This window comes from Ruditapes philippinarum, unplaced genomic scaffold (genome assembly GCF_026571515.1).
Source record: "Ruditapes philippinarum isolate M1 unplaced genomic scaffold, ASM2657151v2 ctg1419_1_1_1_1, whole genome shotgun sequence".
Lineage (NCBI taxonomy): Eukaryota > Metazoa > Mollusca > Bivalvia > Venerida > Veneridae > Ruditapes > Ruditapes philippinarum.
The window spans coordinates 127534-199622 of record NW_026859289.1 but is presented as its reverse complement, the minus strand read 5'-3'; the positions used below and the strand labels follow the sequence as shown (position 1 = coordinate 199622).

General features: G+C 33.2%; 2 protein-coding genes and 1 long non-coding RNA gene across 3 annotated transcripts; 2 read left to right on the top strand and 1 right to left on the bottom strand.

Annotated features, from left to right (window-relative positions):
* The first annotated feature begins 36430 nt into the window (after positions 1-36430).
* LOC132755957 (uncharacterized) lies at positions 36431-53722 on the top strand. The gene is made up of 7 exons (XR_009629265.1): positions 36431-37206; positions 44714-44876; positions 45917-46103; positions 50470-50525; positions 51161-51248; positions 51571-51695; positions 53583-53722. It is a non-coding gene; the product is annotated as an uncharacterized LOC132755957 (long non-coding RNA).
* Positions 37401-41531, bottom strand: LOC132755959 (uncharacterized). The gene is made up of 8 exons (XM_060746900.1): positions 41384-41531; positions 40996-41204; positions 40598-40771; positions 40168-40443; positions 39640-39865; positions 39195-39394; positions 38616-38837; positions 37401-38399 (listed from the first exon to the last, which is right to left on the bottom strand). The coding sequence occupies exons 1-8, from the start codon at positions 41454-41456 to the stop codon at positions 38136-38138; spliced, it is 1644 nt and encodes a 547-aa protein (XP_060602883.1). The 5' UTR covers positions 41457-41531; the 3' UTR covers positions 37401-38135.
* Positions 53723-55362: 1640 nt separating the features above from the next.
* LOC132755956 (uncharacterized) lies at positions 55363-63080 on the top strand. Its single transcript, XM_060746897.1, has 4 exons — positions 55363-55375; positions 56959-57539; positions 57851-58038; positions 62330-63080. The coding sequence occupies exons 1-4, from the start codon at positions 55363-55365 to the stop codon at positions 63078-63080; spliced, it is 1533 nt and encodes a 510-aa protein (XP_060602880.1).
* Positions 63081-72089: the final 9009 nt, after the last annotated feature.

Here is a 72089-nt window from a genome sequence, read left to right as displayed (position 1 = left end):
CTAAGAACAAAACACGTTGACTGTATTAAATGAATGTATCACAGAAGTGTATTATACAAAACAAAGTTTCACTTTTTTTAACATATATTTGGTACACGTGCATCATGCAAAAATTTATAAAGAAATCGAAAATCATTTTTTTTTGCGATCCGTAGCAGGGTTTGAGTTAAATGTTAACGTTAAGCGTTTGGACCTCTTTCAATTTAAGGCCGTTTTGCAAACAAAAAGTAATAATAACAAAACAAAAGAATAATAGCAAACTAAATAAGTCTAAAAACATTGAACAAAATGATCTTTTTTCGCACATGGAATTGAACCAGAACATTGTTTACTTACCTCGAAGCAATCACTTTAGCAGAGCTCTTTTTCTGACAAACAACAAAATAAACATTTTCTTCTATCTAATTATTCAATGCAGTTAACGAACTGGTAATAAAAATAATTTTAATAAATTTACCAAAATGAAGTATATTCATAATTTAAAAATAAATGTAGATGTTATGTAAAATACTAGTATTGAATTATTACGTTACACGATTTAAGCTTTAGCGCAAATTTTTATACATAATTATTTAACTCATCCACTAATTGTTAAAAAATGTTAAACGTATTAGCCTCAAAATTGTTTTAATATGTAAGAATGTTGGGCAAAAGCAAAGCAAAGTAGCATGGAGGTATAACATTTATGCAGTCTCTCTGTTTTCTGTAAAAATGTTTACAAAGCTGCTATCGTACTTGATTTCTATGTAATATCTCAAGAATCGTTCCTAGCATGCTTATTTCCTGATATTGTTTTGTCGATTTATTGATGTTTGTCTGAAAGTAATATAAAATCCAGACGGAAACCAAATCCGATTGAATAATATTCTCAAAGTTAATGAAAATAGGCACTCTTACACTTGGTAAGTTAGAGTATCAAATCAAGTTTGCTTGTTTCTGTTTATTGTAACGAATGAGATTGCAGAGCGACTTGTTTTGCTATAATTTTGGTTCCCTATTATTTACTTCAATTAGTCAACAGTCAAGGTCAATGTGGTATCGAGCAGCAACATTGTCCTACCAATAAGTAGAGGTTGCTTTAGCCAAAGGTAACAAAATCAGATGATTTTGAAGTCATTAGATCAAGGTCTCTGAGTTATGAATATGTATCTTATCAACAAACAATACTGTCCTCAGTTAAATAGTTTGAGAAACTTATAAGTTATAATACTTTCATAATATTTACAGTAAGACCATGCTAATAGGACCACTGAAATTACAAATAGGCTAACGCATGTTGTTATTGATATAACATTAGACTTAAAAAATATTAATATGACACTGGGAAGATGACACAATAGCGTCATTTGGACAACTTTCTAGTTTATACTTTTATCAAACTTAATTTATGTTGTTACAATAGATAAATATCATGACATATCATAAAGGCAAAATTTACTCATTTAAGTTAATGTTCTATCACATACATAAAGGGCATTGAATGACTGAATTTATTGAACGAGCTGAATGAATTTATATCATGCGATCCACTGACGACCATTATATTATTTTATTCAACGAGTAGCAACAACATAAATTCTTAAAACATTGGATATATTTTATGTAACTATGGGACAAAATTAGATTTTCTGCATGTTGTTTCATGATACTGGAACTAATATTATGCTTGCTTTCATAATTCTATATGACAATGGAGTCCTACCTTTTGCTGAATCATGCATAACTATTACTAAACGCACTATCCTATCATTCAATTGCAGCTTTATGTGTTTCTTTCATAACCATCTAACTGGCATATTTTAATATGCCATTTGTTTAATTGCATCTTTCTTTAAGGACAGGGTATTCTGTTCGGCGTTTTAAAGATCATTCTGATGATACATAACCGTCATTACTCTAATTTGCTACAAATCAGCCACTAACATTGCCGACACTATTGCACCATAACTACGAGGTGTGTTCCAAAATTATTGTTACTTTTGTGTTTTCTCTTTGATAGGAGCAGTTAAGATCATTTTAAATTGCTCTGTCCCCTCTATCCTAATGCACGTTTTCAGCCGATCAATCCACTTTTTGAAACAGTTTTCGTACTCTTCAATGGGTATACACATAAGATGCTGGTGAATGGCAAAGCCAAGAGCATTTCTTTATTTTATTTGTTTTCCAGTCAGTTGAAATTTTAGATTGGGGAACAAGAAATAGTCACAGGGGGCTAGATGAAAACGCGGGATTGGGGAAGACAGTGACCTTCCCCGCCTTCAAAAAAGTAAAGTTGTTATCTTGACATAAAGACTAAAGATACATTTCTTCTACGTCAGGTTCTTAAATAGGAGTTAACTTGTACTTCTAGCATACAAACAAAGATGTATAGTCAAAATAAAATATAAGCACTTTCCTTTTCTGAAGTAAGAAGTTGTTTCTACCTTCAGGTTCAGTTAATAAATCAAATATACAGAATTGTTTGAGCATCAAATCTAGATTGTTTACGTTTTACTTTATAAATTGTATAACTTAACCAATCATTGAACTTTTGACATCATCAAAACAATTCATTCACTTGAGAAGCAACTGCTAATTGCCTCAACGTGAACGATGTTGACATTATTAGGATTCCGCTGCTGATGTCACGTTATAATTGTCATGTATAATTGGTGAGAGAGAAAATATCACGCAGGGAATAGAGATGTGTAATGAACGTAAACAGGATATTAGAAAAGGCAATACTTGTACGCTCATGTGATCATACTTTTATATATATGTTATTCTTTTATCTAAAAAGGAAATGGAAGCAGTCCATAATTATTGCTATTTTATTAGAAATATTTTATTTTTTGATTTATAATTCCGATTTTACATGTGATTGCTTTTTAACTTACTAAATGAAGTGTATCATAATCTTTTTCCGTAACACTTTTAGATCCTTCTGTTTATATATTATAATGATTTAATGTGCAATTACGAGGATCAATTTTCATCTAACGGGTATTGACATTAACATTCATAATAAACTAATTTGGTTTTTTTACTGTTTTTTATGTACAAAAGAAAATACTGCAAGGTGCGTTTAAAGAAACACTTTTGATATGAAAAATAAGATTATCTATAAGTGAAATGTTGATTTTCAATATATTGTAGAATAATCTTTGAATGGGTTACATTACATCGTAACATTAAAACGTATTTCTTCACATTCTGAAGTTTTACAAATTATTAACGAATGTACTGTAAAAAGGAAAGAAAAGACAATATAGGTATATCAATCTACAACCACAAGTTCAAAATACGTGGTCATAGATTTGGATAATTATCGGTCAATAATACTTTAAACCTTTACAAACGTGTTGTTTTAATAGTTGCAATTATTGTCTGTTTCATTGTGTGAGCTCAATATCGTAAACTGTCATTTTGATATATTCATTAATTTGTTTTTCTTGGACATATTGACTTTTGTCCCAGACGTAAGATAATTTCACACAAGAGCTATTTTAGAATACACGAATATTTACCAGCTGAAACATGTTTTAATTGTTTTGGTTCTGTTTTCAAGCAAGAAGTATTGAGATATTCCGCAACATACAGTCTAAGACTATGTAATGTATTTGCTACAAAACATACTAAGCTAGAAACTTGGTTAAAAAGTAGGAAAAAGATAATCATTGGAAGCAATGAAAACAAAATCAAATATTTGATCATCACAGAAATGGTTTTATTGGGTCTGTTTGTAATGATTTTTAATGGGAAGAGGGTCCTCTTGACCTTCATCCTAGCACAAGCTGAAGGCATATTAAGCTATATCACATGAAATATTTCCATCCAATTTATCATCAGTAAATTTATATGTAAATGTTTTGTCGGTTATCGGATAAGTTGCTACATAGATCGTCTCTGTTATTATAAACAAACGAATATTGTGCGTAAACATGACCAGGAACAATAAAATTGTCTACTATGTAAGTAGGATTTATACATGAGTATGCGCCATTCGTTGTTATGACAATTAACTACCAGACTTCTTTCACACAAGCATTTTTGAAGTATTCACTTTTAAAATTAAAACAACGATTTTTGCAGCAGATATATAGCTTTATACACTTTAATAACCATTATTCAATGATAAAATACAGGTATTAGAATTAATGGTAGAAATTATCTAAAAAATAAGAACATAAAGATGAAATATGATTCTTATTTTAACATTTCCTATCTAACATTTACATCAAAGAAAACCCGGTCATTTTTTAATACTACAAACACCTGTCTCTTACTTGGTTACAGAAGACAAAATAAAGTTATCCATATTGTAGTTTCATAAGGAATATATCATGTTTCGTTGAAAGAAAAGAACAAATTGACATTAAAGATATATGATGTAAACCACAATTTACCTGTGCTCAAATGAAAAACTGAAGTTGAAGTATATTGAACAGTTATATGAATGTATGATTAGCTGTTCTTCTCCCTAAAGTACACATATTCATATATGCATGAGACAGTGTTCCAAAACCAAATATCTGTAACCGTCGGAAAAATAGAATTTTGCGACTATTTATATTTAAAAAAAAACAACAAAAAAACATTTTACAATTATAATATTGTTTTATTCTATATACATATATCTAATTCATTCTTTAACATTTGCTTTGTACATAATCTTATTTTTATTCATCAAGACCAGTTTGTTTATGATTAAAAAAATATGACAAAGAAAATGATAAAATACCAAATACCTGTATTAAAGGGAGACACATGCAAAATTTTCATTTCTTCGTTTTGAATATTTCATACATTATTCTGTAAATGTCCTCAAAATGAACACACTAGGCAGTCACAGGAACAAATCTTTTCTCATTATAAAATATTAATTGATGGTTTTCTTATCTGACCCACGTGGGTCAGGTTAGAGCGTTAAGATTTTACAATAGTTGACACAGTAAATTTTGGAATCGTTAAAGAAATTAACGACTAAGACTTGTTTTAATCATACAATACCCACAATATCTGTTATTGTAATTTCCATGTTTTGTTTAAGTCACATAACTTGTTTTAAAACTACCCGGTGATTCTGTCGGCTTCTAAATTTCATTCAACATACGAGCTCGTATATAGATATATTTACGCTTCAAACCCAAAATATATAGAATTTAATACAGAAATTCATTCTGGGCTTTTAAAATATGTCATTTTAGCGTGATTTGAGTTCATAAGATCATTTTCATATTTTTGTTATTAATTTGCTTGAATATCCCTTTAAGCACAAAGTTCGACCTTAACCTTAAATGCCAATTGTATCTAGTTGAGTCTTTGTTTATTTTTGCGTGTGTATGCAGTGCATAAAGGCACGTTTAACCTATCACTACACTAAAACACCATCTATCAGTCACTGATTTTGAATAGTTTGCGTTCTATTTTAAGGTTCTAACATTGAATCATGATAGTACGGAACCACCGACATAACGGCGACAGGCAACGAGATTATATAAATAACGATGCGTTAGAAAACATCACGTACTTGAAATTCGAGAAAGAATTAATATTTTCCTGTGTTCATTAAATACACCTTTACTTGATGCTCTTAGTTATCATATTCTGTGTATCAAACCAATGAAAATGAACCTAATTGAATGAAAACAGTAAACGATATAAACTACAATTATCTTTCTCAGACATTTGTTTATCGTATTGCATTTTTTAATCGTCTTTGGGGTCTAATCTATTGAATAAAATAATGTCACATGTTTCATATTCCTAATAAACAGTTCCCATAAGTTTATTAACTATGCGCACAATCGCTTAAACAAATTGAGACAGTTGGCATTATAGGAAGAATTGCAAGTGGTCAATGTACGTTTTGTGAAAGGTTGCAATTGCTTTCAAAAGTGATGTATATATATCTGAATTAAACACATACAAGTAACACAGCTAGATATGGTAGAAATACCCGTCTTTTTATTAAAACGCTGTTGTTGTAGTCTTTCCGCCAAACCAGACAATGGCATTGCTTCTAGCTTGTCATTTTTCCTCATTGATTTTCGACTGACAATAAATTGTAATAATTTATATAACATATGAAAATATAATATTTGTTTAAGATGTAGTTTTTTTTTGAGAATAATTAAATTATAAATTAATTGTGACTAAAAATGCTTAATATACGTGATTATAAGAAATAGTCTTTATTTCTTCTTTTCGGAGAAAAACATGCAAATTTTACTGCACCCTTTGGTTTTGATTTCCTTGACAAAAGCTCCGAATATGCAACCGAAAAAAATACAAAGGTATATCATACACAAAAATGTGTCTTTAAGACAAAAAAATAGCATAATTCCAGTATTAAATATACGAGATGATAAATCAATAAATGAAAAGAAACATAAAGAGTCTGTATTTTCTATAATTATAAAAAAGTTAACATAATGGAATCACTTCACCAATCTTTAAACTTTTGACATCGTCAGTCATTCATAATTCGCACAAGAAATTGTAAATTATCTCAGTGTGAACGATGTTGACATTATTAGTCTTTCCGTAGCTGATGTCACGTTACAATTGTCATGTTCAATTGTCGAGAGAGAAAATACCAGCAGGGAATAGAGCTTTGTAATCAACGTTAACAGGATATTATAGACACGGCACTAATTTGACGCTCATGTTATTATACATTTAAGTATTTGTTACTTATAAGTCTGATAATGAGATGAAAAACCGATTTACTTCTTCTTTACTTGCTAGTTGATATAAAATTATTTTATCTTTTAATTAATTAATTCCTTTCGTTTTAAAGAAATACTTTAAAGAGATACTCGTATACTTGTCTTTAACCTTGCTGTCAAAAATTACCTAAGCTCAAATAATATATCAATTACTTTAATTCCCATTGAAATAACCAATGCGTATTGAACAGAATTATTTTATTATTTTGCCGTCAAGTTATATGTTCATTTTCAGACAATATGCATTAAAAATTACTTATAATGCGTATAAACATTTGTGGTACATATTTAATATATTCCTAAATGTTTGGATATTGTTTTAAATTATAATTATATACAAATAAAAAGTTTCACTAAGTGATGTTCCATTCTTAAATACACAATTGCCTTTAAGTCCACAGACACTTAGAGTATGGAACCCTGCCCTTCTCCGCCCCTGAATATTAAAAACTAAAAGTATTGTTTATTACAATAATTAGTTTTTAATTTGTGATTATATTAGTATGAGACGGTTAAGTGTCTAACACGTGAATAAGTTTGAATAGAATTTCATAACGTTTAAAAAAGTCCATTTTTAACCAACGCTTCAATTTCCTGAAGATACCAAGCTTCGAAATTTAAACACAACTGACCTAAATATATTTCAGGTATTTATGCTATCGCATGCCATTTATTCCTGGGGTAAATCAGTCGATGCATATATTCCTTTAATAAATAAATGCATGTTATTATCAGATCCAATCGCAACTACTCGGCCCTTTCCGTCAGTCTTCGGATAAGGACCTCGAACACAATAGTATGAATACACAGAACGGATGCAGTACTTCGGTCTAACCTACGCTAATAAACTTAACATGTAAACAAATAGTAATTTAATGCTGGGAGTTGTTGACAAGTTTATTTCCAATATAGCCTTAATGGTCTACAGATCACAGTAATATGTCTACCTATAAGCAAATACAGCGTGTTGTAGACCGGATCATCTACCTATGTGAGATTGGTAGACAAAACGATATTGCGATCGTGTACTTGGCATTAAAAACATATTCTAGCAGAGTTAAAGTGTTACAAGTGTACAAGTTGTGTTAACCTTTTGCAGATGTATACAAGATCACATTTAAGTAGAATACAAGTGATCGTCGTCTGAAGAGTTAAAGTGTTAGAAGTATACTGGATCACATTTAAGTGGAATACAAGGGATCGTCGTCCCGGCGAGTTAGTGTTACAAATGCACAGGTTGTGATTGCCCGTCTCACAAATACACAAGATCACACTTTAGTGGAATAGAAGTGATCGTACAAGTACACAGAATGTGAATCATAAGGCTCTCTATTGTTGCTTAAAAGACGAGTTTTAACTCCGCCTACGACGGATAGATCAAATAGATCAAACTCGCAGACGTTGCCCAGGCGTGGCCCGTGCAGGTCGGACCGGCGTGTCGCACCCCCAAGCCGAAGAAATATGTAGGGGAGAAAGGGGTGTCGTCCGCTCGCGTCTTGCCCGCCGAGGGTAGTCGGCGTGGAACATTAAGAATAGGTACGTTTATTTCTAAACTCCATGCATTCGTACGTAGACGTACAAAGTAACCGATCACATATAGTCGGCCTATTAAACTGTTGAAGGGAACCTCCTGGTTTCCTGCTAATTGTTTCAATTGTACTGAAATGTTCTGGGTCTGGACCTGCCACGTTTGATCGCGTTTTGATCTCCGCCCATCTTGAGTTATCGTCAGGGTAAGAAACATTTGATCACATTAGTAGACTTATGCATTGTTGCGTATGTCTATTTTCAATTATCAGCTCTTGCCTATTTGACTAGAGCGATGCAATACGAATGCCCCTGTCACTTCCTATTAATGACACACCGTTCAACTCATCCTTTAACAAGACTAAACCTTGGTCATTCATGATGGAATGCGTTGAAACCATTGAAGCAGCAATGGCTATCAACCCAAGACTCTGAAAACAAGCCGCCATTCCCATTTGGCTGTAATATATACGATAGCAAAGCGCGCAATTTGCGCATCTTCTCGGCACAACAGAGAGCGACCCCGCGAAGGGCATTATTCAAGATACAATTGAGGCGCCATTAACTGATGTTCTCGGCACAACCGAGAGCTACCCTGCGAGGGGCATTTATGATACACAGTCGGGCATACTTCCTGATCGGGAAACAAGGGGATTCCCCTTCAAGGCTTCCCAATCAGGCAGTAAACGTCAAAATCCTTCCCGATCGGGAAGTTTTTTGGCCTATTTTTACGTAGTTCAGGAAAAATGGCCGATGCATAATAGTTTTCAACCCACTTCAATATGAACATCACATTTAAGTGCAGAAAAGATACATCTAAAATCCTACCGAGTCATTTTCTTTTAAAATGCCTAAAACTAAAATGATCTGAAAGTGAATTTGAGTGAAGTTTTACGATTTTACTAAGAAGTAGCAGCGGCTTCCCGATTTCAGGCATCTAGCATAATATTCACCATTAAATGTTTCCCGTTTGGGAAGTTTTCTTCTTTAAGTTAGCGCGTTCTATTCTGGAATTATTGCTTGGGACAACACCAACAAATAAAGTTATCTGTGCAACAAATCACCATGTGAGTCATGGTGTGAATGTTTTGAAGTCTGAAGTGTCTAGCAGTTCAGATACAAATGATAGCATCATAGGCGGTGTCTTCTCAAATTTTGTAAAATTGAATATTTGAATATATTCAAATATGGAAAAACGAATATTCGAACATCAATGTAAGTTCTTATTCGTTCCCGACCCTAGTTATTTTTATTATGCCCCACTTCGAAGAAGAGCGGGTATATTGATTTGCTAATGTCCACACAATATCTGTATGACTATAAATTGTATGTATACAATTTTATGTTGAAAAAATATACTAATTGGTCATAACTATAGTACTTAGATGAAACCTATTGATTTCAGGGACATTTTGCCAAAGGTCAAGGCCAAAGGTCAAGGTCACAGGGACCCTAAATGTCAGAATGGTTTCCGCTCATTATCTTGATAATTGTTTCTCACAAAGTCTTTATATTTCGAAATAAATTAGTATGTTTGTTTATCCGTCGTTAGACCACATTGTTTCTGCTGATTATCTTAAAAACTATTTATCAAAAAGGCTTCATAGTTCATATATTGATTGGTCATAACTATTAGATAACCTATATTGATTTTGGGGTAACTAGCTTAAAGGTCAAAGTTGCAGGTGTTTTAAATTTCGGAATGGTTTCCGCTCTTTATCTTGAAAACTATTTATTAGAAAGTCTTTATATTTCACATATTGATTGGTATTAACTTGAAGATGACCCTTTTTGATTTTGGAGTCACTAGGTCAAAGGTCAAGGTCACAGTGACTTGAATGTCAAAATAGTATCCGCACAATATCTTGAAAAGTATTTTTCAGTAAGTTTTCCTATTTAATGTGTTGATAAGTCATATGTGGTAAATGACCCTTATTGCTTTTGGGGTCACCAGTTTAAAGGTAACAGGGTCCTTAAATGTCAGAATGGTTTGCGTTCATTATTTTGAAAACTATTAACCATTATTGGAGAACTATTTATCACTAAACCTTTTATATTCCACTTATTTATTGGTTATAATTACATGTAGTAGATGACCCCTCTCGATTTTGAGGTTTATAAGTCCAAGGTCACAAAGGACGTTAAATGTCAGAATGGTTTCTACTCATTATCTTCAAAACTACCCGTTATCAAGTTTTTGTGTTTCACATTTTAATTGTTCATAACTAGTAGACGGCCCCTGTTGATTTTGAGGTCACTAGGTCAGATGACAAGGTTACAATAACCTTGAATGTTCAAAGTAGATGCTCATAGTTACATTTACATGATAGTATATAATTTATTCCAGCTACTCAGCATTTTGTTTAACTTAATAATGATAGATTTCATTCAATTTCAGCTAGAAAGGGGGGGGGATATATGTCATTATAATATTTCTTGTTTTATTTATTTATTTTATCTTATATTTTATTCATTTTTTTTTAAATTAAAGTGGCTTAAAGGGTATGTTCTATATCTTACGAAATATTTAAATATTTATTAACAGCAAAATTATGCTGGTTCCATTATTATATGGTTGACTCCTGAAAAAGTAATGTAACATAGAATATCACTGTTATTAAATACAAATTAATCTTGTAAGTAAACAGGAACACTGTTTTGCTATATTAAGTAGGGTTTTATCCGTTTAGCAATGATTTTATGCTTGCGCCATTCGCGTTTAAGGCAATAAATTACCATATTTATTTCATACAATCATTTTGGAAGTATACTTTTTAAATTTAACAAGAATTTTTGCACCAGATATATAGCTTTATACACTTAAGTTTAGAGATATGACACAGTCACTACAAACACATGTAGTATGCAAACACGTCTTGAGCTATAGCCAAAAAAAAAATATTTATGTGAGCTCTAGTCAACATTTGAATTATTTGAGCTGCATGGTAATTGTTTTGAGAAATTACACTCTATGCAATGTTGTTCAAAATGTGCTTTACAATTTTAACAGTATAAAACTTTTGTATTGTACAGTAATGATGATTTCTGTACTGTCTGTCAAGTATAGCTAATGTTTTGATAGCTATTATTACGCCTAACAAGAACATAAGTTTCGCCAGATATATTCTACTCGTCGTGATTGAATTATGTGCCACATGTCTTTAAAAACTGACCATGGCTTGGCAATTTCTAATCATCAAGGCCAGGTACTACAACAAATATAAGGTACTTCCAGATTGGGAAGCAATGTATCTTAAACTTTTAATGATGAATATTTTTCTAGATGCCTGATCAGGAAGCAATGTTCCCGAAACGGGAAGTGGCTAGTTTTTGGGAAAATCTAAAAACTTTCCTTAAGGTCACTTTCAGATTATTTTAATTGTAAACATTTAAAAAGAAAATGACTCGGTAGGATTTTAGATGTATCTTTTCTGAACTAAAATGTAATATTCATATCGAAGTGGATTGAAAATTGTTATGCACCGGCCATTTTTCTTAAACTTCATAAAAAAGGCCTAAAAAACTTCCCGATCGGTAAAGATTTTGACGTTTGTTGCCTGATCGGGAAACATTGAGGGGAAATACCCTTGTTTCCCGATCAGGAAGTATGCCCGACTGATACAGTTGGGGCGGAAACATTGCTTCTTCAAAACAAGCCATTCCCATTTGGTTGTAATATATATATAAAGATCGGACTTGAAATACGGGAAGCCGATATGCATGATCTTGGATCGATTTGGGTTATTTCAGAAGCTGCATCTCGCTGGAGAGAATGCTTGACCGCTACAACAACAGGGCCAATCTAACGGTCCATAAAAAAGCTGCATCTCGCTGGAGAGTATGTCTGACGCTGATGCATTCAGTGTGTTCGGCCCCAATCTGAAGCCTGTCTGTCATTATCATTTTCTAATTGATAACCAGTTAAATGAATTAGGTCGTTCACGATGTTCTCTTTCAGCTAACGGCAGTTCTTTAACATCTAAGGGTATCACAGACCTAAGTTATTGCTCAGTCTGGAGCCAGTCTGAATCTAATCGAAAGGCGGGTGTCGACAGCCCATTCGAAACACCATGTAAGCCATCCTTTTGTAGATGCGTTTCAACACTAGCCTTCTCATTTCTATCTAAGTCTTTCTTGTCTATCTTTCTTTCTTTCAAAACAACATTTCGCTTGTACCCACGTCGGAAAATTGTGTTTTTCGTACTGAGATTGTTTTCATGACAACCTGTGCCGGGTAGTTGTTAGGTCTGCTAAATGTTACAAGTCGATTTGGTGTGATATTTTTTATTTGACTTTTCTTCCTGGACACGTTTTCAGCAATGGCCGATGCGGTATGTGCCTAGATGTCTGTTTATATTGATTGATCTTACGCTGTAAATGTTTTCATACTTTGACTTTTTATTTTCTTAGTTGTTTTTTTTTCTTCAACAATGCCAAAGTCTTACAAGTCGACTTGGTGCAATATTTTAATTGACTTTTCTTCCTGGACTATCTCTCATGATGCGAGTTACAACGCCTGGATGTCTGTTTATAATTGATCTTGGAAGAAATCCTGTCCGCTGTAAAAAGAGTGATGTTTTCATACTTTGACTTTTTGTTTTTAATTTCTTAGTTTTTTTTTCCATGTTTTAATTTTTCAGCAATGGCTTATGTGGGTAGTGGTTATGTGTATACTGTATACAAGGTCGACTTGGTGTGGTCAGTTGATATGTTATTCTTATTTTTTTAACAAGTTTAATAGGCCGACTACATGTGATCGGTTACTTTATATTCTATGTGCACTGCTTCTGGTTCGGATATGATGAGTGGCTGAACGGTCAACTGCGCAATATTAGCTGCACGTCCTTGTGCTTCTGCATTTCAATTGAATAGTAAATCGGGGTCGACACTGAAAGTTTGTAGTGACTCAACTTTAATAGGCCGACTACATGTGATCGGTTACTTTATATTCTATGTGCACTGCTTATGGTTCGAATATGATCGAGTGGCTGTACGGTCAACTTGGCAATATTAGCTGCACGTCCTTGTGCGTCTTCCTTTAAATTGTACCGCCAATGGAGGTAGACACTGAACGTTTGTAAAGTTCAATAGGCCGACTATATGTAATCGGTTACTTGGTATTCTACGTGCACTGCTTATGGCTCGAATATGATCGAGTGGCTCTATCATCAACTCTGCATGCAAGATTTTGTGTAACATCTTTGTTTGTTCATTTAAAATAGTATAGTCGATAGGGAGTAAAGCGTATTAGGCCGACTACGTTTGATCGGTTACGTTGTGGTTTACGTACTCTGCCTAATGTTGGCGCTGTACATGTTGTAGTCGAGTGGCTCTTAGTGTCAACTCCACATCTTAAGGCTGTACCAGAGTTGCGAAAGTAAACAACAAAGACAAGTTCAACAATTGTAAATAATTTTATTCCATCAACAAGTAACAAATAAAAATCACATAGTCGACCTAGGGCGTCTGACTCGGCCCCGCCGTCTCACTCGGCCCCGCCGCTCTGTTACAGCACAGGGACCCAGCACAGTGTTGGGATAGTGTAAAAAGTAATTCAAGAAAAAAAAAATATACTGTATATATTCTATATAGACAAGGGGTTGAACTCGCCAAATCGGCCGAATGTCACTAGTCCAGTACAAGTCAAAATTGCAAAGTCATTTTTACGTAAATCATATAAAGCTATATATCAAATTGCAGCTAAATGACATCACTAGACGTTGACAATAACATAAATGTCCCCACTTATACCGTTTTTGAACAACAAACCGATATTTCGGATAGAATATCGTATTTTTGTTAGGTCGGACACGATCGCGTAACCTGTCCCTACGCGATTTTCTACGTGTAAAAACACAAGTTTAAACCATGTCATTGTACCAACCCGCAATAAATCGATTGAGCCAAGATAGAAGAACATCTTTCACATTAGTGTAGGACTTACAGAGCGGACACGACATACTGTCCACAAGTGTGGTGTTGATCATTTGTTACTCATATGGATTATAAATGATTGTATACATGTATATCCATTGCTATTAATAATCACAATCATAAAGAAATAACAAGTAATATTCTGTAATAACAAGTAATATTATCTGGTAACCTCATACTAGATGTAAAATTATTTTCAAACACAGCCGCACCTACTTTGCAACATTCTTTTGAACCGTCCGTATAAATATGTATAAAATCTTCATGTTCTTCCTTAATTGCTAGAAACTTCTCTTTGAATTATTCAGGTGAATTTGATGCCTTTTTATATTTGAAAGGTTAATATTTATTTCCGGGGAATTATAAGTCCAAGGTGAAACATCCTCATCGTCATTTTGAAGGATACTGTCTGGATTAATTTTAAGTTTATCTACAATGGTAGGATACTACGTCATCGCGCACCTGCTGAATGCTCCCACTTGGACCATTTTTTCGTCGACTCGAAGGTAAAATACAATTTTATTATAAGAAAACGTAAGAGTATTAAAAAATCATGTAGCGCACCAAAGAATGACTATAATACTTGAGATAACTGTAAAAAAAGTTTATAGATTTATTGCCTGGTTTAGGCCTGAAAACGGGATAAGTGTTTTTCTCTGAATGCTCCCACTCGGACTTCTCCCGAAACATATATGAAATAAGGTTGAAAACCTTCTTTAAAATTATTTTTAACGTACCGGAACATAATCCGAGTCATGTATACCCATTATTCTATATTAGTTTAAAATATTTCTATTCAAAAGTCAGTTTTTCTTAATTATTTTTATAAAAATGGAAAATGCTCCCACTCGGACTCAACTTCAGAGATGCTCCCACTCGGACCTAAATATATACAAATTTTGAAAGCACATTGCTGTGTTAAGATATTATTATTATTTTTCAAAATATCTTTATATTCACGTTCGTATATTCTTATAATCAGTAAGAATTAAATAAAACAGCATGTTTCAAATACGATACTAATATTTAAATCACTAAACAGTCTCGTAAATATGTCTTCTTAGAGGATTAGTTATCGGCCTGAGAATAAGAAAAAAAAGGTTGTGTTGAAACAATTCCTCGTTTAAAAGAGTCGCTTAAATAATAAACAAATCAATTATACATTTTAAAAATATAATACCGTTTTGTTTTGCAGAAAGTATTTGTGTTTGTGACCAGTATGGGAAAAGGTATTAACCACATTGCGACGTAAGGAAGCACATGGCAGGACATCTTGGCACGGCAAAGCTGGAGCAAATATTTTAGATACCAACTGTGGATATATCTCAGTGAGGAGGAATACTCTAGAAAACACAAGAATAATAGTTCTTTGAAGTAATTGTCTTTTGTTCAGTTTTTTTGCGTTAATTTTTGGACAATGTGTGATAAAGGATCAATTCATCTGAAACTTCACTGGAGGATAGATTTCAATAAAGTAAAATACCGCAAACAAGAATGACAACTCTCCAGTTTTGGAGTTATTGCTCTTTGTATTCACTATCATTAGTTTGCAAGGACCATACCTCTAAAGGTATTTGAGATATAAACTTGAAACTTTATATTGAACATGTTTAATAGAAGTGAATAGCAGAGCATAAGGACCAGAAGTGTTCACTTAATGCTTCTTTGTTGTTTTTTCTTTGTTTTTTTTCTTCATGGGAGTGTTATTTTTGTCATGATTTATTATGTATAGGCTATAACTTTTCATTAATTTTCACGAGTGTCATTACTTGGAATTTTTACACGTATGTAAGGGTTACTTCCCCTATGAAATGTACTTCCTCCTTTTCGGGGAGGGGGGATTTTGCTGTCTGTGATCCCTTCTTGTATTATTGTTATTATTTTAACGTCATTTAAATATCCTGAAATCATTTTTATGGTTTTATATCATAAACGTAATGCTCCAATGAAGATTTTTCAATATTGTATGTTCCGAAAAGCATTATTTGTAAAGATAATACCGAATTTACATTTCATTAAGGGAGGTAATTAGAAATATATTTTCTATTAAGTGTAAGTTGAATTCTTCAATAAGAAATGAATGCATTATGCATACATGTATATTTTAATGATTACATATAATGTGGACAAGCATTTGCAGTACGTATTTTACATATCCCTTTATGTTTGAAAATTGTTTTAGTACCATAATTATTAATACATATATACATGTATATACAATTTCAATTGGTAACAACCTGAAATATAACTTACATGATCTTTAATTACCAAGGTATGGTAAAGACTGTGATAAAGAAATAACTATGATCTTTGTTTTCTTATTTATTTAATTTTGTAATTTAGGTAAAAATACGTACGCATGATAACTTTCATACTTAAAAGTTGTCAATAATTGTGACGCATGCTTTATGTGCCATAGTATGGCAGTACATTGACTTTTTAACCAGTTCATGACAAAAATGATTTACATGTTGTTCTTTAATAAACTATTCAAATCAACCGATAGATATTGACTTCTTTATGTTCATAAACAACATTAAAACTGTTCATTAGAATTTCTTAAAAATTGGCATGTTGTTAGAATATGATCATAACAGAAACATTTTTTGAGCGAAAAAAAAATTGGGGTCACCGTTCTTATTTTCGAGTTATCTGCCCTTGAATTGGACATTTTCGTTAAATTCAAGGGCAGATCATTTGCAATGGAAAAAAAAAACAATACATTTTTTTTTCTTATTTCCATGAAGCTTACCTTCGTTTCAGTCGATATGCAAAATTTCAAGAAGGAATTTAGAGTGGATAATTTTTCTTCCACTTCTTCTTTAAACCTGTGCATATTTTTCTTAAAAATGGCCTTTTTTAAAGAATTTAAAGTATCTCTATTTTCATTGAAAAAAATTAACAGAAATGATATAAGGAATTGTATGTTATTATGTATCGTACTCAACAGTAAAAAGAAAAATATAATTCAGAAGTAAAAACAAGAATTCATTTAAGTATGTATAAGTTATCTGCCCTTGAATTGACCTCAAATAAGTAGAAAATTCTGATTCAGGGGCAGATAACTCAAAAACGAGAACGGTGACCCCAAATTTTTTTTCGCTTAAAATGTTTCTGTTATCATATTCTAACAACATGCCAAGTTTAAAGAAATTCTATTGAACAGTTTTAATTTTGCCTATATGGCTATATGAAATCTCCGGAAAACGTCTACTAAACAATGTATAATGACTTCTTTATAAAAGACCACCATTTTTTACATCTAAACAAAACTTAATTCTTGAGATCCAAACTGTCCATTTAAAGTCTTATAGTCCTAGCTTTGTTTTTGGCAATAATTTTGAATTATCCCTTCGGATCCAACACAAGCCAAGTGCACCTTTTTGTATAGTGATCCTGTCAGTTGAAACTTTGCCATGGCACCTTGTTCCTGCCCAACAACGTCATTCTACAGAATCAAAGAAGTGATCTCTGTAAAAAGAAGGAAAAGTTAATGTTGCCAAACACAGTAGTAATTGACAAAATGGTGTTACAATTGTGAGAAAAATCTATAAAAGCTTAACACAGCAATGTGCTTTCAAAATGTGTATATTTGAGTCCGAGTGGGAGCATCTCTGAAATCGAGTCCGAGTGGGAGCATTTTCCATTTTTATAAAAAAAACCCAAAATACTGACTTTTGAATAGAAATATTTGAAACAAATATAGAAAAATGTGTAAACATGACTCGGTTTATATTCCGGTACGTTAAAAAATAATTTCAAGAAGGTTTTCAACCTTATTTCTTATATGTTTCGGGAGAGGTCCGAGTGGGAGCATTCAGAGAAAAATACTTATCCCGTTTTCAGGCCTAAACCAGGCAATGAATCTATAAACTTTTTTTACAATTACCTCAAGTACTATAGCCATTCTTTGGTGCGCTACATGATTTTTTAATACTCTTACGTTTTCTTATAATAAAATTGTATTTTACCTTCGAGTCGACGAAAAAATGGTCCAAGTGGGAGCATTTAGCAGGTGCGCGATGACGTAGTATCCTACCATTGATCTAAATCATCTTTTAAACGAAGGCCTAATGGTTAATTTTCTTTGGTTTGTTAACAAAATTTTCAGTATAACTTTGTTTGAAAATAACATTTTTAACTGGATTTTTCCTATTAGATGAAATTCTAGTTGCATATTGAAGTGATAGCTTTTTACGACGAAGATAAAGCGATGGTTCCCCAATTTCCGCATATAGACTTTCTACAGGTGAAGTGCGAAAAGCACCTAAAGCTAAACGTAAATCCTGCTGATGTATGGTATCTAGCATTTGAAAATATGATTTTCTTGCAGACCCATATACTACAGAACCATAATCTAATTTTGATCGGATAAGACTTCTGTATAATTTCAGTAATGTGGAAGAATTTGATCCCCAAATTGTTCTTGATAAAACCTTAAGTAAATTTAAAGCTTTTAGGCATTTAGTTCTCAAATGTTTAATATGTGGTATAAAGAACGTTTTTTTATCAAATATAATTCCTAGAAACTTAGCTTCATCAACTACTGGAATTTTAGAACCAGATATGTAAAGTTCAGGGTCATTATGTTGTTTTCGCAATCGGCAGAAATGAACACATTGAGTTTTTGAATTTGAAAATTTAAATCCATTTTCTGTTGCCCACTTCTGAATTTTATCTAAATTTTGTTGAAGTTGCCGTTCAATTGGTCTCATACTTTTCGATCGATAGCAGATAATAAAATATGAAAAACAAGATCAACAAGGAAAGGCGGCGTTCAATGAACGCAACCCCCATATGACCCAGCAACAAGAACCAACGGCAAGGAGCCCAGGCGGACCCCAAACATAAAAAGGACAGGGCAACGACACGTTAATCATTAAATGATAAATAATTTGTAACTGATTAGGAATTCAAAGAAAATAATAATAGGCCCACAAAGGGGAAGGGGACAGAAGACCGGGGGAAGGGGGGGGGGGTAATCAAAGAAATAAAAACTAGAGGCAAAGGGGAAGATACTTACATATTAATCGTCTACATATAGAGAACAATCTATGCCTGGTGTAAGAGCGCTAGCAATATTGTTTATTTTAAGGCCAAAAAGTGTAACAGAAAGTATGCTTCCTTGAGGAACACCTTGTTCTTGTTGGTGGTCTTGAGAAAAAGTTGAACCAAGTCTTTGTTGTTTTTGTCTTTGTTTTTAAGTCTTTGTTGTTTTCTCGTCTACGGTAAGTATCTTCCCCTTTGCCTCTAGTTTTTATTTCTTTGATTAACCCCCCCCCCTTCCCCCGGTCTCCTGTCCCCTTCCCCTTTATGGGCCTATTATTATTTTCTTTGAATTCCTAATCAGTTACAAATTATTTATCATTTAATGATTAACGTGTCGTTGCCCTGTCCTTTTTATGTTTGGGGTCCACCTGGGCTCCTTGCCATTGGTTCTTGTTGCTTGGTCATATGGGGGTTGCGTTCATTGAACGCCGCCTTTCCTTGTTGATCTTGTTTTTCATATTTTGTTGTGATTAATGCTTCCGAGGGATCACTTTGTTTTTCCAGAATTTTGTACTTCACAACAGCAGGTGTCAAGTGCCGTGTGGCAGGCGTAAAAAGTAAACCCGTACTCACTTCAGTGTTGTTATATTTTCTGGTCCTTCGGGATCATTGATGCCAACACTATAAAGTGTTGAGAATTGAGTACCGCTCAAGCCGGTGCTAGGGGGCGTGAGGGATGTTGCACTTATTCATGTTTTTTTCCTAATAGGAGTATTTGAATTAATATTTTAAACATAAGATTGCCATGATTGGCGTTTAGATTGACGCACTGATCTTCTAGCTGTGGCTCTAAATATTCTATAATTTTCAAGGTTCCATGATAACCGCCGTATGAACACATCTGCGGATGTTTCCAAATTCAAAAGTTTACTATTTCATGTTTAAATGTTGAATTCTGCTTAAGCCGGTGCTAGCGGGCGTGGACGGTAACTTGCACTTTCCAGTACCGTCCATGAACAGGCTCAATCAAACCGAGCCTGCAACATTTTCAATTTTGCCGTGTAGGGCTTTCTTTAGAGATTCTGTATTTATCTATTTTATGATCACATCCGTGTTATTTGTGCCGTGTGGCGGCTGTAAAAAGTCTCCCCGTACATTTAATCAATGATGTTATATTTTCGATCCTTGAAGATCGTTCAGCACGACATTATTGCTGTGCTTGTGGTATTTTTAGTTTCAACTTTTCGGCATTTTCTAGTTGGGTGGTTCCAATATTCCTACTTCAATAATGTTGAATCACCCTTAGGATATGTTGCCTGCTTTTTAAATTTGTCTTTTGACGTCTTATCTGTGATACGCAGGCTTCATAACCTCTGATCCCCTTTCAAAATTCCATTTTTATTATTTAGTTCCGCCCATTGTTTTCTCGTTTAGGGCACACGCTTTTTATTACTTGGGGACCATACGCCGCTTTTCATGGAATGGCACGGAAGTGTCACATTGAAGGTTCCATGATAACCGCCGTATGAACACATCTGCGGATGTTTCCAAATTCAAAAGTTTACTATTTCATGTTTAAATGTTGAATTCTGCTTAAGCCGGTGCTAGGGGGCGTGGACGGTAACTTGCACTTTCCAGTACCGTCCATGAACAGGCTCAATCAAACCGAGCCTGCAACATTTTCAATATTGCCGTGTTGGGCTTTCTTTAGAGATTCTGTATTTATCTATTTCATTACCTCTGATCCCCTTTCAAAATTCTATTTTATTTAGTTCCGCCCATTGTTTTCTCGTTTAAGGCACACGCTTTTGATTACTTGGGGGACCATACGCCGCTTTTCATGGAATGGCACGGAAGTGGCACATTGAAGGTTCCATGATAACCGCCGTATGAACACATCTGTGGATGTTTCTAAATTCAAAATTTTACCATTTCATGTTAAAATGTTGAATTCTGCTTAAGCCGGTGCTAGGTGGCGTGGACGGTAAAATTGATAAATACAGAAATCCTAAAGAAAACCCAACACGGCAAAATTGAAAATGTTGTAGGCTCGGTTTGATTGAGCCTGTTCATGGACGGTACTGGAAAGTGCAAGTTACCGCCCACGCCCCCTAGCACCTTGGAACATTGGAACCACCCAACTAGAAAATGCCGAAAAATTGAAACTAAAATACCACAAGCACAAAATAATGTCGTGCTGAACGATCTTCAAGGATCGAAAATATTTTTTTTGTTTGGATTTTACGGCACATCAACACATAAATGGCCATATCGTGCCGAATGCTAAAATAGGCCTGGGCTCCTTGCCATTGGTTCTTGTTGCTGGGTCATATGGGGGTTGCGTTCATTGAACGCCGCCTTTCCTTGTTGATCTTGTTTTTCATATTTTATGGATAGTTCGTAAAGCCCTTTGGGACTGAATTGTCTTAATGTTCGTCTTCTGCCTTGCTTCGTCGGGCCCTTGTAGGTGATTTTCTTGTTGCTCTGTCTTCCTTTAGGACATTGAGTACTTTTGTTATGGTCATTGGGTTTACTTTTATATGTTTCTACATGATCATTTTAGTGTTTTACTTATTTAACCTTTTGTAACCATGACAACTGTTAGAATTTCACTTGGCGGGGATTCATTTTATTTACACTGTCTCGTTTATAGGAACATGGTGGGGCTAAGAGCGAGGTTTGGTGCACCATTAACCGGTTTAAACTCCCCAGCAGTCATTATTATGCTGCTGACCGTTCCAAGGCGGCGCCCCACTGTGTTCCTCAGATGTATGTCTATGTTGTTTCATACTGTTTTGGTGACACTTTTGCTTGTGTCCCTTGTTGTTTTCTCGTCTACGGTAAGTATCTTCCCCATTGCCTCTAGTTTTTATTTCTTTGATTAACCCCCCCCCCCTTTCCCCCGGTCTTCTGTCCCCTTCCCCTTTGTGGGCCTATTATTATTTTCTTTGAATTCCTAATCAGTTAAAAATTATTTATCATTTAATGATTAACGTGTCGTTGCCCTGTCCTTTTTATGTTTGGGGTCCGCCTGGGCTCCTTGCCATTGGTTCTTGTTGCTGGGTCATATGGGGGTTGCGTTCATTGAACGCCGCCTTTCCTTGTTGATCTTGTTTTTCATATTTTATTTTCGAAACGAAATTACATATCGTAACATGTCCGCTCTAGCTTTTTTGGTATGTCGGGGGTTGCGTCCGGTGAACGTTGCCTTTGAACGTAAAGCCCTTTGGGACTGAATTGTCTTAATGTTCGTCTTCTTTTACAGTTGGACACTACGCTTTCCTCTTTTGATTGCATCTGACGGACCAAGTGGGAGACTCTATGATGGATAGTTCGTAAAGCCCTTTGGGACTGAATTGTCTTAATGTTCGTCTTCTGCCTTGCTTCGTCGGGCCCTTGTAGGTGATTTTCTTGTTGCTCTGTCTTCCTTTAGGACATTGAGTACTTTTGTTATGGTCATTGGGTTTACTTTTATATGTTTCTACATGATCATTTTAGTGTTTTACTTATTTAACCTTTGTAACCATGACAACTGTTAGAATTTCACTTGGCGGGGATTCATTTTATTTACACTGTCTCGTTTATAGGAACATGGTGGGGCTAAGAGCGAGGTTTGGTGCACCATTAACCGGTTTAAACTCCTCAGCAGTCATTATTATGCTGCTGACCGTTCCAAGGCGGCGCCCCACTGTGTTCCTCAGATGTATGTCTATGTTGTTTCATACTGTTTTGGTGACACTTTTGCTTGTGTCCCTTGTTGTTTTCTCGTCTACGGTAAGTATCTTCCCCATTGCCTCTAGTTTTTATTTCTTTGATTAACCCCCCCCACCCTTCCCCCGGTCTCTAGTTTTTATTTCTTTGATTAACCCCCCCCCCACCCTTCCCCCGGTCTCCTGTACCCTTCTCCTTTGTGGATCTATTATTATTTTCTTTGAATTCCTAATCAGTTACAAATTATTTATCATTTAATGATAAACGTGTCGTTGCCCTGTCCTTTTTATGTTTGGGGTCCGCCTGGGCTCCTTGCCATTGGTTCTTGTTGCTGGGTCATATGGGGGTTGCGTTCATTGAACGCCGCCTTTCCTTGTTTCATCATGTTTTTCATATTTTATGCTCACAACCGTGTTGTTTGTGCCGTGTGGCGGCTGTAAAAAGTCTCCCCGTACATGCAATCAATGTTGTTATATTTTCATCCTCAAGGGATTGTTCGGTGTTCAGTGTCGGTGTCCCCCTCCATGTCCAGCCTTCATAGACTAATGGTTTGAACACATCTGCGGATGTTTCTAAATTCAAAATTTTACTATTTCACAATTGAATGTTGAATTCTGCTTAAGCCGGTGCTATGGGGCGTGGACGGTAACTTGCACTTTCCAGTACCGTCCATGAACAGGCTCAATCAAACCAAGCCTGCAACATTTTTAATTTTGCCGTGTTGGGCTTTCTTTAGGGATTCTGTATTTATCTATTTTATGATCACATCCGTGTTATTTGTGCCGTGTGGCGGCTGTAAAAAGTCTCCCCGTACATTTAATCAATGATGTTATATTTTCGATCATTGAAGATCGTTCAGCACGACATTATTGTTGTGCTTTTGGTATTTTTAGTTTCAACTTTTCGGCAATTTCTAGTTGGGTGGTTCCAATATTCCTACTTGAATAATGTTGAATCACCCTTAGGATATGTTGCCTGCTTTTTAAATTTGTCTTTTGACGTCTTATCTGTGATACGCAGGCTTCAGATGTATGTCTATGTTGTTTCATACTGTTTTGGTGACACTTTTGCTTGTGTCCCTTGTTGTTTTCTCGTCTACGGTAAGTATCTTCCCCATTGCCTCTAGTTTTTATTTCTTTGATTAAACCCCCCCCCCCCCTTCCCCCGGTCTCCTGTCCCCTTCCCCTCTGTGGGCCTATTATTATTTTCTTTGAATTCCTAATCAGTTACAAATTATTTATCATTTATTGATTAACGTGTCATTGCCCTGTCCTTTTTGTGTTTGGGGTCCGCCTGGGCTCCTTGCCGTTGGTTCTTGTTGCTGGGTCATGTGGGGGTTGCGTTCATTGGGCGCCGCCTTTCCTTGTTGATCTTGTTTTTCATATTTCATAACCTCTGATCCCCTTTCAAAATTCCATTTTATTTAGTTCCGCCCATTGTTTTCTCGTTTAGGGCACATGCTTTTTATTACTTGGGGACCATACGCCGCTTTTCATGGAATGGCACGGAAGTGTCACATTGAAGGTTCCATGATAACCGCCGTATGAACACATCTGCGGATGTTTCTAAATTCAAAATTTTACTATTTCACAATTAAATGTTGAATTCTGCTTAAGCCGGTGCTAGGGGGCGTGGACGGTAACTTGCACTTTCCAGTACCGTCCATGAACAGGCTCAATCAAACCGAGCCTGCAACATTTTTAATTTTGCCGTGTTGGGCTTTCTTTAGGGATTCTGTATTTATCTATTTTATATTTATTTCCACTTTATTATATTTTTATACCCCAAATTTTCTTTAATCTTACCCTTTTGCAGGTTCTGTGTACACTGTGGCACTAAAACTCTAGTCTCGTTACTTTAATATTGGTGCCCCACTGGACACGGAATCATTTTATTACTACATATAATTATGAATAACTTGAATAGAAGCAAACACACTTTCTTTCACCTCTTTGGGTACATTCTACGTCTACTAATTCTTTACAGATTGGAAATCACAGTACATCTAGACGAACACCATCCGTCGTTCTTTCGCCTTTAAACTTTTCATCTGTTAAAATTCTGGAAACAAAGTGATCCCTCGGAAGCATTAATCACAACAAAATAACATAAGACTTGCAGACTCGGTTTGATTGAGTCTGTACATGAAGGATAATGAATAAGTGCAACATCCCTCTTGCCCCCTAGCACCGGCTTGAGCGGTGCTCAATTCTCAACACTTTATAGTGCTGGTATCAATGATCCCGAAGGACCAGAAAATATAACAACACTGAAGTGAAGTACGGGGCAACTTTTTACGGCTGCCACACGGCACTTGACATCTGCTGTTTTGAAGTACAAAATTCTGGAATAATTCATTTTATATTCAACGATCCATTAACTCTAACATTTTCAATAATTCTTTACGCATTAGGCTTTCTCCTATTAAACATACCATTCTTAAGAAATATAATATCACACATACTTATTATCCTCATAGAGCTAGAGTGTATCCTTCTATTAATAAGTGTAATTCTAAGAGGTGCGGATGTTGTAATTTTTTATCGCACAGGTCTACAATAACCTCTAATGTAAATGGGAGAACTTTTAATATTATTTTGAATACAGATAGTGACTGAAAGGCAACTCATTTTGTTTATGTTTTAACTTGAAACACCCCTGGGTGTGGCATATAGTATGTTTGTCAGACAGGACGTTCTCTTAAAATTCGATTCCGTGAACATTTTTATAAAATGAGAAATCGAACAAAATTTACAACTTTTCTATATCAACATTTTCGTAAAGATGGTCATTCATTTAAAAATGTTTTAATTCAACCAGTGGAACAAATAATTTACGACTCTGATGCTTCTGCTAGTTTTAAAGTTAAAGTTAGACACTTAGCAGAATTAAAATGGATCAAGAACTTACAAACGCCTTTCCTACTTGGCCTAAATGACAATATTTTTCAACAAGGTAACATCTCTAAAGATCCAAACATTGATATATTTTCTATTCTGAATATTCGTAAACGTAAATTCCGATCTCACGGAGTACGTAGAAATGGCAACATCAAACGTAAATCTAAAGTTACCATGTCTGTCACCGACTTAAATATTATCTTAAAAAACTCTGGTAAACATGCAATGTTATCACGTCCTACTTCCCTTTCATTATCATCTCTGAAAATCTTAGACGCGGAGGCAGATAATATTCAAACAGACCCTTTATATACAGCAGCTTATCTTATTCAAAGTTATACTCAGCACGTCTTAAGACCTCATATCGACAACACTTCTGACCACAACAGGCATTTCCTAAAAGTAACCTTTCTTAATAAAGGTATCGATTTCATCGATTTACCAAGTATTTTTCGTGATAAACGTGTCACTAATTCAGTTCCTTTATACTTCAAAAACTCCGAGATACCAATTATTTGCTATAAATATAAGAAACCTGTTAGAAATATCATATTTAATTACAACAAAGTGGTTTCTGACTTAGATATTCAGTCTAATACTCCCAACAACCTGAGACTGCAATAATTCTAAATTCTGTAATTCAGATTTTGGCCATATAATCACTGGTAATTTTGATGTAATTGCAGACAAAAGAATTCGTAACTTATTCTTGAAAGTACCTAAATACAGAATTCCTTCTGAGATTGATTTTAATGCTTGTCGTGGTCAGATTGCCGAATCTATAGAGGATTTTTCGGTCAAATGGTGTCGCCGTGAAAATGCGGATAGTAATGCTCTAGTTACATGGAAACGTAACATCTTTAAAATTATTGATTCACGTATTAATTTTTATCGTGGAAATGAACATCTTTTGCCACCTAAACCAAGACTTACTTTAAAATAGATAAATACAAAATCCCTAAAGATTTTAATTTAAGACATCTGAAAAAAGATATTCTAGCTTTTCATTCAAAATTTGTTTTGGTGCCAGCGGACAAGGCGGCTAATAATATTATAATTGTTTGACGAATCCATTACATTAACGTTTTGCATAAGGAACTAAATAGCACTAATGCGTATTCTAAAACCTCTGCCTCCGAAAAAGACATTGTAAACAATCAGATTACTAATATTTCCAATCTTAAAGTCCAAATTAATGAAAAAGAACTCAAACTTCCTATTATGTATTGGATTCCTAAATTACAAAAAAAAAACCTTACAAAGCCAGATTTATTGCTAATTCTACATCTTGCACTACAAGTAAACTTTCTATTTTATTGACGTCTTGTTTGACTGCCATTAAAACACATGTAATTAGATATTGTGATAAAGTCTATGAAAACACAGACAAACATCTCTTTTGGTCAATTAAAAATTCTGGTGAAATCTTGGATAAATTCAAAATTAATAACTTTCAAGCTTCAACTGTCAGTACATACGATTTTTCAACACTTTATACAACTTTGCCACATAAATTAATCAATGATAAACTAATTTCCCTAATTCAAAAAACTTTTGCACGGGAAAAAGTTACCTTTCGTAATTCGAACAAAGCTTTTTTTACTAACGGTATTGTTAAACATTATACTATGTGGACCTGTGACGAAGTTTGTAGAGCACTCTCTTTTCTTTTAGACAACATTTATGTCAGGTTTGGTAATACCCTATTTAAACAGATCATAGGAATTCCTATGGGTACTAATTGTGCACCCCTGGTCGCCGATTTGTTTTTGTACTGCTATGAAAGAGACTTTATATTGAGTCTCTCTGAAGAGAAACAACAAGATGTTATAGTCGCATTTAATAATACTTCCAGATACCTTGATGATATTTTTAATTTAGATAATCCTTATTTTGATCAAATGGTGTCTGACATTTATCCGCATGAACTACAACTTAATACATCTGCGGATGTTTCTAAATTCAAAATTTTACCATTTCATGTTTAAATGTTGAATTCTGCTTAAGCCGGTGCTAGGGGGCGTGGACGGTAAATTGCACTTTCCAGTACCGTCCATGAACAGGCTCAATCAAACCGAGCCTGCAACATTTTCAATTTTGCCGTGTTGGGCTTTCTTTAGGGATTCTGTATTTATCTATTTTAATAAAACGAACTCTTCAAATTTTAGTACATCATTTTTGGATCTTCATATTACTATCAACAACAATTCTATTCACACGAAAATCTATGATAAAAGAGATGACTTTGACTTTTGTATAGTTAATTATCCACATTTAGATGGAGACGTACCCCATGCAACATCTTACGGGGTTTATGTTTCTCAGTTAATTAGATTCGCTAGAGCTTGTAACAACGTAAAGGATTTCAACGAGCGGAATATTTTTATTACCAGCAAGCTTCTAAAACAGGGCTACCGCTATCATAAATTACGGAAATATTTTACAATCGTAACTTTGATTTAATTTCTAAATTCAATAGTGATTTAAAAACTCTTCTGCGACAAGGGATTAGCCAGCCTGGTTTTTATGGCGATGTGGTTTACATTACATTCATTATTCCTACTTGAATAATGTTGAATCACCCTTAGGATATGTTGCCTGCTTTTTAAATTTGTCTTTTGACGTCTTATCTGTGATACGCAGGCTTCATAACCTCTGATCCCCTTTCAAAATTCCATTTTATTTAGTTCCGCCCATTGTTTTCTCGTTTAGGGCACACGCTTTTTATTAATTGGGGACCATACGCCGCTTTTCATGGAATGGCACGGAAGTGTCACATTGAAGGTTCCATGATAACCGCCGTATGAACACATCTGCGGATGTTTCTAAATTCAAAATTTTACCATTTCATGTTTAAATGTTGAATTCTGCTTAAGCCGGTGCTAGGGGGCGTGGACGGTAACTTGCACTTTGCAGTACCGTCCATGAACAGGCTCAACCAAACCGAGCCTGCAACATTTTCAATTTTGCCGTGTTGGGCTTTCTTTAGGGATTCTGTTTTTATCTATTTTACAAACTTCGTAAGATTTTGGGTCATGGTAATTTTTCTGCTGTTTTTACTATAATTATTAAACGTTTTATTAAAAGAGGTTATGACCCTACTATTTTAAGACATACTGCATGTTAAGTGTTCAACCCTTTTACAGTTGGACACTACGCTTTCCTCTTTTGATTGCATCTGACGGACTAAGTGGGAGACTCTATGATGGATAGTTCGTAAAGCCCTTTTGGACTGAATTGTCTTAATGTTCGTCTTCTGCCTTGCTTCGTCGGGCCCTTGTAGGTGATTTTCTTGTTGCTCTGTCTTCCTTTAGGACATTGAGTACTTTTGTTATGGTCATTGGGTTTACTTTTATATGTTTCTACATGATCATGTTAGTGTTTTACTTATTTAACCTTTGTAACCATGACAACTGTTAGAATTTCACTTGGCGGGGATTCATTTTATTTACACTTGTGTATAGGAACATGGTGGGGCTAAGAGCGAGGTTTGGTGCACCATTAACCGGTTTAAACTCCCCAGCAGTCATTATTATGCTGCTGACCGTTCCAAGGCGGCGCCCCACTGTGTTCCTCAGATGTATGTCTATGTTGTGTCATACTGTTGTGGTGACACTTTTGCTTGTGTCCCTTGTTGTTTTCTCGTCTACGGTAAGTATCTTCCCCATTGCCTCTAGATTTTATTTCTTTGATTAACCCCCCCCCCCCCCCTTCCCCTGTCCCCTTCCCTTTGTGGGCCTATTGTTATTTTCTTTGAATTCCTAATCAGTTACAAATTATTTATCATTTAATGATTAACGTGTCGTTGCCCTGTCCTTTTTATGTTTGGGGTCCGCCTGGGCTCTGGTTCTTGTTGCTGGGTCATATGGGGGTTGCGTTCATTGAACGCCGCCTTTCCTTGTTGATCTTGTTTTTCATATTTTCTGACCCTTGTAGGTGATTTTCTTGTTGCTCTTTCTTCCTTTAGGATATTGAGTACTTTTGTTATGGTCATTGGGTTAACTACTATGTGTTTCATTGGCTGTAACTTTGTTATTTTTGAATGAATTGTCTTCAAATTTGAACATAATAATCTTCAAGGATATCCCTTAAAAATTACTAGACAGACCTTGACCTTCACTCAAAAATGACCTTGACTTCGAAGGTCAAATTATTGAAATTTTCATGTTTTTGGCTTTTATTGTCTGTATCTTTGTTATTTTTTAATGGATTGTCTTCAAACTTGAACATAATAATGTTCAAATATAACCCTGAAAAATAACTAGACAGACCTTGACCTTCACTCATTAATGACCTTGACTTTGAGGTTCAAATTATTGAAATTTTCATTGTTTTGGCTGTAACTGGCTCTGACTTTGCTATTATTGAAGGGATCAACTTCATATTATAACAGAACATTCTTAAGGACAAGACCTTGTTTTAATCAAACACTCGGGCTCTTTAATGACCTTGACCTTGAAACTTTAATTACTGAATTTTCTCAGATTTGTGCATTAACTGACCATATATATTTATTGGTGTGTGTGCACGCGTGTGTGTGTTTGTGTCTGTATATGTATTTATTTCATGCTTTTCAGTGTTTTATTACAATAAATCAAATGATTATATTCTGATTAACCACTAGTGAAATTTATAAAATATAATTTTCACTGTAGCCGGACTATATATGAATACAGATTAAAAGTAAATCATAACCAAACGGAATAACAGGCAGAAATAAATGCCGTCATACATAACTTTGCTTATTTTGGGAAAGAAAGCCAATGTCATCATTTATCAAAAATTTAACAAAATTAGAGAAATTTAATAGAACTATATTTCAAAACTTATGATGTGACGTCATGATATAATGACGTCACAAAGGAAAATGCGTGATGTTACGCGGCAAAATCAGTAAAAAAATAATTAAAATCACTTAAAAAAGCATAAAATCAAAAGAAAATTTATTTGCTGTACATATAAGATTGAAATATATTTCTTTCGTGAACACCAGCTATATTATTTTAACTCGTGGCTACGCCACTCGTGATAATATTGCATCTGGTGTTCACTCAGTGAAATTATATTTCAATTATACAAGCAAAACAAACAAATATCCTCTGTATATCATCATCATCAACAACAACACGTGTCACAACCACCAGGTGACTCCACCATATGACACTACCACTTGACACCACCACGTGATTTGAACACGTGACTCCGCCACGTGATTTCACCAAGTGACTTCACCACATGACCTCAACATGTTACTCCACCACGTGACACCATGTGTCAACCACATGACTCTACCATGTGTCACAACGTGACTCCACGGCGTGTATCTATTTATAGCATTTTCTATTTATAGAATTGCATGTCTATTTAAAATATATAGACAAAACTAATGTGACAATACAGACCGATTAATTTTAGAAAAAGGAAACGTTAAGATTTTGTTCAAACATGTGTTTGTTTGCTTTAATAGAAAGTACAAAGTCGAGCGTTGCCCCCACCCGGCCGTGACTCTTGTTATAGATAGTCCTCAACAGGCAAAGGTAAGATGATGTAAATTATTGGTTACAAAAAATGCTAAAAATGTTTAGAAAGTACCGTATAAGTGTTTTTTTCTGCGGTGACTTTATTTCTGCGTTTTCTGCGGTCAGTTTCATGACCGCAGAAATAAAGACCGCAGAATTTTTCATTCACCTGCTGCGATATGTGTCCTGCATTATGACCTATTTCGTATAAAGTAATAACGTATTATAACGGTAAGGGGGTTTCAAATTGTATTAAATTGCTGTAGGCTTATTATGTAATATGTGTTTTTAAGGACGTACTATTTGTTAATGATGCTAATTTAAGAATAAAGCTATTTCAAACCATTTTAACCCTTATACTGCTAAATAATCGTCGTCTACTATAATTGTCATCTGATTTACGGTCAACTGCTATCAACTTTTTAATTATACAATTAAAGATACTACAGGATTATTTTTCACACGTCATTTCACGATGATCAAAAGCTGCATACCTTTCTATTGTTGCACATTATATTTGTTTGCAAGCAAACAGTACATTTGTTTGTAATTACTTTATTGTTTTGCGGTGACGAAGCTAAACAAATGTGTACGTGCGAAAAAATAGGTTGAGAAATGTGACTTAGACTTTAATAATTAACGAGTCGCAGAATTTAAATCACGTTTTGCCCAAAGAATGTGCCGCAGAAATAAAGTCCGCAGAAATATAAACATGCCAAAATTTGGAAAAACCGCAGAATTTGGAACCCGCAGAAAAAACCACTCATACGGTAAGAAAAAGGGGAAACGCTTACCTTTCGAAAACAATGAAAAAATCAAATATTTGATCATCACAGAAACGATTTTATAGTTTTTCTGGGATTCTAAAGGAAAACTGGATCCTCTCCCACTTCATTCGTGTACTATATGAAGGGATTTTAAGGTATATATTAAGTTCCCATGTACAGACTCAATCAAAACCGAGTCTGTATTCTTATGTAATTTTGTTGTGATAATGCTTCCGAGGGATCACTTTGTTTACAGGTTTTTATACTTCACAACAGCAGGTGTCAAGTGCCGTGTGGCAGCTGGAAAAAGCAGCCCCATTCTTCACTTTAAATTAGTGTTGTTATATTTTTCTGGTCCTTTGTAAACACTGATGCCAACTATATTAAGTGTTGAGGATTGAGTACCGCTCAAAACGGTGCTAGGGGGCGTGAAGGATGTACTTAATCATTATCCCTCATGTACAGCCTCAATCAAACCGAGTCTGCAATTCTTGGGGAATTTTGTTGTGATTAATGTTTTCGAGGGATCACTTTGTTTCCAGATTTGTGTATATCTATTATGCCTCATGGCTCATGGGTTTTAAGCCTAATGGTTCTGAATGAAACAAAATTTGAAACTTACTGAATCTTTTCATCAAATCTATCAACAGTAAAATAATATTGTTTCCTTCATGTTTTGGTCAATTCTCGGATAAATTGCTACATAGAACACCTCAGTTATTAAACACACAGGAATATTGAGCGTAAAACAATGTTCCAGAACAAATTTATTTTCTACTATTTTAAGAAGGAGTTAATTACGGTGGCACAAAAGAGACATGTGTGTGTTTTTTTATTTATATCGTGGCAACGAGATATTAGTCGAGGCCACGAGATAGCTAAGTCGTGGCCACGAGATAGCTAAGTCGTGGCCACGAGATAAATAACCAATCAGAATACACCATATATATTATGAATTTTTTAACTTTCTTTAACATGCAACATTAATCTTTAAAAATACTGAAGCTGTTCACTTTGAACTTATCTTTCGGATCATTTTAGAAAGTCACCTTCCGATATACATCAGACAATAATTTTGACTATAGCTCTTTGTTGGGACAATTTTGTGAACGAATTGGTCAGTTTGTACGTACTACGGCCTGTTAACCTTGTTTATACGATAACATGAGAAGGAATAAGTCCTTGTTTATTTTATTTTGAAGGGACAGTAGATAGCCTATAAGGTAAATTCCTTCTTTGGTGAATAATTGAGAAGTGATATAACCCAGAATGGTCATTGCAACTGATCAGTACATGACATCTATAAATTTCCAGGTCATTAGGTCAAAAATCAGGGTTTCAGTGACGCTAAATGTAAAATTATTGACTTGACAATAACTTGTATAAATGGCACTCTTACAGGCTGGTGAAGTAGGGGCATCCTTGTACTTGTGCACATTTTAAGTTAATAACGGAAATTCATATAGATAGAGTAATCTAATTGGTTATTTATCTCGTGGCCACGACTAAGCTATCCTGTGGCCACGACATAGTATCTCGTGGCCACGACTTAGCTATCCTGTGGCCACGACATAGTATCTCGTGGCCACGACTTAGCTATCTCGTAGCAACGACTTAGTAACTCGTGGACACGCCATAGTATCTCGTGGAAACGACTTCGCTATATCGTGGCTTCGACTTAGTAACTCGTGGCCACGACATAGTATCTCGTGGCCACGACTTATCTATCTAGTGGCCACTGGCGACTTAGTAACTCGTGAAAGTACAATTCAACAAGTGTGTTATTTTGTAAAGATATATCTACATGTCTAATACATTCATATTATTGCAACAAAATGTTTTGTTCATAATCTTATTTTTTATTACCATATTTTGTATTTTTAGATAAGTGAAATTAAATCTTATTAAATGAACACTATACAAAATATTTCTAAGACATAAATCAATCGTATTTCATAATAGTTTTTATTGTCATTGTGGTTTAATCTGAAATGAAAGATGTAATATCGCGACAAGTATCAGTTTGCTAATAAAAAGTTACCATATGGTCATTAACTGTGCGCACAAAACTAATTTCAAAAAACAATTCTAAACAGTGAACCTTACATTGGAAAGGACAAATTTGAACTTAATCATTTAAAGAGAAGTATACTTTCAAAATTCATTCTATGTGATATTTGTGATATTCGATAATCTACATAATACAGTAATATATTGTTATGTTTCATTATACATACTTGCATGCAAAATATAAGTACAGTCATTGAAATCTTTTTTAAGTTATTCAGTGGATCCTGTTAAGTTCACAGATCATTTCTTGAAACTTGACACATCTCTTCTAAAAATGAGTTGATTGCAGTAAAAATGTGACATGTGTTTTGATATTATAACATTATTACATGACGAATATGAATATAATCACTGAACGCCTTCGAAAGTTACGCTTGAGAACAAATGATTTCACTAAAAATTGTTTAAAAAGCGTCATTACTCTATTTAAAAAGCAAATTTAGCGAAGTTATATATATAATAAGAACGTTTTCAGATAATGACACATCTTTCATGCAGGTTTTGAAGTTACATGTTATTAGTGAATCTTTATGGAGGTAAACTGATCCGTTTTGTTTCTTTTTTTTTTCTTTGCTAAATATGCCACAGCGTGTCACACGATAATTTAAACAATAAGTGATACGCTACTTTCGTCACTTGAGAGTCAACAGCCTAATGTTTGTTTTGTGAGCATTCACAAAGTTTTTAGGAGCACACAATGAAGCGTGCATATGATGTCTATGATTATTGACTTCATACATGCAATCTTCTGGGTACTCAATGTAATCAATTATTATATTTGATATGGCGACAGAAACCATCTAATTAATTTGTCTCACGTAGGTAGAATGACGTGTTTGTACAAAAATTACTCCGGTCTTTGACGCACAATTAGTAATTTTCTTGGAGCCATCAGTACGCCAATTTACGTTTAGCCTAACGATGCTTGTTTGTTTCAGAAGTAAGACACATCTTAACGCATTGACATTTTGATCATAAAATAGAGAATAATCAATATTTACTTTTGTCTGCTTCACTTCGCCAAGCCTTGTTGATCGTCGTTCTCATTTTTTAAACATGTTTTCAGCTAGATAATGTAGCAATATAACGATTTCATCAATCTAATATTATCAATATATATATATATATATATATATATATATATATATATATATATATATATATATATATATATTTATTTATTTATCTGTGTGTGTGTGTGTGTGTATGTGTGTGTGTGTGTGTGTGTTTGTACAGATATCAATGACAGGACCTGTGCGAGAAAAACGACCTACTGTTTGAGGACCTTTTCTAATTAGAGGTCTTACATACGGGTCCTCAGATTGTTTTCTTCGATTTTGCTTCGAAAATACGATTTCTGTTGTTCCTTTCAAAATTTGGGAGTCCTTACTTTGATTGATCTTATAGGACTTCATACACACCATATACACAATTTACTACTACCACGTGATGAGGTGTGTAAAATTTTATCAAATCAGTGATAGAGTAACGTTTTCCGCGTTATTTTTCAATGACCTGTGTTAGGAGTGATCTGATTGGTTAATATTTTCACCAACAAGCCGCCATTTTGAATCACGATTGCCGGGTAAGTGCGACATTTTAGCGTAATGAAAACCATTATTAAATTGTTGTAATGTCGTCGGGAGAAGGTGCAGTAGGCTTTCTGAAAGCAAAAACATACAAAGGCTACGATGCAATAGTGGACTATTGTACTTTTCACCACTTAGACTATTTTTCGGACGTTCACAGCAAAAAAGTTTTTTTATTCACACGTGATAGTGCTTTGAAAGTAGCTGTTTTCTTAAAAACTGCAAATATAAAGGCCATATTTGTTAACATTATAAAAGATTAGCAAATGGTGTGTGTGATTTTTATTGTTGCTTTATTTTTGTTTTCGCTTTTTTATATTCTTGCTACATCTACAATAACAAAATGATTCGCTCCCATTACGAGTCGTTCCACTATTCAAATCGGGTATGCTTATTAAGGGTAAAGGGTCAACTCGGCCCTATACCAACTCGGCACAGATTAACTCGGCACAGGTCAACTCGGCCCTCTATTAAAAACATATATTTGGATATTGATTGTTTAGTTAAAAATAATATTAAGGAGAAAATTACCCTAAAGTTTTTCAGAAATATGATCACTTACAAACAGAAAGTGAAAAAGTTGGCAGTGTACCTGTACGTATTGTTTGAAATTATCTTTGTTAAGAAGAGATATCAAGACAATATATGATAAATATTGATCAATAAATAGACTTTTTAGATTAAATTTTTGTGACAATAAATGTTATTGTATTTAATACTGTTTGTTCCTTAATATGACTAATGCTTTTTTAACGATAATATTTACAAAAAAAATCTGGAGTAGCAAAACATCTGTATAAATTGTAAATTCTGTCTTTCTCTACAAATTCACATACAAATTGGTACTTTCATCAATAAAACTTTTCAATATCCTTGAGTAGAGGTATATTAGACCATGAAAGTTATGATGAAAACATCAAAATTAATAAAAGTAATCATTACCAGTAATATATAATTATGGGCCGAGTTGACCCGTGCCGAGTTGGAATAGGGCCGAGCTGACACGAGGGACGATTACGTTTTAGGGCTGAGCTTACCCTGATTCTTATTAAGTATAATATATTTTATTTGTTTAGAAATGTCTATGATTTGGGTCCATCTTGTTGTGTTTGTACAATTTGGATTTAAAAAAATCAGAAATATTGCTAAAAAAATGACTGCTAGCATTCATGAAAGTTTGATCACATGAAATATTAAAGTTGTTAGTTTGTGTACAGCAACACAATTCAGGTTTCAACATCTTTTTTTCATGTTAGTTATAGATCTACATATACTGTATAATTCTTAAAATTTGGGTATGCTGTGCCCTTGATAGGTTACATATTTAGTTGTCTTGTACCTAGATAGAAGTGCCCGGATGTTGATGATGTCATTAAGCCATTTTTTTTTCCAGAAAATGAGACCTCGACGCCAAAAGGAAGGTGTAAACCTTAAAGAGAAAACAAGTTGTGAGGAAAAACTTGAAGTGAATTTCATTGACTGCTACAAAGGTTTGCTTTAAATCTTCCTTTAGTGCTGTCTCTTGTTTTTAGCTGTTTAATTCATATACACAAACAAGGGATAATCATGATAATGAAGATAATCTGTAAACATCTTGTGAACAAAACTAGATTTTAAATTTTAAAGGAAATTTAAGATTGCTTTTGCATAAAAAAACGAAATTTAAGATTGTTTTTGCATATATACTGGTTTCCTAGCAGTTTCCGGCCAAAAATCACACTTTTTTACAAACAGTATAAATATCGGTCGACGGATAAATATAAAATTTTGATAGAACATAGGTAGGTTCCTGCCCAGCAGTATCGTGTTTTCGATTATTCTATTTTAATTTTATTTTTAATGAAATATGGGTCAGAAAAGAAGTACCTTTTCTAGCTTTTTTTCTTAATGTCATAGCAGTTTTCCGGACATTTTCATTTTACATATAGTTTAGCCCAATAAACGATGAAAAGATGTTTTTATTTCAGAAATATATTGTTCTACCCTTTTGTCACACAATACGCACAACTGCTTGTTTTTTTTTACGTCATATGAGCTATAAATAGCTCCGTCAAAGTTGAGGCCCGGCAGGGAGTAATAAAAATTAACAACAAACGCATATTAAAGGTGATTTGATGTTACTATATTACGTACTGCATTAGATCTAGATATATAAATTCACTTTACCTTTTCAACATTTGAGAACAATCTACATAACAATGATTAAAAATAAAAATACTTTTTTTAAAGAACAAAAACAAAAAATATACAGTATACATGTATATAAAAAATATGTTAAAAGTATACATACTATCACAGTTAAATTATAATCAAAGTGAAGTCAACGAACTTTAAAAAGGTTTTTTTTTTCTACAGTAATAGAGCTTTATCCTGTAAAACATATAACATGTATATAACAGGCACTTTCTGTTTTTAAGTTCTATTCCTCATACAACCATGGTTTACAGCTGTGGCAATACCAGACCTCATCCATTTCCATACTTTCCCATAAGTATTCTTTGGCCTGTTGCGTCAAGCAGTCTTCATGAAACCATAAACCACATGTTTCCTCATCACACCCAAACCATAGAATTCCATTTTCCTCGTCAGCCGGGCTACCCTTCCCTTTACAAGCATCACATACATACAAGCTTGCAATCATAATCTGTTCCTCAGTGTATGACCTTCTTTTTATCCGTTCCTCCTTTTATAAATAAAGAATTCACATTTAACACGAGGAAAATAAAACAGGCATATACGTAAGGGAACTTACTTATGCAACCACACGCCTGCGCGCACACACATATTCATATTATGGCTAAATGTCCAAAATAAAGATTCAAAAAAAAAATCATCCACTCGATACTTGGTTATTTTCAATCTTGAAACTAGATAAAAAAATAAACATTAATACCCTTACCTTGTCTTTCTGCTTCCTGTCACGTTCCTCTATACGTTTTTGTTTCCTCTCATTCTTCAGTTCTTCTTCTTTCTTCTTCTTAGCTTCCCTTTCTTCCTTCTCTTTCAGTCTTTTATTTTTTCTCATTTCATCATCGATTTCTTTCTGCTTTCTTTTTCTTTCTTGTTCATTTTTTCTCCTCTCTGATTCTTCTTTCTTCTTAGCGTCTAGGTCCTCTTTTTCCTACATTAATAGGAATTGAAAATGAGTATAACTTGTATATTGGGATATTTTGTTACAAAACATGTTTGCTATCGTTCTTTACTGTTAAGATACGAATATTCACAAAAAAAATTTTGCATACTTAAGCATAGAAATGATTACAAAAATCTAGATAATTCAACTTTTCTGGAAAATATATCGCATTAAGATAAAATTTCGTGATATGTACCCTCAATTACTCATAAATTAAAAATGGGTTACGATAATATGTTTTGAAATGTTTTTAAATTATCGCAATGACAGTTATGTATACGACATGCAGTCGAATTACTACCATAGCGTTTATAGTTAGTTAATCGAGAAACAACGCAGGCAAACCTTTAATTGATTCAACATTTCTTGGCCACTTATGAGCCTTCCCTCTGCTACCACTCTAGACTTTTTTGCTTGTGTGTTCTGTGGTTTAGTTGGCGGAGGTAGAAGAACATTGGCCAGAGACTCTGATATCATGCCTCTCCTTACCAATGGATTGGTAAGGAACGACCCACAGGTGCTACATGTCCTTACCTCATCTTCTTCTAAAAACAATGCAAATATTGTTAAAGTATTAAAAAATTATATATCAAATATTTACTGCTTTCTTGAAGTGTGTTTAGATATTACGAAATATTATAAAAGAATTACTTTATCCGAAAGTTTCTTTTTTTTTGTTGTTTATTTTTTTTTTCTTTTTTGTTTGTTTGGGGTTTTTTTTGGCAGAAAAACTGCCTTACCGGTACTAATTAAATTTACAAACAAATGCATCGTACTCGGCAAGTTTTACCTTCAATAAATGTTGGCTTCACTATTTGCGTTTGATCAATGATAGAGGGGTTAAATGGACAAATCCCTGTTTTCGTGAAGCCGTCAGCTATAGTTGCAGGAGCGATTTTGTCCATTGCGTGCTTTAATAAAACCGGGAATTTTGCCCTTCCTACGCTTACTGCAGTTTTTAGATATCCAAGGCTTGACAGTGTTTTGGTGTAAGCGTCCTTCAAAGGTGATATAATCTGAAAGCATTTAACACATTCATCTAAAATGTTTGAAATTTAAAAGTTCCACATGTGTGCAGTTACAATAAACTTATTAATACTAAATGTATTATAAACGATAATTTAGTTTGATGATTAGATTGTTTAGAACGTCCGGCTCTCTTTTCTAAGCGAGATGTACATATTTTTGTTCGTACTGAATAGCAATTTAAGTAAAATATGTTATTAAAACATCAAATAATATTTCCCAAAGCAAATAGTGGTTACATTAACTTGTATATTACATGATTGGGTAAGCTGACTAATTATTACAAACTTACGTTCACGTCTAAAGGCTGTAGAATATGCGTGGAATGACCAGGGAGACCAAGAAGAACAATATTTTCAGCTATCGCTTTTTCAACTACTGGAATGCTAATATGAGAGTCGTGGTTATCCATGATAAGTAGGACGGGTCTTGTTCTGCCACAGTTTGGAACAAACACGCTGAAAAACCATTTTGTGAAAAGTTCACGGTCCATGTAGCCGTTTTCACTGTGGCCAAAATACCATGACGACGGTACACTATCTGTGTAATTCTGGTGAGGTAATGAACCCTGTAATAGAAAGTACACGATAGAAAACGTATCACTGTATATCAGTATAGAGTATAGTATACATGATAATTTTATACAGTTATCTTGTACATGAAAATAGAATTATACTTTCTTCAAAGCGTTATCGCTAGCAAATGCATACTTAATAAAATACCTTGTAAATTATAAGAGGTGGTAGAAAGTGTCCATCTGCTGAGACACAAAGATGTGCTGTCACGTGATCTCCTGAAGATGTCTTTCTTCTAAACAAATGCCCTCCACGAGGCCCGATTACTTTCGACCTAGGTGCCTCCTTTCCTGTAAATCCAGTTTCGTCACAATTGAAGATCTAATAATAAAACATAACAGTTACTTAAATTATTCATACACGGTATGCTTATTATAACGATCCGTTGTTGAATATTCTTTGTTACCTGTATTTTCATATTTCATATGGATATATTTTATGTATTAAATGCCATAATATATAAAAAGAGTAATATATGTAAAAGAGATAATTAGTTCGTTATAGAACGATTATTCTATATAAGTGCCAACATAAACAATGCTTACTCTTTCTGGTTTGTCTTTCAAGTTGTATTTATCAAGAACAGACTTGAGAAGAGGAAAAAAATTGTCAAGCATCCTTGTAGATGACATGGATACTCGGGCATTGTCCATGTTTTCTGCCTTTCTTTGAGCCAAATCTGGATGCCGCCCGAAAAACTTTGTAAACCAATCATCAGAGGGTCCTTTTTGTAGATTAAATAGTGACGTACGGCCTGAAAAATAGCAACAAATTACAGTACTTTAAACAGAACTATATTTTCATTGTACTTGCATGGATATTGATGTAAGAATTCTTTAAAATTCGTCCAAAATATGATTATGATAGACACATTATAATTGGTCGAGTAGATTCTAAAATTAAACCCGCAAATTTTTATATTAAAAAACACACCTGATTGTATAACTATCTCTTGTATGTAACACCTGATCATAGCCCTGGAAAGTGGAAAGCCTTGATTCGCCATGTATAAGAGATACTGGACAAGGGAGTCCTCTTCGTGTTGAAGTAGCTGCCTTTCTGCTCCAGGTCTGTTTCCCGAGTACTTGTGTCTAGCAGCCGCTGTAATTTTCATTTTTCTCTGACGCACAGCTGACAAAGCTGACGCTAGTTGATCTTCAGTGTATGTCTTTGGCATTATGATACCTAAAACGTTAAACCATTCTTTATAATAATATTTTTTATTTCGGAAATAAAATAAATTTAAAGTTTGTAAAACAGATTTTAGTGCAAACAGCTTGTATAAAAATAAAAAAGGAAAGAGAGAAAAAAAGAAGGTCGACAGTTGGGATCGAACACGGATCGCATATGTTCAACGCCAGTCATCATACCTCTCGGCCACAAAGGATTATTGACACTTTGCGGTTGTAAAATATATATAACCGTAAAAGTAAAACTAGCATCGATCGATATTTTATGCGATATTATTTATTCTTGCTGTAAAAAACTTCATACGACTTTCTGTGCATCTTTATCTGTGATAGTAATAATATTACATGTATACTTAAAGCTGGAATCATATTTTAATAAATTTTTTCACACATCGTCTGCAAGTAAATTGTTCGTAAATATTAATTTTCCTCGAATTGGGCCTCATTTATTGCGCATGCGCATTTAAGCTGGAAATCCCCAGGTGTTGTTAATAGGTGATGCGACAAGTTCCGTAAAGTAGCTACAAACAACCGGCATTTTCTCAAAATAAATAGACCGCTGTTCTTATTTATTTACTGCGTTTTTTTAGAAAACAAACGTCTGTACGATTTGATGAAGTTTCTAGATGCTTTATAGTTGAAAATAAACCGAAATGAACGAAAATGATAAACGGCCGGAAAACTGCTAGTGTCCGGAAACTGCTAGGAAACCAGTAGCACATAATGCTTCCAAGTCATGTAAATTTATAGAATTTTGCAGATTTTTTATTTTTTCACACCCACCTTTGTAAAACTATTGCTACCCAAACAAAAATGTAGATCTACCTTAAATGCTAATTTAAACGTACTTAGAAGTTAGATCTATTTACAAGTAAAATCATATTAACCATTGTATTTTACTTCTCTGCCTCTGCTCAAAATGTTCCCTGGATAAAATGTCAACCTGAGTCTGAGACATAGGCAATCAGTGTGTTGCTTGGATACTTACATAGAGTGGGTGGACCAACGCTTTTATATATATATGAAGACAAATTTATCGATTTAACCCTTTCGCTGCCAGAGGGTTATTGTTTTATTGTTCAGCTATTTGCCAGAGGGTTTTCTAAGAAATTACTATATTATTAATTAATATAATTATTATTATTTGTTATTAGTGTTATAATGATTATGTATGTTTCCAAATATGTTAGTATAATAATAATTATTGTGGATGGTATAATTTTCTTTACATTTATTATTATTTTTTTATATTATTATTATTAATTTATAAAATTATTATTATTACTATTATTATTATAGAAACGGCTAAAGCCGTCCATATGGCAAATACGCCGAAAATAACAGGGACGGCTTAAGCCGTCCCTATGGCAGTGAAACTGAAAGGGTTAACCTTTAGCTTGAAATGTGATAGGGGCCTACTAAATGACGAAAATTGATAAACGATCCAGGGCATACCGGATACCGGGATTTTTCCGGACCACTGTTGTAACACGTGACCACGTTACATGAATTATCTTCTCCTATTTATATTTGCTAAGTACTGTTAGTGACGTAGTAGATGATGGAAAAGAAAAACCCGATATATTTACGCTTTTGTCAACATTCTTTCTTGAATCAAGGTGTCAGTAATGATGGATGTATACAATAAACCTACTAGATCAGTATTTAGTAATTTACTGTTTACTTGAAATTTTATTTCATTTTTTTTTCATTTTACCATCTGGAGGTCAGTGACTTTAATCGATGACAAGAGTTTATTTATTCTCAAAATGTGGTCACTACTGTATAAAAAATACATGCTAGGATTGGTACCTTAAAAGAAAAAAGAACCATAAAAAATGCAAAACTTGAATATCCTGTCGGCAGACAATCCATTGTGGTGGTTCGATTATCGATAGTAATTTTTGAGCAGGATACCCAACACTAGCGGCTTGCATGAAATTGTATCATAGCTTGGTGTACAGTTAATGCAACAATGGTAAAACATAGCAATTAAGCGTACAAAAGTCATATTGGCAAAAAATTGAGCAATTTACTATAAAAAAAACATAAATACATATATTCATAAGTCATTATTTTTTCTTTTAGTGCAGACTCAGACTATTGCTATGCGCAAAATTGATTTGAGTCTCTCTATTGTGAGAAATACAATAATACAGATCGATAGTCCTTGATTTCATGTTTTTATAAAGGGATTTTATTATTGTTTCTTATCTATTTGCTTCGATGTAAAATTTAACATAAGAAGAGGAAATAATCTATAAATTACAAACAAACTGAAAATGCATGCGCACGGCTTGAAATACAACTAACGATATTTGTAGGAACCGGTTTCTCTAATAATTGTCTAATTACTTTTGAACAATAAATGTTTGCTATAACACATCTGTTTTCTGTTATTTGTTGGTGTGTTTATTATATTTGCCGTATGTGCTGCAGCACAGATTGAATGACATGTTTTGTGTTACTGACATGCAATTTCTGCATAGTTCTGATTTGTAGTTAAATTTATAAAAAGTACAAAAAATGAAGCCTTAAAATAAGAGTACCTGGGCCATCCTTAAAAAAAATGTTTGTTTGCAGTAACGCGACCTACTCACAAAATTTGCCCTTACTCAAAAGTTTTTTTCATGGTTTGGATAAAAAAATTATTTTTTTTTAATCAGAAAATTATGCCTTGTGCTTTGTTTTTGTTCTTTTAAAGGTTAATAGAAGAAATAAAATGTAGGTATTATTTAATTAGAATTCATTTATCAATTTACAGATTATCAAAGCATAAATTGTCCAGCATTTTGAAATTCCATGTTTATTTGGGAGTACAGTTCAATGAAAAAAAAAAAAACCAAAAAAAAAAAAAAAAAAAAATCGACCTACCTACCCACCTTGAAAATTCTGGGTCGGGTTACTGCAAACAAACATTTTTTTAAGGATGGCCCTGTATAAAATCTTACAAGTCATGCATGATGTCTATTTGTTTAAATCAGCTTGTTCTGTAGACATGTCTTCTGCGGACAAGTGGAATTTTACACCCCTTTTTAGCATGAAAGATGTTTTTTTCAATTTTAATTTTTAGGTTCTGGTGTGTTTGCAGTGGAGGATATTGCTAAAGGTAATCTTTTGACATGGTATGTTGGTGAAATTATCTCACATGAAGATGGTATGAGAAGACATACACAATACAGTGAAAAGGATGGATCATTTCTATTCTTTTTCAAATTCAAAAAGAAGAAACTGTGGTAAGTTGCAAATTTCTATATGTTGTATATTTTCCATTTCCTGTCCCTTGAAATTGAGATTTGCAACTATGATTACTATAACATAATGTACTAGAAATGTTTTTAAGAATTATAGAATTAGTTTTTAACTTTGAAATACAAACAAATGGTCAACATCAGAAATAGGGTATGTAGTGTGGCAAGAAACTATTGATTATTATTTGGCCTTATTATGTTTCTTAATATCAAGAAATAGTTAAAGTAAACACAATTCTTTATCAGATCTGTTGCCATTGTTTCAGTTTAAATATTCATTACAATGAGTTTCTTTGATTTTACAAAGTGTTTACAAATTGTTTCCTGGATATTTAACTGAAAATTTGCCACATGTATTAAAATTTGAAACCTGCCACTGTGTCTTAAAATATACAGAAGAACTTTGTTGGCACAAACATGAAGGTACATTGTAAAATAAATTGTTTTCCAAACTGTCCATACAAGGTCTATTTCAAAATGCCAAACTGGATCTTCACACCTTGTTTGTTTCTTTATAATACATATTGTGACAGAAGCATCAGCTTGGTTTTGTTGACATCATTTGGCCCTCAGTCTGTTAGCATTATGTATCAACAGATTGTGCAAAATGATTGTCCTGCACATTTAATATTTGTATATTATGGATAAAAAACCAATTTGGGAATGCTGAATATTTTTCTTGATAATTTATAGAATTTAAAGCTTCAATATGATGGCTTTTTTGTTTGTCAGAATATCTTTGGCTTAAATTATATTCTTGTACTTGTAATTCACCTAGCACGAATGCATGGAGGGGGTTAAAATGATAGGCTAATGAAAAACAAAATTTTGGATAAATCATCATCCCCAGAGACATTCAACAGAGACAGTTTAAGAAAATCATGTTTTTGATAGTATACGAAGGAATATTGTCAAAAACTAATTTATAATTAATATGCATAGCAGACTTTACAAAATATCGTCATTCAGGCTTATTTTAACTTACGTTAATGCTAAAAATAAATAGTTAATAATGATTTTTCCAGCATGGACGCAACACATTCAGCAGGCTTTGGGAGAATGATCAATGATGACCACAAGAAACCAAACTGCAAAGTTGTAGTAGAAGATAATGATGGGCGACCATCTTTGACCATATACAGCATTAGACAAATAACAAAAGGAGAAGAAATTTGTTTTAACTATCAGGATTCTTCCGTACCCTGGAGAAAGGTGTGTATTAACAAAGTTGACATTTTATCAAGACATTCAAAAACATTTTAGTACTACAGATTATTACCTTGAGATACTGGTGTTGATAGGATTTTTCTGTGAAATACTTATCAACATCAATTCAAGAAATTTTAGAGGATATATACAGTCAAACTTTGTTGGCTCGAACTTTAAGGTTCTCAAAAAAAGTTTGAGCCGTTGATAGCTGGAGCAATTTGAATCGCCCACAGTTTGAATAAAATTATTAAGTTTATAGTATAGTAATAAGTTTATAACTTAAATTGTATAACAACAACACAATTTTATCTAAAGCAGAAAATAATGTTATATTTAGTGCATGTTCATGCTTAAAACAGAAAAATAAAAAATTAAGGCAACTGGCTGTATATTGTAATACATATCGCAACAATCTCAAATACTGTATGCATGTGCAAAGTTCCAATAATATATTAATGGCTGATGAAGTATCGCAATGAATACTAGACAAACTTGAACCAAATCACATCCTAGAATGTATATTCTTCAGTGTATAATTTGCTATATTTATTCATGTATTAAAAGCTAAAAAAGATGATATGTTTTTAACATTTACAGGGATTTTTTAAAAATTAAGTTTGTCTTAATCAAGCTTGCTAAATTATGCACAGTGTTATGATGAGATTATAGGCCGTTAGGTCAGCAAACTGTCTGTTCGATAGAAAAGGTGAAACAAATCTTTCTCACATTTGCCATGCCAGCAGTAATTTGTCAAGCAAACAGGTGTAACTATATGGCAATTATGCTGACAGGACCATTAAATGAGTTTGAACGATACAAATTAGAACTATAATAAAGAATAAAGAAGGGAGCAAATTTGGACCAGACTCTGTTCGAGCGATCCTAGGTGTTTGAGCACTCCAAGTTTGAGCCAATGAAGTTTGACTGTATTTATTAAATCTTAATATACAAAATCATATATTAGAATTGACAGGGACCCTGGGTAACTGCCAAATATACCCTATAAGGTGAACATATTTACGTTGCACAAGTATTTGTCTATGCATCTGTCCTTGCATATTATGTGTGCAAGATTTATATGGCATTGTTCTAAAAATTATTTTGTTCACAACAATCAGAGGACTTTTCTTATGTAAAGCAGTGCATATAAAATATCTTCTAGGACAGCTCCTCACTAAAAAATGCTTGCTGAGTTAGTTCATTCTTACTTTATTTTGCATTTTGTCTCCCATGTGCAATTTTCTATAAATTAAAGCTTTGAGTGTGGAAATTTATAGAGGGGGAAGATAAAGGCTGAGTATATAAAATACAGACAAACAGGCAGTCATAATATTGTGATTTAAAATATGCATGGAAATTTTTTTCAGAGAAATGCCCTTAGATATCCTATATACCAATGTCCAGGTAAATTCCTTAAAAAGTAGCATTATCAAGACAGGGTACCCACAGTCTATTGAAAACTGGGAATTGCCATACAATTAAGTATTGAAAAATCAGGAACTTTGCAAATAAAAATTTGCATTTTTAAGTTTTTTTCTTATCAGTTTTTTTTTCTATCAGTGGAATTAAGGTATTACCATCCTTATGCATTACCTCCGCTTTGAAGAGCATTCAATAGGCTAGAACTACTGTTAACTACATTGAATTTGAGGGCCGTGAGTTCAATCCCTAGAAGGGTAAAAAAAAATTCTTTTTCTTTTTAGATTATTTATGTATCTTAAATCATGTCCCATTTGGAAAGAAAAAAAGTGTTTGATTTTGATTTTTTCATTAATGTAGGTATTTATTGGCTAAATTATGCTAAATCTAGTAATAAATATGGTACCTGATATTTTCAAAGTGTAATAAAATCAAAACTAGACAGTTAAAGTATTTCATATTTTACAAGATCAGCCAATATATACTTCTTTCAAAATTTAGGGAAACTTTGAAAACAGGCACTCATTTGGGTAAATTTTAAGATTTTTTAAGTTAGGTCTCCCTAAAATAGGAAATGGTCCAGACACATTGGTAAAATGAGTGGGGTAGCGGTAACATTTTTATACAGATTTCATAAATTTTCTAAGTTAGAAACCATAATTTTGCTTATGTGGGATTGGTACGCTGAATGTTACTCTTTGTTTCTTACCAAAAATTAATGGGAAAACATTTTTCATTAAAATGTTATTGCAGATTATTTAAAGGTTCCTCATTTCTAAAAAAAGGGCCCTCATAACATCCTAGCTTAAGTTCAGAAAAGTGGCCATAACTTGATTTCCGTATGGTAAACTTTGCTTAAATTTTGCATACATGTGTACTTTAAGGTATATATCTGACCTATGATGTCAATTTTTTAGTTCCTTATAGTGCCCATTAGGGTGGTAATACCTTAATTAGCTTCTGCTTCATCATAGCAAGATGTGCAAAAAGCATCATCTAAGACAAGTAGAAAGGATAAGGTCAAGGGAAAAATACCTTTTCCAGACGGGAAACATTTTGGTTTGAAAAATCTGTGGTTGTACCAAATTTCTTCTGTTTAGAGTTACATGTTATATTTTATTACTTGTTAAAACATTAAGCAGACATGCACTACTGAGACTGTGGTACTGAAGTTATTTTTGACAAAATGTTAGTCCAGTTCTGGTACTGCATTATACTCTCACAGATTCCGCACTGCTGGTACTTGTGCTGTTTGAAAAATTGTAAAATTACTGCAGTGCTTTAGGGTTCATTAAATGCCTACTTTTTTTCTCAAAGAGTGCATGAATCTCCTTTATAAATTTATTACTTTCTATGAAATAGTAAACATTAAAATCTAACCTTTACTCAAAGGATTTGGGTCCATTATCTTACTGTTGATGTAGTAATTTTTTTGGTGTAACTTCATGTTCAACTTCATATTGTATCGTCCCCTAAGGATATTTACTTGTCTTCAAGAACCATACCTGGCATTGCTAAATTACTTTAGAAATAAATGTTAAGGTTCTGCAGTACTGAGCTAAAACATATAATTGGTACTACACCCCAAGTACTTATGCATGTCTGCTTATAAGTTCTGTTACTGAGTTTAGATATGTCAGATGAGTTTAAAGATAAACTATGCTCATTTTTTCTTAAATATTTTTGTCGTAGAAATGTATTGAAATCCATGAAATCCTTACTGAATATGTTTAATTTGAATACAAAAATGAACAAACTATGTGTTGGAAGCTGCATTCCCTATCACGGGTCAAGTAAAGTTGGTCTTTTCTTAAAAGAAACTGCCAGTTTTTTTAATGATGCTATATATTCATATGGTGACCACATATAGTGTGTAGAGTTCAAAACATATCATATCTACCTCAAATTTAGTCCAAACATGTTTGTTTTATACATACAAAGAGACTGTGTAGCAATTATTAATATTCTTAAAACTCAAATTTGAGCTTAGTATATCTTTAATTAATAAAGTATATAATTATGAAGTTTCAAAATAAGTGTGTTTGGTTGGTTGGTTGGTGAAGCGAGTGTCAGCGAGTTTGTCTGATTAATGTTTGAAGCCCTCACTGATTTCTATAAATGCCTTTTTGTATTATATGAATTGAAGCTTTCTTTGTAGATTCTTCATTTAGCAATTATATGACTTTAAAACTTGGTTAATTGTTAAGTATGGCATCCTGGTTTTTAGCTTGACTATTCGATAAGAATAAGTAGAGCTATTGTAGTCAGTCAGTGTCTGTGTAACTACTTATGTTAAAGTTTTTGTAATTCCTCAAATATTTTCAAAATCCATAGACATATGGCTTTGAAACTTTGCACACTTAGGCACCATCATGACCCCAACCAGTAGACAGGAGGAGATAACTGTATCAAGCATTTTGACAGAATTATGCCCCTTTTCTGACTTAGAATTTACGTCAAAATTTGCATACCACCTCAGATATTATCTTATAATATTGACATCTGACTTTGAAACAAATTGAAATTTTATACTCTTCTTTGAGAGCATAATAGGACTCTCTTCAAGGCGTATAACAGTAACATGGATCGAAAGGAAAATTTGGCCCTTTTGTTAACTTAGAAAATTTTACATTATCAAGGCTCTTTTACTTTCAAGCTCTAAGAATAGTTGAGCGTTGCTGTCCTACCGACAGCTCTTGTCATTGAAACTTAAAACAGTGACAACATTGGTAGACAAAGTTTCAAACTTTTTTTTCATCCATACAACTTAAGTTGTCATCTAAGAAATTTTCAAGATTATAACTTGATTAGTTGAGGTATTAAATCAATTGTAGTAAGTTGAGAGAACTTCATTTTTTTGTGCCATTCAGTAAAAGGTAAAATGACATGATGAACTCTTGAATGTTAAAATTATGCATGCTGATTGAAAAATATAACATATGAATTACAGAGCAAGAAAAAGGATTGAAGTTTCATTTTGTTTGCTCAGGAAAAGAAAAAATAAAGGTATGTGCAACACGCAATTATTACATTAAAAGAGATGTGCCCATGTTGCACATTAGTGTTGTTCAAAATTGAATCAGTAGTTGTTCACTACAGTTTAGGTGGACAGACTTGCAAGATATAAATTAGATATAGCCAAAACATGTTGAAGTCGGTATAAAACCCCATCCAGTAACAACTTAAATCTCTTTCAAACAAACAAAAAAGAAAAAATGAAAATTTTGCAACTACAAGTAATTAAGATTTATTTTTATTTCATCACAAAAGTCATTGATACAGCAGACCTGTCCAATGTCTCATACCTGTCCATAGTCTGACATTATCAACAAATATATATAATATAGAATTGCTCAGTGGAAGTGCAGATCACTCAATGCACTGGCTGGAGATTGTATTAAAACTTTTTAACACAACTATGTTGTTAATAACAGCATAAAGTACTATGTCTGAGTTAGTATATAACAAAGGGGCATTTGTTATAAAATAATAATGTAAATTTAAATGATTTCATAGTTTTTTGATTTTGATTTGATCTTGCATTTTCCCAACTGATGTGAATTATGCATTACAAATTTATGTAGTTCATCAGAATGCATTTAGACAAATCTTATGAATTGTAAAATGGATTTATGTTCCAGGAGCAATTAAGAAATCTAACGAAAAAATGTGGTGGATGTTACAGTCCTGTAATTGACAGTCACACAACTCATGTAATCATGGAAACCGGTAGATACCATTTTACACTTTTTATTATTGTACATATTTATTCTTGTTATTCCATAAGAAGCCATCAAGCTGGCTTACAGTAAGACATAATTTTCACAAAAAGACTATACATTGCATAACACTACAATTCTAGTTGAGGTAATATAAGCATCTGGAATTCTAGGGTTAACATGTTACATAGAACTTGAATGGTTAAGATAGAAATTAGCCTCATTCTTTATAGTTTAAATAATATATTACAATGTTACACATGCTGGTATTTGTAGATGATATCATTTTTTTTATTGTCTCAAGTGTTTGTAGAGTAATTCATTTTTTCCAGCGGAAAGTGGCAGCCGCATTTGCGAAAGAACCATTAAGTATTTTATGGGAATAGCTCACCACTGCTGGGTACTTAGTCATGAGTATGTAGAAAAGTCATTGGAAGCAGGATACTACCTACCAGAGGTAAAATAGCTTGATTTTTTTGGATAAAAGATTAATGTTGCAAAGAATAATAAATCATATACAGTATCATATACATGTAACTTCTGATATCCAAACACAACTTTGACCAACCAAAAAGTGCAGATTCTGGAAGCTTCCAGATAATCACCTGCACAAGTACATCTTTTAATGATAAATATTGGTGTTTTTGTGATACAAAGATTAATAAAAACAATTAATAAATAATCGTACATTGATAAATAAAACAAACTTATAAATTATCATACATTTTAGATGTTTTCAAATATTTATGGGCAAACACGTTAAATATATCAAATCTAAGTTATAATTTGCATTTATTCTTTTTTACCTTAAGATATATATTTTCCATGTACAACTGTTAATCTGTGTGCACTTTACCTTTTACATAGTTTATATGAAAATTAATTACACTGTGCGGTTAATACAGTTGGATATATGTACAAAACAAAAAGAGAATTTTGTCATGGGTTATTAAGGTCACAATTATTGCCTTGTCTGGACATTAGAGGCAAACTATTGAAACGACCAAATATTCCGGACAATATTGTGTGGAATTCAGAAATCGGAAGTTCCAGAGTTTAGAAGTAAAATTTACAAAGACAATAGAAGGAACAATTTGAGGCGGATTTCAGAAAGTTTCGGATTTAAACAGATCCGATTTCAAAAGTTAAATTGCATTTTGATTTTTAGCTCGACTATTCCATAAGAATAAGTAGAGCTATTGCAGTCACCCGAGCGTCAGCGTCTGCGTCGGCGTAACCACTTATGTTAAAGTTTTTGTAATAGTTCAAATATTTTCAAAGTCCATTGACATATGGCTTTGAAAACTTTGCACACTTATTCACCATCATAGAACCCAACTTGTAGACAGGAGGAAGTAACTCTATCAAGCATTTTGACAGAATTATTGCCCCTTTTGTCGACTTAAGAAATTATGTTAAAGTTTTTGTAATACCTCAAATATTTTCAAAGTCCATTGAGATATGGCTTTGAAACTTTGCACACTTGTTTACCATCATGACCCTAACCTGTAGACAGGAGAGAGGTAACTCTATAAAGCATTTTGACAGAATTATGCCCCTTTTTCGACTTAGAATTTATGTTAAAGTTTTTTGTAATACCTGTCAATATTTTCAAAGTTCATTGACATATGGCTTTGAAAACTTTGCACACTTGTTTTCACCATCATTACCCCAACCTGTAAACAGGAGGAGGTAACTGTATCAAGCATTTTTTTTTACTATCAAGCACTTAGAATAGTCGAGTGTTGCTGTCCTACCAACAGCTCTTGTTTTTAATGCATTTAGAATTGTAAATATAATAGATTATTTGTTTTTATGGTTGGTTGGTTGGTTGGTTGGTTTCACTGTTTAGGTAATATTTTTCCAAAAAAGATGAAGATGAATTCAAGATGAATTTGGATAACCTGAGGTTTCAAACTTCAAAGCTGCACTACCTGCTAGAGCTAAGAGATTGCATAGACTCAAAATATTTAAGCTCATTTAGATGCTTCTGACAATAAATTGCCTGGTATAAGTAGTGGCAGCAATTCTGATGCATAAATGCAACTCCTTTCAGCAACAAGTGCTTACATAATTATAATGGAATTCATTAACAGAATGTGAAATGTGTTTGTGTAACATATGGGCCCATACAGTTTAACGTTGATGCGTTTAAGAAATGGTGATGTTTTTTTTTTCATATCAGGGTTTTAATGAGAGTCCTCAACAATTGATTGTCTGTCTGGTAAAACACAAATAGCATCAGTGAAAAAATTGTTGCATGCAAGTCACATATGAAAAGTCATTTTTAGCAAGAAAATTGCAATAATGTTGCCTGAAATATAAATGCATCTTTTATTTTTAGGAGGAATATGAAATTCAAGGTGATAGAATTTATTTCCAAGTGATTGTGGAGCACAAAGGTCGAGGATGTTTAAGGCGGATCTTTTCCAGGGTGTAAAATTCACATTCACAGGAGATGGTGAATGCTTCAAGAAAGGTAAATTTATTCATTTTGTTAAAATATATTGTATAAAAACGCTGCCCCTTCTTAAAAATTAAAATTTTAGATGAAAGATCCCCTGAAAAGTTTTTGGGATTTTCCCCTTTTCCCTTTTCTAGGTTGTAGTTTTTTCCCTTGCTCAAAGAATTTGCAATCCCTTTTTAAAGTTTGTTTAAAATTTATCACCAAAAAAATTAAAAAAAACACAAAAGATGGGGTGTTTGTGCCAAAAAATGTCATGTTTCCCAAATCCCCAATTTTCTGTGATGAAAAAAAAATGTTTTTAAGGGACAGCTTTTTTAACATTTTTACAAGAATTTTTTTGGGAAAAGCCTTGTATGATCAAAAGTTTTGGACAATTTAAAAATTTTTGTTTGCTTTTTTATTTTTTACCTTTCCCCAGAGGACCTTTGTTCTTAAAAAATTTATTACGGGGAAGATTTAAGAAAAAAATTTTTTAAAAAAGTGAGGAACTTTACTGGGGGGAACTTGGATTTGTTTTTTCCATTTTTTTTTTTTAAAGTTTTTGACTTTTTTTTTTAAAAAAAAAAAAAGGTATTTTAGGGGAAACCTTTCGATTGTAGTTCCCTTTGTAAACCCTTTTAGCTTTAAATTTGGGAACCTTAAACCACCCCAAGTTTTTTAAAAAGTATTGAATTTTTGGGTTTTAAAATGCATAATTTTTTAAAATTTTTTTGGCCCTTTTGGGGGGCCTTTTCCTAAAAAGGTAAACATTCCAGAAAGGACTTTCTTTTATTAAACTGGGGGTAATTTTGGAAAGTCTCATTTTGGGGAAAAGGGGGTTTCCTAAAATTATTTTTTCCCAATAAATTAAACCCCTTTTCAAAAAATAAAATAGGGTGTGTGGTAAAAGGACTTTTGTGTGTTAAAACAAAAACAAAAAATTTTCTTACCTTTCAAAATAAAGCAAATTTCAGGTTTTTAATTTTGTTGAAAAATTTTGAAATTTCCAAAAAAAATATCCACTTTAGAAAAAAAGTTACAAAAAAAATTTGGAGATAAAGATTTTTAAAAACCAAATTTTGGTTTTTTTTTAAAACATTTTTCAGTTTGAAGCTAAAAATTTTGGTTTTTGTGCTTTGGGGAAAAGGTCCAAAATTTGATATTTAAAAGGAACTCATGAAAGGTTTTTCCTTTGGAAGAAAAGGTTTTGTTTAATGACCTTTCCCAAAAAGGGTTTTAAAAGCAAAAAAACCCCCATATTGGGGTTTGTTTTTAAAAAAATTAAAATAAAAGGAAAAACGGGTTAAAAATTGGGAACCCTTGTTAAAAAAACGGGAAACGGTTTGTGAACTTGACCCCCACATAAAGCCTTAGTCATCTATCTGAAATACTCTTCAAAAAAAATTGTATTTTCCTTTCTTAAGAAGATTTCTTTGAATAAATAAATGTCAAAATTTTGTCATATTTGAATGACAAAATTTTATGTGTTTGTACAAAAATGTCTTCAGATTGCACCTATTTTTCTGTTTAAAGTAAATCAGAAGTAAGCTATTTAGGACCGTGATTGCTCTTAATATTAAACAATCTTCTTTTTCAGGAGATAATAATACTTTGAACACATATTGGCTGTTTGATTCTCTCAGCTTATTCAAATGCCTAGATACAAATGAGTACATAAATGGGGATTTACGGTAATAATCTTTTTTAAATTTAATCATCAATTACAATGTTCACCATCTAATGCATGCAAAATTATGTGTGTCATGCTCTCATTTTTGTTTAAAATCCCAAGATATCATCACAAATAAAAGTATAACATACACTTATTTACTCATATCCATAATTATTTTAACAAAGAAAAATCTACAGTCAATTTCAAAATATGTATTCAATACCGTATAAACTGTTTATCAGTAAAAATAAGGCTGACAATGAAATAGGGAAGTGCATTATACAATACTAAAGAAAACAATGTAATGTGCAAATTAGAGCAAGATATAGCAGAAATAAAGTTCCTGTATGTAGCTGATGAAATATGAGTCGATTTTTATTATATTTTTATTAGCTCGACTATTCGATAAGAATAAGTAGAGCTATTGCAGTCACCCGAGCGTCGGCGTCGGCGTAACCACTTATGTTAAAGTTTTTGTAATAGTTCAAATATTTTCAAAGTCCATTGACATATGGCTTTGAAACTTTGCACACTTGTTCACCATCATGACCCCAACCTGTAGACAGGAGGAGGTAACTCTATCAAGCATTTTGACAGAATTATGCCCCTTTTTCGACTTAGAATTTACGTTAAAGTTTTTTGTAATAGTTCAAATATTTTCAAAGTCCATTGACATATGGCTTTGAAACTTTGCACACTTGTTCACCATCATGACCCCAACCTGTAGACAGGAGGAGGTAACTCTATCAAGCATTTTGACAGAATTATGCCCCTTTTTCGACTTAGAATTTACGTTAAAGTTTTTGTAATAGTTCAAATATTTTCAAAGTCAATTGACATATGGCTTTGAAACTTTGCACACTTGTTCACCATCATGACCCCAACCTGTAGACAGGAGGAGGTAACTCTATCAAGTATTTTGACAGAATTATGCCCCTTTTTCGACTTAGAATTTACGTTAAAGTTTTTGTAATAGTTCAAATATTTTCAAAGTCCATTGACATATGGCTTTTAAACTTTGCACACTTGTTCACCATCATGACCCCAACCTGTAGACAGGAGGAGGTAACTCTATCAAGCATTTTGACAGAATTATGCCCCTTTTTCGACTTAGAATTTACGTTAAAGTTTTTGTAATAGTTCAAATATTTTCAAAGTCCATAGACATATGGCTTTGAAACTTTGCACACTTGTTCACCATCATGACCCCAACCTGTAGACAGCAGGAGGTAACTCTATTAAGCATTTTGACAGAATTATGCCCCTTTTTCGACTTAGAATTTACGTTAAAGTTTTTGTAATAGTTCAAATATTTTCAAAGTCCATTGACATATGGCTTTGAAACTTTGCACACTTGTTCAACATCATGACCCCAACCTGTAAACAGGAGGAGGTAACTCTATCAAGCATTTTGACAGAATTATGCCCCTTTTTCGACTTAGAATTTACGTTAAAGTTTTTGTAATAGTTCAAATATTTTCAAAGTCCATTGACATATGGCTTTGAAACTTTGCACACTTGTTCACCATCATGACCCCAACCTGTAAACAGGAGGAGGTAACTGTATCAGGCATTTTTTTTACTATCAAGCACTAAGAATAGTCGAGCATGCTGGAGAAGTTGAGTCAAGCACAAAAGTTAATGATCTAAATGATGCTGGAACAGTCACTCATGATGATTTAGATTTTGATCAGGGTACTTCTAGAGACCAAACAACAGTTAGCACCCCTAACTTACCCAATGACCCTCAACCTCAAGGATGCCAACATGGGAGGAAACAAAGTACTGTAATAATTACTGGACCTAGTTTTGCAAAATTAGAAAATAGTCATGATGTTGGCCATGAAAAAGAGTCATTTGCAGTTGTTGGTGGGAATGAAATACAAAGTTCAGATATAGAGCAAGAACAGTCTGAAAATCACGGTGGTATTCTCACTACATGTGAAAATAAAGTTGAAAACTTTGTATCAAATTGTAACAATGATATAGCAAGAGCTAAATCCAAAGATTTTAAGCAAAGTGTTGAAACAGATAAACATCATATGATTGTAATGGACATTGTTGAAGATACAGATCAACTTAAAGATGCAGGAGGTTTCAAGAAAGAAGAAAATGTATGCAACTTGCTAACTCATTTACATAACACAGAACCAGATAAAGACGATGATGACATTTTTGAGGAGGTAATATAAAATCATACCATCTTTATGACTCACCTTTTGCAATTTTTTTTTTTGTGAAATGTGTATAGAAATAAATACCTTGAAAAGTTCATAAATACCTGTTTAATACTATCATAGATATAATTGTGAGCTCTAAAGAGCTTTTGCTCTTTGAATTTCTTGCTCCAAGCACTAGTAACATATTAAGACTAACATACTATGTTTAGGTGCTTAGTAGATAAGAGTATCAGTAAAATGTGAGACTGTTTATTTAAGCCAGATATATTGCAAGTAAGCTAAAACTTTACTTTTTTCACTATTCTTTTACACAGGTTGAATTGACAGCAATTATAGATAGCATTAACATGAAGGATATGTCAGGAAATGACTCAGACTCTTTGATTGAAATTGATATCCCAATACCAACCAGTAAAACATCTACAATAAATGCAGTCCAACAAGATGCTACTGTCATACCTGGACAGACCATTCCACTGACCAAGACAAACGAACTGGAAAAGTGAGATATTTTTTAACATATATGCCTTTTTTAGCTCATCTGTCACAAAGTGACATGGTGAGCTTTTGTGATCGCTTTTTGTTCGGCCGTCCATCGTCCATCCGTTAACTTTTACTTAAAACAACATCTCATAAACTGCTTAACCAGAGATCTGCCAAAAATTTGAAAGTACTGGGCCCTGGGCCCACTTGGTCTTAAAATGATGGGCCATTTTTACCAAAGTATGGGCCTTGGAAAAATAAGTAAACATTGACCTAAATAACTGTTAAAAAGTTTGTAGATAATTGAATTTCCCTGGTAATAAAACTGAAATCATATTTTATGACAAGTGGTTCATTCATAAATGGCTGCTCAAAAATTTGATATGCAAATTTAATCACATATTAAAATTGCTGGTTCTTACTTCTTATGTCTAAAACTGTGCATTATCCATTTAATTGTTCCTACTTTGCACCAAATGTCCCTTTGCCACTGTATATTGACGAATTTTAGTGCCCCTTGTATGCCTCTGTGTAGACAGCATACACCAAAGACACTTGCCGACATGAAAAAAGTCCTGCACAATGTTTCCCTGTCAAATATTCTGATGACAAAATAAACATCTTTTTTTTTACACTTCTGCAGCCAAAGCTTGCATGAACTTGAGTGACCTTAGGGGTGATGCAGTTGTACACCTGTCAGATTATACTGTAACTTACAGCATTTCTTAAAATAGCAAAACTTTTTTTCAGTTACCAATAATCATTTTAAAAATTAAGTAGTTGTATAATTTGTTTGTTTTATTGGATTGAATTTACGGTAGTAGAAATGAGTATCTGTGTGGGAAAGGGAATAGGAGAAGAAATGCGGAAAGTAGATAACATGGACAAAAGCTATAAGGGAATGAATAGGCCTAAACTCAAGAATATGCGTAATTACAGGGGAATGGGTAACATGTTGCAGATCAGCAGATCTCTGCGCTTAGCCAATTAGATCCAAACTGCACAGGAATGTTCCTTTGGTAGTCAACTTTAAAAATTGTCCAAAGAATTTAATTCCAAGCAGAACTCTGGTTGCCATGGCAACCGAAATAATTAAAACTTAAAATATCTTCTTTTAGAAAACCGAAAGAGCTAGAGCTTAAATAATGGGCATGCAACATCATCTTTTCAGTGTCTACCAAGTTTGTTCAAATAAATGCCATGGGGTCTATATTGGCCCTGCCCCGGGGAGGGGGGTCATGGATTTTTATTTTTTTGTATATAGTAAAAACTTTAAAAATCTTCTTTTAAAAATCTCAAAGACCTAGAGCTCAGATATAAGGCATGATATTCTGGTGGGTGTTTACCAAGTTTGTTCAAATAAATGCCCTGTTGTCAAAATTGGCCACTTCGAGGGGGGGGGGGTCATTGTTTTTCCCTATATGTACAGTAAAAAACTTAAAAATTCTTCTTATAAAAACCCCAAAGAGGTAGAGCTTAGATATTTATCATGCAGTATCTTCTTATGGGGGTCTACCAAGTTTGTTCAAATAAAAGGCCCTGGTTTAAAATTGGCCTTGGCCCAGGGGCCTATATGCAGGTGAGCGATTTCAGGGTATTGGGCTAAATAATGCACCTGATTTGTTTCTGTACTTATTTTCTTCTTGTCGCATTTTTAGTGATTACGTCACATTTCTAAATATAGAACATCAACAGTGATTTTATTGCATAATAACACACACTTTCAGTTCTTTTATGTTCAGTAGGGAAAAATGCGGGTAGTGTTAGAATATTCAATATAGGTCTATGACCCCAACAATTTATTCAATGTCAAGCTTCAGTGTAAGTTCAAAATGACGAAAATGTAGCATCAAAAACTTTTTCAAACAGCTTCAGGTGCGCAACTCAGAGCCACCTGGCCCTCTTGGTGTAAAAACATCATTAAATTAATTTAAATATACATGGTGTTAGAATAAAGGAAGATTGTCATACAAGATTAATATTTGTTTCTTTTCACAGCCTTAATTTTATTAGGAAAAAAGGACTTAGTGCAAAGTGACTTGAACTCCTTTATGACTTATGAGTAAATCCATTTCACATGAAGTCCTCACTTTGTACAATAATCATATGACTCTAATTGGTTACACTTTAAATTTTTCAATGCATTTAAATGACAAGAAAGTAAAATTTAAAACCATTTCTAGCTTTTTTTTTGAAAAAAAAAGTAGATAGAAGTATTTTCAGTCATGTTGGCGTTTCTGTCTGTAAACTTGTATGTTGATCGTATCTTTTTAAGTTCTTTGGATATTGTCTTCATACTTGGACAGAACAACCCTTTCTTCATACTTGGACAGAACAACCCTTTGGATAAGACTTTTAAGTAGACAAGACTAACCTTGACCTTCATTCATAAATGACCTTGTTTTTTTTTTTTTTTTGCTGAGTTTTGCTAGTAGTGGCTATAACTTTGTTATTTTTAGTTGATTGTCTTTACACTTAAAAATAAAATAATCTTTTAGTATAGAAATTAAAGTTAACCAGATAGATCTTGACCCTTACTCCTAAATGACCCTGACCTTGAAGGTGAAATTATTGAAATTTTCATTTTTGTTTTGCTGTAACTGGCTATACCTTTGTTGATATTCAATGGATTCACAGAATATTTTTTAGGATAAGACCTTTATGTCTTTAAAACTGAAATTGACCTTGGCTCTTTAATGACCTTGACCTTTTTGGGTTTTAAAATTATTAAATAATAACCAAAATTTTTCCCTTTACAGAAAAAACTTTTTAAACAGTGCCGGGTTTGGAAGAAAAAAAAAGGGGGTTCTTATGGGAACAGGGGACATTTGGAAATCTCTAAAGAAAAAGAATTTGGATATATGAACTTATTTTGCCAATATTTTGTTTAAAAGCAGGATAGTACCATACTTAGGGTTTACATACTATGACAAACCAACCTTTTGGACAAGACATACTCTTGACCAATTGGAACGTCCTCGGGTATTATCTATAATAACCTCGCAAACAATACGGAGTGAAAGTAGTTCTACCACATGTTTCAGATGTAAACAGAAACAGCGAGTGAAATGTAATATGAATGTATATATTTGACATCCAAAGGAAAACAAAGTATATTTCGGTACAATTATGATTGAAAATATGTCTGACAAGACTTTTTAATTAAAAAATGCCCAATGATGTACAATTTAAACAAATCCGACTAAATGTCAACAGGTTTGCATTTTGTACTTTCGGTTTCTACAACCATAATAATAAATATACACGTATAAGTTATGTATTGTTTGCTTTTGTGTCTATAAATTCACTTATTTTAGCTGGATTTTTACTGAATATATTGGAAAAAAACTTGTCAACAACTCCCAGCATTTAATAACTATTTGTTAACATGTTAAGTTTCTTAGTGTAGGTTAGAATGAAAAACTGTATCTGTTCTGTGTTTGAGCTCCATATCCGAGACTGACGGAAAGTTGCGATAGTCTCTTGACATTAGCCTTGAACTTTCAATGACCTTGACTGTCAAGGTCAAAGTATTAAATTTTGGTCAAGTTGTCATAATTTTGTTATTTCTGTACAGATTTGGTTCATATGTGAACAAAACAACACTTGTGACCAAACAGACATGTGCAATAGTGTAGATGTCACCTTGACCATCAAATGATTGACTTTTGATTTCATTTTTTGACATTTATTTAAGGAAAGGATTTATTCTTGGACAAAACAACACATGTGAATTGACAACCGTTACAGTAAATTTAAAAAAAAAAAAACTTAATTTTGTTCTTAATTTTCTTTTTTAAAGATTTGTTTAACCCCCTTATTTGTTGACTTTAAAAAATTTTTAAAAAGTTTCGTTGAAAGGTTTCTAATTGCAAAAAGTTGTAGCCATGCATTTGTGGCCATTTTGCCAAAAGAATTTAAAAAATAAATTAAGGTTGGATAATTGCAATTTTTAAAATAAATTTTTGTAAGCGGCTTCTAAATGGGAATGTATGGAGTGCATGATTTGTGTCTTTTGCCTCTGGCATGTGAGGTGGTTTTGGTCCTGGATGTTTCTTTGAAGATTTTAAAACCCAAGATATTAGCCATATTCATCTTTCCTGCTTAGGTGTCATGTGACCTAAACTGTGTTGGTGCACAGTTAAACAAACAAAAGTGGTGGAGTAATTGGTAATTACTAATAAGTTATCCAGGAAGGCCCATATGATGGACTGACTGTTGAGTTATGACCAACTTGATATTAAAATTGATGTCAAACTTGAGCAAGCTATCAAATAATTAATTAAATTGCATAATTGATTTACTTGCAGATATGAGACCAGTGACAATGATGACCAAGATGACATGGCAGATAAAGACTATATTCCAGGCACTTCTAGCGAGTCAGAGAGTGAAGGAAGTGATATATCTGATGTTATTGAAGTCCAGCGAACTTGTGAGAAAGAGGATGATAATAGAAAACCTGAAACTGAAAAAGAAAAAAGTAGCGATAGAAATAAAGACATATATGTTTCAGTTAGTACAAAATACAAAGACGGGTCAAGAAAATGGGACAAAAGGCATATGTGTGTATACTGTAAGAAAACTTATCCAGGAAAGCTCCCTAGACACTTTGAGTCGATGCATAAAAATGAACTTGCTGTACAGAGAGCTTTAGCATATGATAAAGGTTCAAAAAACAGAAAGAGGGCATGGAAAGAGATCACTAATCAAGGAGACTTTGAAAACAACTTGAAAGTTTATGAAGCTGGAGTTGGGGAAATAATCCCTTGTAAACGTCCTCGAATTGTTACTAAAGGAACTCAGTTTGTACAGTGCAAGGAATGCAAAGGAACATACATGCGGTCCAGTCTTTGGCGCCATGTAAAATCAGCCCACCCTGAAAAGAAGGGAAGAAATCACCAAGTAGACAGTGCTTCATCTGTTTCTGCTATTGCTAATCAAGGATTTAGAGAAAAGATATTAGATAAGATGACAAATGATACAGTTTCCATTGTTGCCCGTACAGATAATGACATTGTGACTTTTGGACAAAGGCAGTTCATTAAACATGCCCGGTAATTAACATAAATTTAATAGAAAGGCAAAGATAAAGATTTGGGTTTTCCTTTTTTGATAGAAGAAAGGGGTTGTTGATTCTCTATTAAAAACTTTAAGAGTTTGCATTGATGCAAAAAAAATTTTCCGTATGTGTTAAAGCTGCCCCAAAACCCTTTTGGGGTTTATGAAAAAACATGTTTTTTGGGAAATTTCCGCCCTTTACAAAAAAAATGGGAATTATTACTTTAAATTTGGGCCAAAGAGAGTTAACTGAGTCCCAGGGCCCTACGGGGGAATTGGGTTTTTGAAGTAAAAGAAAAAACGTTTTAAATAAAGTTTTCCCAAGGAAATTAAAAATTGAGTAGGGCAACAGCCTTTTGAAACCAGGGGAAATTGCAAAGAAACAACAACCCATCAAAAATTCCCGCTAGTAAACGACTTGAAAAAAATTATCAGTTTATCTCAAAGAACAAGCAAATACTATCATGGGTATGTCTGAACTTACACATGTTCAATGGAGGGATCTAAGTGAAATCACATTAGCACAGACAGTGCTTTTTAACAAGCGAAGAGCTGGGGAGGCAGAAAGGTTACAGGTGCAACAATACTTAGATGGTATTGACCATGGCAAAACCACAAATCAAGAAGTTTTTGAATCTCTATCTCCTTTAGAGAGAAAGCTGGCCGAGGTTATAAATAGAGTGGAAGTCAGGGGTAAGAGAGGGAGGCGAGTAGCAATTCTTCTTCAAGACCACATTGTAAAACAGTTTGATGCTCTTATAAAATATAGGTCTTCTGGAAACATCGACCCTAGTAATGTCTTTATGTTTGCCAGGCCTGGTACTTCCGAAACCCCCATCAGAGCTACCGATGTTTTAAGGAAATTTGCTTCAATATGTGGTGCAAAGCAGCCTCAGACTCTAACCTCCACAGGCTTCAAAAACATTAGGGAACAGTGCCAAAAATCCCTTAATTTTAAAGGGAAAAATGACTGGATTAGGGGGCTTCTTTTCCTGGTCTTTATATAAAGTAAAAGGGGAATTCTTTTCGTTTCCCATTTTAAACATATTCGGGTTTTGGGTTATAGTTTCTTTATTAAATTTTAAAAAATAAAAAAGAAGATAAAAGGTTAATTACAGGGCCACTGAAACAAATTGTAAAAAAAATGAAACATAAAAGGCAAAAAATTAGTTTTTAAAATTGATCCTTTGGCCCGGGAATTTTTTTTGCATTTTAAACTCAATTTACAAAGGGTGCTCAGGGTGAAGTAGTCTTATTACCCTGTGTCTTTTACTGGCATGCGGGCATTTCCCTTTACAGAAGAAAAGTACCCGAAATTTTTTTTTTAAACCCGTTTGATTTTTCCCTTTGATTCTTAAAAAATTTTAAAATTTCCCAAATCAACAGAATTTACATAAACCCGAGACAAAATCTAAAGTGTCAGTTCAGCAGTACATATAAAAAGTCTCATTTTAAATCACTTTCACCTGTGTGTTGTCAAAACGTGACCTTGTTTTATCTGGGGGATTCCGTCCTTGCGCGCATGCGCAAACATACTTACACGTGAGGCATGTTAAAGGGTTTTCCACTAATACCACCTGTTTACAGATAAGAAGGCAATGTGATGAAAACTTGTTTAATTATCAGAATTTTGACCAATATTACTATATAAAATAATTTTATGGCTTTGATGCGTAAAATATCATGCATACAAGCATGCCATCGCATGTGAATGCGTTGGGGGTAACGGTACCGGGTAATAGATACACGCGTTTAGTCTACTTTCTATTTCCTGAATAACATCTATTTATCTCTTAGAGAATGGTCTGTTCAACAATTATAAATGAAAAATAGGTCCGATATAATAAAATTGTATAATTATAATGGGTTAAATTTTATGTACGGGAACTACTTCTCTTCATACAAAATAATGGATAATTTCTGTACCCCATATGAAGCCTCATAACTAAGGGTTATTCTATGTTTAGAACATTATGGAATTTCCATGATTTGTGTAACGAGCCGAATATTGATGTGTAACATTCAAATTTTGGTGAGTGAGCGTAATAAAAAATAATGTTTAAGTAACTACGATTTTTGTACGGGAACTGCTCGCATGCCAGTAGTGTGTCAAGCAGTATGTTTCTTCCTATACCACATGCAAAAGGTCATGCAACCAACCAAAATACTAACAAAATACCTGGATGGTAAATGGTACCTAATAAAGTACTGGATAGTGATTTGGCATTGTGATGTTACACATGTAACATAAATTGTATATCTGTATTTTTCTATTATTGTCGTCTTTAGTTTGCCACTTATGAACCATTTGCTTCTTAAAATAAGATACAAGTATTTCAGTTAACATAACTTCATCTATATCCACTCCTGCAATGTGCACTTGAAGTTTGTTATATAATAATTCAGATCAATTGTTACGAATTTTTATAAATTTTATTCACTATTCCTTTAATTCCTTACAAATATCAAATATCTCTTATTAGAGGTAGTTTATGTTTTGATGAACATATTTTTAATGTCATTCAAATTTGATTTTTAATTGTAATAAAAATGTTTCATACCATTTCTACAAGTGTCAACCAACTACAACTCACATACATGATTTGAATGTTTCGAGATAGAAATCTCAGAAGTAGCATATTGGTGTATAAAAATGTTTTTTTTCCAAAGATAAAAAGAGACAATTTGTTAGTAATTGTTTTTTTGCATACATTTTCTATCCTTTTATATATATCTATTAGCAGTCATGACTTTTACATATTTTACGGTAACCATTGGTATTTTTCACACAATGCAATTAAGGTGAAGAAAGCTTAAAGCTTATTTGAATCACTCTCAAATCTGCTTCCTGAAGAAGCATGATCGTTACCATCTCTGAGAGGAGAGGTAAAATCTCTATCATGTGTAATTGTCTGATTTTCCATATGAACTATCAATGTGAGGACTACATTGCATTCCGTGGTCTGAGGTTAATCACTTTGTTTAAAATATAGACTTTATGATGAGCTGTAACATATACACATTAGATTTAAGTTAATTAAGGTCTATTATATGTACACATACTGTCATTGACTAGAAATATATATATTTAGGTATGATTATCATACAGACAAGGACTAAATAATTTGGTATTCTGCATTTTTCAGGCTCTATTTTAATATTAAGCATTGAGAATAAGAGTCAGCTTGCATACATCTTGCATATATATTTTATCCTAATGGTGTCTATGGCAACCAATTTTATAGCATAGTTTGAATGAAATGCTTGTTTCAATTCATAGGTTGCCAAAGTGAGTAAGTTGCTTCTTGAACTTGAAAGGGGACATCTGAACAAGTACAAGGGAAAAACTTTGGATGAAATCCAGTTTAATCTTGATGGTATGTGCAAATTTAATTTTGTTGACACACATTTTGTTTTGATGAAGATACCATTTTGAGGACCTTGATAATAAAATTTTTCACCTTTTTAAATGTGAGGACTAAAATACACTTTTGTCCTCACATTGGTATCTTTTGGATATTTGCCAATTTAATTTTGTCAATGTTATAATTAAGAAATGCATCAACAGATTCTTTAAAGGGTTAAGGTAACACACTTAGTCTGGTCTCAGTCATTACTGTAAGTCATGCCTTAAATTATTTGAAATTACTTAAAGTCTTTGTAATAATTAATCTAAAGGTGGAATGGTAAGGTAAAATATTACTGAAAGACTACTCAGTTAGCAATAGAAATATGATTTTTTTTTTTATATCTTAATGAAGCTTTTTTTTGTACAATGACCAAAAAGATTCATCTAGTTTCATGGGTTTTCTGTGTTGAGGGGAAAAATTTTTTTTAATTTTTACCCCCGTAAAATTTTTTTTGCAAGTTTTAAACCCAAATTTTTAGAAAAGAAAAAAAAGTGAAAAAGGAAAAAAACAATTTTTTGTGTTGGTTTTGTCTTTAAAAAAATATGCTTTTGGGAATTTAAAAGAAAAAGATTGTTCAAGTAAACATATGAAATTATTTTCCTGTAAAAATTACAAGGTTGTATACTTAAACCTGGTAATTTCATTATCGCTTCACTGTGTACAACATTAACAATAGTAAAAGCACTAAATTATCACCTATTTGTAACGGTCAAAGTTTGTTTGTACCCCCTGATAATCTGTGAAAATCTAAAATATTTTTTTATTTCTGCGTTAATCTATTAGTTTTAAAATGAAGTAGACATTGTATAACACATATTATGAAGTCAGGGTATTTTCACTGTTTATTCACCAAAATGACCACAAGTCAACAGACAGGCGATAATTAGAATTAACAGAAACCCTTTACTACCGACAATTGATCATTGAATTGCTCTTTAGGGAACAAATGACAGGAGTTATTATTTAAATGAAGAAAATTTTAAATCTTATGTATTTTTGGTTTTTTTTTTTTTTTTTTTTAAATCAAATATAATTTCCGGAATTTCAGATAAAAATGTATTGCTCGAGTACATTGCCAGTCTTCAATATAATTCTTATTGTTAATAATAATATAAATTGTTATTCTAGAGCCACTTGAAAAGGAAAGTGATCCTACACTGTAAGACCAGGAGGAGCCAGACAATGCGAGTGAGAGTAACCAAATTGAAGTTTCAAAGAAGATAGAGGTCCCTGCTCGAAATCTTTATGTTCAAAATCGTAAGACAAACAATACCCCATCCAAAAAACCATGGAGTGAGGAAGAATGTGCTGCTGTGTGCAGACAGCTTGGAACTTTCCTTTACGTTGAGAAATTACCAGGCAAGTATCAGATAACAGAGGCGCAAAAGAAGGAACCCCTCCTGATGCTTAGGCCATGGACACAAATAAAATTCTTTATTAAGAACAAAAAAATAGCTATGAAAAGAAAAATGCCATAAGTTAGCGTAGCTGTAAACTAAGAACTAATATATCCCAAACAGTGATTTTATTTCTAAATAAAAAAAATGTTTGGAGTTAAGATGCGAGGAATTATGTCACAAGGGCGTAGCCCGAGTGGTGTAATGATGCGCATCCGAACGATAAAATCACTGATTTGGATTTATTATTTACATTCTAACACGACATCAACAAATAATTGCTGCCATACCTGAATATAAAGTTAAATTTGGGACCCATATGTTTTCCGTACTTTATTTTTCACACCGTTTTCATTTTTTAGCGTTTACAATTCAATGTTCTAATGGGTTATGTCACATGTCTAAATATAGAATATCAATAGTGATTATATGCATACATTTTTCAGTCCTAATTTCAATGGGAAAATTGCTGGTCGTTGTTAGAATGAGCCTATCTTACACAAATCATTGTTTAATGAAGGGAGTAATTTTTTGATTTTTATTTTAAAGAAAGTTGTTAACATCATGCTTCTTTATCAGGTTAATTGATCAGAGGGCAAATTGCCCTCTTGTTTTATTTTTACGGAGGAAGTAATGTTTGTTTATAATTAATTTTAGGGCTAAGATCACATTGTATAATTAAGGACCATTCTTATATAATTGTAGAAGCCCTACTTTTTTTATGGTTGTTTAAGGTGTCTGATGTATGATACAATTTTAGTTGAATACTGAAATATTTAACTGTATCATGTTTGAATTGCAAAGAAAGTACAATATCATCATTTTTTTGGAGAAAAATAGAATAAAATATGTCTATTTGTGAAATAAATCATAGAAATGATGATTGAACATAAAACCAATAGAAGATACTTATTTATCACATATCCGTGCCAATTTTATGACTTCATAAAAGTTGTATTGCACTGCAGTGCAAATATTTTGATGTGACATCATTTGCATTATATAAACATGAATGTTAACCACAACCAACAATAACCCTTGTTACTATGCATCAATGAAAAATGTGTCTTCCTCACTTCAAAATGTTTGGTATAAGGCTCCCACATTTACGTGTTTTTGTAAACGTTTACATGATTGCTAAAAAATGAAACAATACTTTTTAAACGTGAAATGATACTTTTGAAACAGTGCCACTTCTATGTACTATACTATACCCTGTATTCGAGTTGTCAAATGATAACTTATTTTCTATCTTTTATATACGTACAACGGTACAAATAAATAATGTTCAAGGCTCATCACGAGGGAGTTGGCACACATTTTCTGTACTGTACTCCCATTTCGCTCTTTTGAAAGATCAAACGAAAATCAACTTTACAAAAAGTAATGCTGCCTAGAGAGTTGTAAAAGCCCTTGTTCTGGGCTGCTGACTTAAGAATTAACCAATTAGACAGCCACTTATTGAGAAGCCTGACAACAGTATTGGTCTGACACATGCTTGGATGATGTGGACTATTTAACTTGATAACAAGGTTTATTGTTGGTGGTGGATAATGTAAACTTGTTTTAATCTCTAATTAACAAATACTGTACTATTGGTGTTTAACCAAAGTAAAAACTCTATGATGCCCTTTGAAAAAAAGTCTTCAAAGCTTTTTTTTTTGATAGTCTTGAAAATGGGTCTCATCTAGTTTCTACTGGGAATTAATCAAGTTGAATTGATAAGATTTATGATTACAGGTTACATTAAGGATATTTTGATAAGATATTTAGGTAGTCACAAAATCATAAAATATACTGTTTGGTATGGGATAAATAGAATATTGAGTCTGTGTAAGTTCACTACTGAATTTATTGGACTTGTTTAATAAACTTATATTATGCTTGCTAGAGGCTCGCATAAAACTTATATTATGCTTGCTAGAGGCTCGCATAATATAATTTAATAAACTCGTTCAATAAATTCAGTCTTAAACTTACACTCAATTTCAATATCCTCTATTTATTGAGTAATAATAAATTGTTGATATTTCTTGTAAGTTTTATGAATGGTTTCTGTCTGATATTTAAGTAGTCATTAAATTCTCTAGCAACAATGCTCAGAGCTTATGCATGTTGCATATCACATTTTTGTTATACATTGTAACTTTCACCAGAATGCTTGTTATCATCTACAAATGTTATTCAAATATATATGTCATGACATTTTTGTCCAAATGTTTGCTGTGCTACTTCATTAAATTTTAGTAAAACTTGCATAAAAAAACATAATTGAATTTTCTTTGAAACTATGTCTTAAGGCTTTAAAAGTTGAAATGCAGTATTGCTTGCTTATTTGGTTTTTACGCACACCAACACGATTTAGGTAATGGCTAACTTTGGTGTACCAAATTTCAAAGCAATGCAAGGGGTCAAAAATGTAGTATTGCACTTTGGAACAAAACCGAACTTCTTGTTGCTTTAAAATTTTGTTGCTTTCACATTTACGTGATAGATACCTAAAATTATAACCATTTGGTTGAAGCTTAGTTATTCGTTATGAAATTCAGCTTGAAGAGTCAAGATTTTTATTTTTTTTTGAAATTGGTAATTGTGTTGGAATTTACATGTTGGTCATTATCAAGGGCAACATCCGAAAAAGTTTTTATTGTGTCGCCTTGAAAAGGGGTTACTTTTGTCGGCAGCATTGTGTTTTTACTGTGCTGCCTTGAAAAGGCGACATATAGGGGTTACTTTTGTCGGCTGCGTCATTGTCACCGTTGGCGTCCCCTAAAGCTTGTCAGGAGCATAACTCAGTCACTATAAGTCGGATTGACTTCAAACTTGGTATGCATGCTTCTTTCAATAACCCGAAGTGCAGTCGACAAGGACCGGTTCTCTGCACTTATTAATTTTTGAGTTATTGCCCTTTGTAAATTTTCATACCTTAATTTTTTCCGGGCCATTTCTCTTCAACTATAAAAGCTATGGACTTGAAACTTCATAGGATGATAGATCTCATTAAGAAGAAGTGCAGTGCTTAAGGACTGGTACTCAGCATTTCTTATTTTTTTAGTTATTGCCCTTTGTTAATTTCCATAGTTTATTTTTGTCCGGGCCATATCTCTGAAAGTATAAAAGCTATGGACTTGAAACTTCATAGGATGATAGATCTCATTTAAAAAAAAATTGCATTTCTTATTTTTAGTTATTGCCCTTTATTAATTTTCATATTTTATTTTTGTCCAGGCAATTTCTCATAAATAATAAAAGGTATGGACTTGGAACTTCATACAATGTTAGATCTTATTGATAAGAAGTGCAGTGCACAGAAACTGCTGCTCTGCACTTATTATTTTTTGAGTTTTTGCCCTTTGTTAATTTTCATATTTCATTTTTGTCCTTTGCCATTTCTCCTGAACTATATTGTTCACAAGGCAACACATCCCACTCGAGGAGTTCTAGTTGAATGTATATAATGTTTATGTTATGTAAATGTTCTTAAAATCAAACAATGTTTGGATGTTATTGAGAACTGTTGTGAATAATTTCATGCTGTAGTGTCTTAATTTTTAACTTTGATTTTAAGCCCATGTATGATTGAATTTTTGTCAGAAATTTTAGAATATTATTCAAAGTGAACAGTGAATTTTTTACTCATTGGTAATTAAAAATTACTGATGTTAAAGGATTTGATAAAATGATAATATTGAATTCATTACTAATATGTTTTTTTATTGTAATTAGTATTGTTTATGCCCTTGGCATATAGTAATTGAACTGTCCGTCTGTCTGTCCGTACAAACATATAGATCCTATTGACATACGTCTCTTATATTTAGTAGGAATACAAAAAAGTTTCTTTTCTTCGGATGGAGTAATGGGTCAGTGGGTCAAGGTCATCAGTGCTAAAAATAGATTTTTACACTTGAGCCTAGACAGCCTTTATTTATTGACAGATGTATTTCATATTTGGTTGGAAGATAACTTACATGATATTCTTCTTTTTGATTGAGGTAGGGTTCAGTCAGTCAGGGTCAAGGATGCCAAAAATAGATAGATATTCATTTGCTTATACAGCCATTATTTTTTTGAGTAATGTTTTTTATATTTGGAAGGATGATAATTTGCATGGTCTTCTTCCTTTGGATTGAATTAGGGGTCAGTTGGGTCAATGTCATCAGTGCTAAAAAAAATAGATTTTTTCATTTTTCCCATTATAG

Coding starts and splice junctions, on each gene's coding strand:
- LOC132755959 (XM_060746900.1), bottom strand. CDS start 41,456: ATGGCGAATCAAGGCTTTCCACTTTCCAGGGCTATGATCAGGTGTTAC. Junction 39,395..39,639: donor GAAGCCAACATTTATTGAAG/GTAAAACTTGCC, acceptor CATTGTTTTTAG/AAGAAGATGAGGTAAGGACA. Junction 38,400..38,615: donor ACAGGAAGCAGAAAGACAAG/GTAAGGGTATTA, acceptor TATTTATAAAAG/GAGGAACGGATAAAAAGAAG.
- LOC132755956 (XM_060746897.1), top strand. Junction 57,540..57,850: donor ATGATGACATTTTTGAGGAG/GTAATATAAAAT, acceptor TCTTTTACACAG/GTTGAATTGACAGCAATTAT. Junction 58,039..62,329: donor AAGACAAACGAACTGGAAAA/GTGAGATATTTT, acceptor ATTTACTTGCAG/ATATGAGACCAGTGACAATG.